This window comes from Petromyzon marinus, chromosome 9 (assembly GCF_048934315.1).
Source record: "Petromyzon marinus isolate PM22_M1 ecotype Great Lakes invasive population chromosome 9, UKy_Petmar_22M1.pri1.0, whole genome shotgun sequence".
NCBI classification, from domain to species: Eukaryota; Metazoa; Chordata; class Hyperoartia; order Petromyzontiformes; family Petromyzontidae; genus Petromyzon; species Petromyzon marinus.
In genome coordinates, this window is record NC_133675.1 from 10,268,135 (window position 1) to 10,340,223 (window position 72,089).

The 72,089-nt window shown below is 50.3% G+C and overlaps 1 protein-coding gene and 1 long non-coding RNA gene across 3 annotated transcripts; one reads left to right on the top strand and one right to left on the bottom strand.

Moving 5' to 3' along the window:
* Nucleotides 1-15,853: 15,853 nt before the first annotated feature.
* Nucleotides 15,854-23,723, bottom strand: LOC116940557 (transcription factor LBX2). 2 transcript variants are annotated; one of them, XM_032950519.2, is made up of 2 exons: nucleotides 21,974-23,723; nucleotides 15,854-19,932 (listed from the first exon to the last, which is right to left on the bottom strand). In XM_032950519.2, the coding sequence occupies exons 1-2, from the start codon at nucleotides 22,482-22,484 to the stop codon at nucleotides 19,457-19,459; spliced, it is 987 nt and encodes a 328-aa protein (XP_032806410.2). In that variant the 5' UTR covers nucleotides 22,485-23,723; the 3' UTR covers nucleotides 15,854-19,456. The 2 variants fall into 2 exon arrangements, with proteins under 2 accessions (XP_032806410.2, XP_032806411.2); XM_032950520.2 differs by having other exon boundaries at nucleotides 21,992-23,720.
* Nucleotides 23,724-24,057: 334 nt separating this feature from the next.
* LOC142924154 (uncharacterized) lies at nucleotides 24,058-52,309 on the top strand. The gene is made up of 2 exons (XR_012941318.1): nucleotides 24,058-24,374; nucleotides 50,324-52,309. It is a non-coding gene; the product is annotated as an uncharacterized LOC142924154 (long non-coding RNA).
* Nucleotides 52,310-72,089: the final 19,780 nt, after the last annotated feature.

A 72,089-nucleotide genomic window follows, 5' to 3' on the forward strand; every position in this document is an offset into this window, starting at 1 on the left:
ACGGTCATGTCCAAAGGAAGTCCAGTTATATAAAACTATCAGCCTGCTAGTTATATATATGTATGCAACCCATACAAAATGTGCACAATCAAGTAAGAGCTTGTTAAAATCTCAGCCACGCATGCGTTTTACATTAGCACGGTTGGTTATATACGGTGCGAAAGAAGTTCAACATACATACACATGTTTAAAAAATGCATTACATGTAGGCTTTCAAGACCAATATTATGCGTCATCGTCGGTTTCCTTTGCGTTAGATCGTGTACAAAATGTGTGCCATAAACTCTCTTCCGCTCGACACCGTCAATTAATAAAAGCGTCACGCGTGAACGAAACGGAGCTAAATGTATGATTATTATTCCGTTGGAGTCACCTCTATAGAGGCAACTCTAGAGGTAGAGTTGGCTCTATTCGCTGTGAAGAAGGGCCATTGCTCGAAACGTCGCTGTTTCTATGTTTGTGCTCTTTTTTATGGCAGTATTATTAACGGATGTGTTGAGTTGTCTTCGTCATGACAATGAGCGTATACGTTCAGCAGATTTAGAACATGCACGATTGCGTTATCTTCATCAGTAATCGTGTCGTAATAATGTTTTTCGTAAAACATCCCATAAACTGCCCAAAAAAACCACAACGAATGAACAACGAATGAAAAATGAACAGCGAATGAAACAGGCACACGCGTCTACCCACGTGTACCCAGGTGTGTACACAAAGACTCTACGATTTCCCTGCGTGATCTTATCAACAATGCGGGCCGAGTCCTGTTAGAGCGCAGCTACGAAGGTCGGCACGACGCACCAGGGATTGTTGGGTGAGCCAGCACCACGCGCGGCCGCCTTTGTCTCCCCAGTGCTGACATATATACATAGAGTACACACACAGCGCACCAGGCACTCAGTTGAAGTTGAGTTGACGTAAACGAGGGCTAGGACATGTTGAGATATCACTCGCCACTGGTGTTAGTCGTGGTCGGGAATCGAACTCATGTCGCCACGAAGACAAAGATCCCCCTTATAGCCTTACAAATGCAGGTCGGCACGTCACACGAGGCGGTGGGTGGCCAACACCGAGTGGCGATGTTTACTACACACCGCACCAGCTGCTCATTTGAGGCTGAGTCGACCTAGGGGAGGCCCGGCTCAGATAATCGTCACCGGTGTTGGCCGTGAGCGGGAGTCGAACCCCGATCACCGGGTTCGTAGCGCACTTGCGTCAAACTGCTGATGGATCAAAGGCCTTCTCACGCCGCGGTGTTTATCATCGGGGTTGCTTTAACAGACTTCACCACGCTGGTCAGTGCAGGTTGGTGGTGGGGTCGGACTACTATTCATTGTGTAAGTTCACCATGATGAAGATAGCGGCCCCTACTGGCTGGTGGCGGGGGTCACGTATATGTATTACAATTTTCTTAATAGATGAGCGTCATTCATGCAATCTCACAGAGCTGCATAATCCGCAACACAAGTGGGTGCTTCGAGTATATATTTCGAAAGATATTTTCAGCTAATTAGTTCCTGAGCGTTAATTATACGTGTGAGAGGAAACGGCATCGAGCGCCCATTGAAAACCCACGCGCGCGAGGGAGCAACACTCGATCCGCAAGCAGATTGAACGGATGGCACCTCCTCAATGGCACCTCCTCAACGCTCACGAGAAGCGACAATCACAATATTCGTGCGATGATGCACCAACCCTCACTGCCCTCACAGTGCTGGGTTACAGGCGAACATGCGGTATAGCCGCCACTGCCTGGCAACATACAATTAAAACAAACATCGATTACTTTACACACGCTATTCAATGCATCTGTTGTAAGATGGTTTTGTAATCAATATTAATGATATTAATATATGTTCCATATCATGGTATATATGTATGCAGGTTTGTACACACTGCGATGTCACAAAACTCACTGGAGACCACGTGTAAATTAAAATAATCATTCGCGTCGTTGTAGTAGAGAATATAAGTAACACAATAAATACTCGGACAATACGGCTCCTTCCCATATCTGTCCGTCAATTAAAAAAATGCTTAATTTTTTACACATACCATCAGCCGCACGGCATTCTGGGCGCGCGTAATTTCAACAGCATTGGGTTTTTTTTTCCATCACCAGCAAACTGTGGACCGGATTCAACATTCAGCGGCTCATCAGCGAGCCATCAAACCGCGGTCGCGCACCGACTCCATTTGACAGCCATAAATACGTCCCAGAGTTTGTCTCGGATCATCGAAATGAAACAGAAATTGTAATATAAACACTCAGGACATTACATCATGGGCCTACCGGCCCAATTGTAGAAATGTTTAAACGAAAACAAAACTTTTATTTTCAGCAGCGACGTGCCCACAAATGATAGCTCAACGAAGCGGCTTAGCGTGTGGAAATGTATAGCAGCCAAATACTCGAAACGCGTGTTTTTACATTTTAAGGGGAAAAGCCGGAGGGACCCGGAGAAAAATCCACGAGCCCACGGTAAGAGAGAGACACGCAAACTCCAAATATACAGCAGGCGTCAGGATCGGGATCGAACCCACGACCTCCTGTATACCAGGTGAGGTAGTTAACATCTCACCACGGTAAGAGAGAGACACGCAAACTCCAAATATACAGCAGGCGTCAGGGTCGGGATCGAACTCGCAACCTCCTCCATACCAAACGGCCGTAAGTGTTTCAGAAAGCAACTCAACACATTCGTCAATGGCACTGCATTTAAAGGAAATGTTGTACTGTATATATAATAGGCGGCGTTTTGGGCAATTTCCCTTCTTTCAGAGGAGCACATGATGTACCATGAGGAATGCGTTATTGTGTCCCTTCTAAGGCAGTGTCCGTTGACGAGTGTGAGTTTGTGTTAATTCTGCTCGTGCAACCACTGCCAACGCCGCAGGAGCTTCAGCGACATTATTTGTTTTGTGTCTGTGGGATGGTGGTGGTGGTGGTGATATCTGCGACGACGACGCACCATGATCATATTATGGAGCCAATAAATGAGAGCCCTGCTTTACCGGCGACTTCACGTGGCTATCGGTGATTAATTACATCAGGAGGAGGAGGGGGGGGAACTCCGCTATCAAGGGAATTGTTATCGGTGGAGATACGACGGCCACTGCTGCTGCCGCCACTGCTGGGATATATTTGTTGTAGCAGGTGGCGCTCTAAGCGCAATTCGTGCGTGCTGCTTTGCGGCAGGGGAAACGCTGCCAGTCCTCCATCTAGAGGGCAATTTTACTGTCGATAGGCATGGTTCTTCACTACAGCCTGCATCCCTTTGGTTCTCAGAAAGGGCATCTCGCACCCACAGGGGGTGCGTGCATCCAGGGGCGGATCCACAGGGGGGGGGGGGGTTCAGCCCCCCCTGAAATCTTGGGAAAGTCGGTAATCGGGATAACCGGATATCCGGCTGCTGCAAAATGCTGCAGGCTGCCACCTTGTGCTGCCCTGCAGGCTGCTTGAGCGGCAGCCTTTCGAACTTATTAGCCACATCAGCGGCTCCGACCTATTAATAAACTTCGCGTTCAAATTCAATAAAGTTTGTTTTATACATTTGTGGCGCCCATTGGAAAACATTACACGGGATATCTCAGAATATTGAAGTCAGCCCCCCCCAAAGTCAAAATCCTGGCTCCGCCCCTGCCTGCATCCCAGGTTAAAGAGAACCCTGCTCTATAGATTCCCACCTCTAAATTTGTAAAGCTTTAGTTTTTTTCTCACATTTGTTGTTCTGTGTCCTATGTACACTGCACCCGCACGTGAACTGATTTCGTCGCTTTGAGGGAGATGGAGCGATGAAATCAGATCCATGTGCCAGGGTGCTGGGTGGATTGTTGTACCATCGCATGGAGCGGCGGCTAGGGTATATGCCTTCATCCAGCGGTGAGTTGAACATGGCCGATGATGATGATGTGTGGAGAATATTGCCTTATGCAATAATGATCACAGTAGCAAAACATTGCTTATATAAGGACACATACAAAGATCACTTGTATAGTTTGTCAACAATATACACCATCCACGCTTATTTGTATAACCAGGTGAGCACTCCACAGAGCAGGGTTATCTCTTTGCAAGAGGGACCGAGGACTTTTGGGGCAAATACTGTTAGCGAGCACCTATTTAGGCCAATACAGCACATGAGGGCGTGGGTGTCTAACACCACACCGGGCCGCCTTTGGCTCCCCAGCTGCTGTTGTTTGCACAACCGCACCAGGTACTCATTTGAAGTTGACCTCGGGAAGGCCCAGGACCAGTTCAAATATTCGCCACCGTTATTGCTCGTGAGCGGAAATCGAACTCGGGTCGCCGGGTTCGTAGCGCAGTACACTCAACGCTACACTACCGCTCCCCACACAGGCTACATACACAACCCTGACACGCGCGCACACACTGGACCCTCCCCCCACACCTGCCTCGTCTCCCACGAGACGCTCCTCTCGTGACACGCGGAACCCCCTTAATTTCATTGCGCTCTAAATTTGCCGAAATATCTGGAGCCCGTAAAAGGACGCGTGTCGCTATCTCTCTCTCCCTCTGCTTCTCCCTCTTTCTCTTCCCGAGACGAAGATTGAAATTTTCGATTGCGCCCATAAAGCATATGGCGCGCGCGCGGGGCGCAGAGCCTCGATTTGCCCCACGCTTTACGACTGCACGTGGGCACATCAGGGCACGTTGGCAATAAAGGGGCACGTGGGCATAACGGGACACGTGGATAAATGGAGGCACGTGGGCAAAAAAAAAAATGGGCACGTGGGTAAATCGGGGCACGTGGGTAAATCGGGGCACGTGGGCAAAAAAAAAAATGGGCACGTGGGTAAATCGGGGCACGTGGGTAAAAACAAAAAAATGGGCGCGTGGACAAAGCGAGGCACGTGGGTAAAGCGGAAGTACGACCGCGGAGTGTGGGCCTGGCTCGCGTGGGGCCATTCACAATTCACAAAAACTTCAGCGGTAATCATCCAATTACTCGTTCGCGCGCGCGCGTGTGTGGTGTGCATGTGTGTCGTGTGGGAAGCGGTTGTTCGAGCGCTGCGCTACGGACCTGGCGACACGCGTTCGATTCCTGCTCACGGCCAATACTGATGACGATGATGTGAACCGGTCCTGGGCCTCCCTTACATAAACTCAGCCTAAAACGAGTACCTAATGCAGTGTGTAAACATCAACACTCGGGAGACAAAGGCGGCCTGTCGTGGTGCTGGCCACCCACCCCCTCGTGTGCCGTGTTGGCCTTCATAGGTGCTCGCTAATAGCGATTACCCCAACAGACTGTTAAGGCTTTACGGGGGATCTTTGTCTTTGCACACACTCATGTAAACATATGCCGACTCTATGCTTTAACATGAGTGTGTGTGCATTAGCATATCTGCTCTTTCGCAGAGCCTCCTTTATGCGCATTTAGAAGTCACTACACGCAGTAAACACTATACACTACTCTCACGTTCTGACTTCGTGTCCGTGCATCTTAATCTGTCGCTACTCCAGTACTATAACAATAGTATACACTACATGACCATAAATATATACGTAATTTTCTTAACACGCAGGTTTTCTGACTTAAAACTTTTGTGACTGCAGGAATTAATATAATTTGGTTCTTTCGGTAGTCAGGTAGTGGGAAAAGTAATAATAAAAATAAAGTTAATAAAAAATATAATAATTAAAAAACAAAAACACTAATATAGATTGTAGCCTGGTTCTTTAATTGGAGTGAGTGTACTGACAGTCTATAATGTAGACTGTATCTTGGTTCTTAACCTAAGTGAGTGTACCATCAGTCTATAATGTAGACTGTAGCAATGGTTATTAATCTGGGTGAGTGTACTGGCAGTCTATCATGTAGACTGTAGCCTGGTTCTTAACCTGAGTGAGTGTACTGACAGTCTATAATGTAGACTGTAGTCTGGTTCTTAACCTCGGTGAGTGTCCTGGCAGTTTATCATGTAGACTGTATCTTGGTTCTTAACCTCAGTGAGCGTACTGGCAGTCTATCATGTAGACTGTATCTTGGTTCTTAACCTGAGTGAGTGTACTAGCAGTTGCGATCAAAACCATGACGTTTCGATCGCAACACAAGTGGTTGTCATCAGGAAAAGGGGGTTAGCCTCTAAAGGCAAACTGATTATAGAGGTTTAGAGATGGGCGTAGCCCAAGTGTGTCAGCAGAGACCAGATGGCTCAATGAGCCATTCTGTCTACAGGAAAGTCACCCATACTGACGCCTACCTAAAACCTGATTCCCACCACCATCCATCCCAGAAGAATTCCCTTATCAAAACGCTGCACCATAGAGCTCAATGTATCACCGACCATGAACACCTAACCAGTGAACTCAAACACGTACACCAAGCTCTCAAGGCGAATGGATATTCTGATTACACAATCCGCAAAGCCATCACCCCAACAGTGAGGAAGGAGCCATCTGAGATGCAATCAATACCATCACCCTGCCATACATAGCAGGGTTAACCAAAAAGATTTCTAAAATCATGAACAAACACAAGATCCATGTCCGATTTAACACAGTACATATAATTCGTGATCTGATCCCATCTGTGAATGACAAGATTCCTGATATGCAATATCCCGGCGTCTACAAATTAAGCTGTATCTGCAGCAGCAGTTACATTGGGGAAACTAAGCGACATAGTCTCGAACCGTGTTCGTGAACACAAGGCAGATTTGAAACACGGTGGGACCAATACTTCTGCCGTGGCTGATCATTATTTGAATGTGGCTGGCTCACACGAAATTGATTTCTCTAAGACTAAGGTACTTTGCAAGCCTACTGGCTATCAACAAAGATTCGTTCATGAAGCCATCCATATATACAGACACAGACACAACTTCAACCGAGAGTATGGGTATAAACTCAGCAATCATTGGAAAGATGTAATCAACCACTTTGGGTCATGACTTGATTTGTGTTTTCTTGTCAACCTCCACCGTCAGCAGTGTGGGTGTGTGGAGCGAGGTGCAATGATTGCCTGGCGGCCCTTTGATTGGTGTAGACCCACTGCGTTGGCGTTGCTTCCGCCTACATTAACATTAGCTGCCCCGCCCATGCTGCTGACACACTTGGGCTATGCCCATCTCTAAACCTTTATAAAGTTTAATCTTGATTTGAAGTTTGCCTTTAGAGGCTAACCCCCCTTTTCCAGATGACGACCGCTTGTGTTGCGATCGAAACGTCGTGGTTTTTATTTTTTATTTTAATTTTAATTACTGAAAGAACCAGAATAAGTCTACATTATAGACTGCCAGTACACTCACTTTGATCAAGAACCAGGCTACAGTCTACATTAGTGTTTTATTTTTTATATATTTAATTTTTATTCACTTTATTTTTTATTTTATTTTCTATCTACGTGACTTTACCTAAAGAACCAAAGAATTCGCAGGTTTTCAATAGTATGGTTCATAATAGGTTTTTGGGTTAGATCAGTTTAGGTAAAATGTGTGTCGTACGCCATCCACCTTCTTAATAAAGTTGGTACGTGAACAAACGTGCCAGCAATGGGCAGTGTTACATTGGCACGTTTTTTTTTCACCTGGAAACTTTATCAACCGGATGTGCTTGGGTGGAGGAGGGTGTACGACACATCATACACCTATTTACTCACGCGGGACGATTTGACGCTAAATCATTTCTGAATGCAATGTTTTTGTCTTTGAGAATTACACCTTTTTTATTTCACCCAAACTGCCCTGTTTCAGTAAAATATTGACCGATGTCCGTCGGTCAAAACGTATAATTATTTAAACATAAACATTATTTTTAATTTTTATATTTAGGCTACAAACACTGATCTATGAAGGAAACAAATATACATATAACATATATACACACACGGGAGGTTGAATAATGTAATGCGAGCGATTGCAATAACGCATAGATATACACTTCTATTGCACGTCTACTACACAGTGAACGGACTTTTACAATTGGTATCAAATTACGCAGTTGTTTCCTTCATTCTGATCGTATTGTTTGAGTAGTTTTTGTTGACAACCTAGCAAACGCGGAGAGGTTTCATTCATCCAGAGCTGCGTGCTACACGCGACAGTGACGAGCATCGTACGTTTTAGGCACGGAAGGATTAAACCGACTCGGAGAATTAAAATCGATGCTTACGATACACGCGTAGAATGGTGAGCCCAAGAATGGATTTTTTTTCACGATTTTCTTCACGATGTACACACGTGACATGCACCTTAGATGCTAGGGGAACCTCGTTCCGATGGAACGGACGAGACAGAACAAGACATCGTGCCACGCGGAGACAACGAGTGACAAATGCAAATCAACTGAACTGAACTTTTTATTTTACGAGGTAAGACCCACTAAGCGATATGGCTCTTTTTTCAGAAGCGACCTGGACACAAATGATAGCTCAACGAAGTGGCCTATCACGTGGAAATGTAACGCAGTCAGATACTCTGAACGCACGCTGATTCTAAATGTGGAGGATAAAACCGAAGGACACGGAGACTCCAAATATTAATTCGTCAGGCTCGGGATCAAAGCCACGACATCCTGCATAACAGGCGAGGTAGTTAACATCTCACCACCACGGCGCGCACAAATCAACACCTTTACCGAGAATTAAGCGCTGCTCAAGCCATTTCGATAACTTTTTATCTAAATGTCTCCAAAGCAGCCAGTGACTGTATCGATCTGGTGTATAGAGGCAGTAGTGATCCGAGCATGTCCCAGTCTCAACATGAATGATGATTTTGATGTCATCATCATCATTGATGTTGATGGAAGCCAATGTGGTAGACGCGTGGATCTGCAGACCCTCGCGTGGATCTGCAGACTTATTAAACTACATATAAGGTTCATATGTAGTTTAATAGAGAGTATACAATCATAGAGTATATGATTTGGTTCAATCGCTTGATACGAACGCACTCAAAAACAAAGGTGACCCGTTCAGCCGTACAGGCCGTCAGAGGGGCACGGCTTTGTGAGCGAGTATATATATACAAAGACAAAGATTCCCCGTGTAACCTCCTTAACCAACTTTTGGAGCATGTGCGGTTAGCGAGCGCTGGCACGGCAGACGAGGGGATGGGTGGCCAATCCCACGCTCGATCGCCTGTGTCTCCCCAGTGGCGATGTTTACACACCGCACAAAGTTGTAATTTGAGGCGGAGTCAACCTAGGGGAGTCCCAGGACCGGTAACCGATTATGTTGATACGTATGTTGAACTTATTTCGCACCGTTGGTTAGCCAACCGTGCTGATCGGAGGTATTGGCCGTGAGCGGGAATCGAACTCGGGTCGCCGAGTTCGTAGCGCGGTGCGCTCCCCACGCACATTTCAAACTCTCCATGGGCCTCCTCGAGAAAGCGGAGACAGCGGGAGAGGAGTTGTGGTGGGAGTAGGGGTGGGGGACTTACGGGTTGGGGGGGGGGGTGTTATGTGCACACGTGCATGTCTTGTACGCGGGTCACCCTATGCATGTCCGTGTATATGTGTATAGATCCAAGCGACACACACACACAGACAGATGATCTCTTGGGCACCCGCATTGACATGCAGCCTCGTACACAAAGATCCCCCAGCTAGTCTGTAACAGACCGTAGGGTCAAGTGCTGTTAGCGAGCAATTACAAAGGCCGGCACGGCACACAAGGGGGAGGGGGGGGAGGGGGGTGTTGCCAGAACCGCGCCCGGCCGCCTTTGTCTCCCAAGTGGCGATGTTTTACACACCGCACCATGTACTCATCTGAGACCAGCCCAAGGTTGGTTCAGATAATGCTCACTACCGCTCCATTTCAGACAAACACAGAGTCGCATACGTACGCAAGCACGTGTACAATTGTGTGTGACAAGCAGTGACGATAACGCGTGCACAAGAGGGCCAGCAGAGAGAGACACACACATAACGAGACAGGGGCTCACGTCCATTGTGGCAGCTAAAACTTCCACCCAACAAGTTATGTAAATGCATGGGGAAGAGAGGGACGAGGTGGGGGGGGGGGAGCAGAATGGAGGATGAGTGGGATAGCTGTGGGTGGGTATGAGGATGTTGGTGGTGGTGATGATGATGATGGGAGAGTTAAGGAGAAGCGGGCGGAACGGGGAGAGTGATAACGCGTGATCATTAGACGCTGAGCAAAGATCTCCGTGTGTGCCTGGAGACAGTACTACACCATCCCCCTCTCTCTCCCTTCATCCATCTTTCACCCCTCCCCTCCCCTCCCCACCCACCCGACGCTTGGTATTCAAGAGTGTGGCTTATTTAATATCGGTGCCGATGAGAGAGAGACACACACACTCACGCACGCGCGGAGGAGGAGGAGGAGGAAGAGGAAGAAGGCTCGTTAACTCCTCTAGGCTAGGGAGCACGCCCGCACGCTCCTTTGGCCAAACACAAAGGCGCCGATTGGCCTCGGCAATCAACAACAGCCGCGATAAACACGGCCCCCTAGATTTATTCATTGCGCCTCAACAGAGCGACCCGTCATTGAAATTCATAGCGCCCGCATTGAGCGCCACGCAATAAGCACAGATGCTCCTCTAAAAAAAAAAACCCCGCATCTATGCATGGGCCTCTTTTTTTTGGGAGGGGGGAGGAGGCGGTGGTGGGGGTGGTGGAGGAGGATGGAGAAGGAAGGGGGAGCGAAAGGCTGTTTAAGTACGGAGGGCGGGATCGCCAATCCATCAAAGTGACGGGAAAGTGTTGGGAAAATGCACAAACCATATGGCCTCCAAACGGGAGCCCTGCGCAGTTGTTGCGTCGAAGCAGCGGGAGACGGAGCGCCCATTGTGTGCAGTCATTGCCGCTCAGAAACATCATTTGTCCTCAGTTTGGCCTCAGTTTAACACCTCACCAGAGGCTTTTTCCCCGCAACGAGCGCTCCCCTAACGCGACCGCGACTCGCGACGCGGCTGCCCCGAGAGGAGGCGACAACGCGGACGCGCCAAAGTCGCCACCGGTTGTGGTGCTCACGAAGGCGGTGGCGTTGTGGTGGTGGTTGTTATGGTGGTAGTTATAGTGGTGGTTGGTGGTGGTGGTCTCAACAGTTTCTGCTGTTAGGCCAAGAGGTTTCTCTAAAACGCTCAACGCGAACGCAGGAGGAGCGGAAGCTCCTCCGAAAGGAACCCTACCCGGCAGAGATGGAGCAATGAAATTAGTTCGCGCGTAGGTGCTAGGCGGATTACTGCATCGCAGGATCGTGAGAAGTGGCGGCAGCTTGGGGGAAGGAGCCTTCATCCAGCAGCGGATAGCTAATGACTGATAATTCTCAAGCTATAAATAGCATGCAGTGATTGTGTGTGTGTAACGGCAAAAGCTTCTGTTCACGCGTGTACTTGTAGGCGCATGTGAACTCGTACGTGCACACCCCGTATGCTTTTCTTGAGTGGAGCGGTGGCGTAGTGGTTAGCGCGGCTCCACGAGCCACGGACACAGCACGATTCCCGGCCACAGCTAACATCAGTGGCGATAAATATCTGAACCAGTCCTGCCCCGCGACCTCTTAACCAACTCCACACTGACCGGCGTGGTGAAGTATAAAGTATGGTCAAACAACACCCATGGCCTACACGGCGTGGGAAGACATTCATTCAGCAGTGGATTGAAAATGGCACGTAAACTAATGGTATTGCTCTCCGATACTGTGTGTACACTTTGTGTGATATGTGCGCGCGCATACACATTGGTACACAGATTTACAACCAACTCGTCGAAGCTTCGGCGATGTTGCACCATTAAACGTTGAATACAAGAATTTAAAAGCTAAAAACAACAATAACATTTGTTTTACTTAACCTCTTACTTATTATGTGGACACGCACGTGGCTTAACAGACGCCCGATCATTCCAAGAGTGCCCAGAAACGCACATTGCGAGGTTTACGGAGCAGACGATGTAAACTAACCAACGCTGTGGCCTTACAAATTTAAAAAAAAACATAATAGGTGACGTTTCTGACAATAGCCCTTCTTCATAGCACAATAGGACCCTTGCCCGAAACGTCGCCTGTTATATATGTTTAATCTTTCAAGACGACAGTATTATTGACGAATGTGTACCACTGCACATGTATCAGCAGTGTCATTGCCCGATCATTTGTTTTATGATGCGAAAATCAGAGGCTCCTTATGAAACTAAATAACTATCGAACTTAATTTTTATTTTATTTCTACGAGGTAATACCCACTGAGCTACGTAGCTCTATTTTTTTTTAAATAAGCGACCTGGCCACAAATGATAGCCCGACGAAGTGGCTTATCACGTGGAAATGTATCGCAGACAAAATACTCTGAACGCGTGATGTTGATTCTAGAAAAACCGGAGGAACCCGGATAAAAATCCACGTGACCACGGGGAGAGAGAGACACGCAAACTCCACGTATAGAGGCGTCGTCAGTCGGGATCGACCCCACCGCCACCTGTAGGCCGGGCGAGGTAGTTAACATCTCACAGAGATAGGCTCCTTATGTAGGAAGGCAGTGTGAACCTGTAGGCCGGGCGAGGTAGTTAACATCTCTCAGAGAGAGGCTCCTTATGTAGGAAGGCAGTGTGAACCTCGTGCTGGGTGGTTTACAGTTACTTATAACGGGCACAGAGAGAGTTGTTAACTTACAGCTGTTGTCTTATGCAACCAACGCGTGGTCACGTACTGATTTTGCACGTGTATAGAAATATGTGCCTATATACAACGGTGGAGGGGAGGCGCAGTGGTTAGCACATCGTGTGATATAAACCAGTCAAACTGAGTTTGATTCTGGGCCACGGATAACATCAGTGGCGAGTGATATCTGAACCGATTTTGGGCCGCTCCGCCCCCTCCGGCGTGGTGAAGTATGGTTAAACAACCTCCACCGACGCCGCGTGGCTTTCATCCAGCTGTGGATTAGTAAAGAGATGAAAATATATATAAAGACAAAGATCCCCCGTATAGCCTTAACCGACTGTAGGGGCAAGTGCTGTTAGCAAGCACCTATGAAGGCCGGTACGGCACACGAGGGGGTGGGTGGCCAGCACCACGCCCGGTCGCCTTTGTCTCCCTAGTGGCGATGTTTACACATCTCACCAGGTACTCATTTGAGGCTGAGTTGACCTAGGGGAGGCCCAGTACCGGTTCAGATAATTGTCACTGGTGATGGTCGTGAGCGGAAATCGAACCCGGTTCGCCAGGTTCGTAGCGCAGCGCGCTAACCGCTACACTACCGCTCCCCATATAAATATATACGCACATTCGCGTCCACAAATATATGTTGAACTTCTTTCGCACCGCACGTAGCCAACCCAGCTAATCAGAGGTGCGGGTGAATGGACGACAAACTAAACACGAAAAAAAACCCAGTTCTAAAGATGTTTTTTTTTCTTTAAAAAATGTAATCAACTAACCCGGCTCATTATCTACACATCGAGAAACAGAGAATAACGTGGCCATTAAAAACACACACACACACGTGCGCGTGTGTGAGACGCGCGTCTTCTTCTTCTTAACGTTTGCGTACTGTTGCGTCGTTCCAAACCCGGCGCAGCGTTGCTTCCTCCACTGCGCTCGATCAGATAGACACATGAACGCCCACCTCCGACACACGTTGTATCCCCACCCCAAACGTTCGTAGAGGCACTCACCGCGCGCGTGACACTCGATTTGAGAAGTGAATCCCCTCTTAAGTTACGATCATCGAAGCTGTCAATCCGGACCCAACGTTGACACAAGCGGAACATCGCCAAACGGGAACGGCGTTCGTCGCACGCGGACGCACACAAGCGCAAAGCTGCAAGTATTACACGCACAGAAAGGACCGTTGCCCAAAACGTCGACTGTCGTTGTGCATTTGTTGTCCTCAAATGCTCTGTTATACGTACGTGCGGTGCGTTGTTATTCGTGCGTATGCACCGACTGCTGACGCGGTATTGCACGGACATTTGTTCCCCGTGCTCAATGGGTCAGTCGACAGCCGCTTCGCCCCCTTTCTCACATCCGTTCCTTCTCAAGAAAACTCCAAGCACAGGTTTTTAGTTTTACACACAATCCCATCACACACACAACTTGCTGTTGTGTGTGTGTGTGTCTAAACTAGATTGGAAGCTTTCGTGTGTCTCTCTCTGTTTGTCTCTGTGTGAGTCTCTCTCTCTCTCTGCTTGTGCGTCTGTCTGTGTGTCTCCGTGTCTGTATTTTCTCTCTCTCTCTCTCAAATTTAGCAATCTTTGGAAGAACGTAATCAACCAGGTGGGGTGCTGACTGTTGTGTTGGCCGACTCTCTGTGTTGCGTTGCATTATATTTCCAAGTTTACTATGTTTGCGTTCTCATTCATTTGTACTTGATGATGGTTGCTTGTGTTGCAATCGAAACGTCGTATTCTATTATTTATATTTCATTTATTTCTGTGCGTGTCTAGTTTGTCGTCCTTTGACCCGCACCTACGATCAGCGCGGTTGGCTACGCGCGGTACGCAGGAAGTTCAACATACATACAAGCACACGTACAGCTTATTTGTGATTTAGTTTTGTTTGCAGCAGCATTGGTTGTCGTACAAGCAAACACGTGTTCCGGTTTCGACATTCAACATCCCGTCAGCAATCAGACGCTTTCCTTTAACTTTACCAATGCCGTTGAGCTGCCAGATGTTTATTGTATAAGGCAAGGGAAGGACCTTCCCTATTAGACATGGGTCCGCGTTCAATACAAGGATGGGTCATTCTTCACTGAAGTAAGTGGCTCATTAAGCATTTGAATATGTAACAACGTCTCTTGGTTAGAAAAAAAAATCTAGGAGGGGGCGGCGGGGGGGAGAGGGAGGCATAGGGGGCTTGTTCCTCTTTTATCCAATGTAAGTCAATAGAGCAGCAGTGTTTTCAGCCAGACGGTCAGTGCGGGCAATAGAATCAAAGCACTCGTGTGAATGGGTCTGTAACTCGGTTTAGACTCTAGAACGTCAATTGAGGGTCTATGTAAGTGCGTGTGTGCGTCGGTGCGCGAATGTGTGTGTGTGTATGCACGTGCTTGCCTTCATAGGTGCCCGCTCATGAGCATCGGACCCCAACAGTCTGTTCAGGCTATGTGGGGGATGGTTTCTCTTTTGTATATGCACGCGTGTGCGTGTGTATGTGAGTGTTTATATGTTTGCGTGTATGTACGTACGTCTTTGTACGGGTGTCCTCGGGGAGAGGTAGTGTAGGGGTTAGCTCGCTGCGCTACGAACCCAGCGACACGACTTCGGTTCCCGCTCACGGGGACACACAAGTTAGGATTATCTGACCCGGTCCTGGACCTCACGTAGGTTGACTCGGCCTCAAACGAGTACCTGGTGTGGTATGTAAACATCGCCAATGGGGAGACAAAGGCGGTCGGGCGTGGTGCTTGCCACCCACCCCCTCGTGTACCGTTCCGGCACCTTTATAGGTGCTCCCTAGCAGCACTTGCCCCAACAGTCTATTAAGGCTATACTGGGTATATTTGTCTTGGTATCTATTATACGCGTAAGTACCTGCATGTCCATGAATTGTATGCATATGTGTGTTCTCGTGTGTATATGTGAACACGTGTATGCCTGTATATATGTGTTTGTGTGTACAGTTTACCCGAACACGTGTGCACGTGTGTGTATTTGTGTGTGCATACCTGGATACGCGTTTTTACGTGTCTGGGGTATGCGTGTGTGTGTTGTGTAATGCACACACACACGTGTGTGTGTGTGTGTTGTGTGTAACACGCGTGTGAGCAGCAAAATCATCACTGGACATCACAACAAGACCTCTGCGTGACAAACACCTCCAAGTTTCTTTCCCCGCTCCCTTTTACCCGAGTGAGACGCTTTGAGGGAACCCGCTGATGAAACGGACCGACTTCCAATAAACGCCGTCGTACACTCGCAAAGGGTAAATACAATGTTTAATAAATGTATATACAGTTATACACACATGCTTGCGTGCTTCGCTAATGGAGCTTTGACGGGAGGAGAGATTCTCCCTCTCCCTCTCTCGCTCTCCTTTTCAAAAAGAGTTCAGTCAAGCGAAGAATGCGAAGTAAGAAGACGAAGAAGAGTCGACGTTGCTTCTCCCCCCTCCACCCCCACTCACACTTACTCACACTTAGACCCATACACACACTCACACGCCAAACACACACACACACACGCTCAAAGTCACTAATCACACACTCACACACAGCCTTTTAACAGACTGTTGAGGCGAGGCGCTGTTAGACGGCAAAGGGTAGATGCTCAATACCACTCCCGGCCGCCTCTGTCTCCCCAGTTCTGACAAGTACCGCCCCAGGTACTCATTTAAAGCCGAGGCGACCCACGGGATGCCCAGAACCGGTTCAAATATTATTCACTGTAATCGGTTGTGAGCGGGAAGCGAATTCCGAGTCGCCGTGTTCGTAGCGTAGCACGCAGCGCGCTAACCGCGACACTACCGCTCCCCAACTCACGTACACAAACTCGCATACCATTGTTGCTCACACTCACACACACACCGCTGACAAACACTCTCTACGATCACACTCGTCCGAGGCTAACTCCGTGTGAAATCACGAGTAAACCCACTGCCACCACCGGACCACATGTAATCCGCATACGCCTCTCGATGCCAGCTATTGTAACGCGGCAGTCGTGTTCCGCTGACAAAAAAAAATCATTGCACCGTCCCTTATGTTATTTTCACGAGCTTCTCACACCCTGGTGTAGTATACATCGAATTGTATTCTCCGGGTCAAACTGCCGCGAGGCAACACGCGGCACAAAAGGCAAATACATATGTACACGCAGCGGTGGCGCGTTTAAAGCCATTGGCAGCGTTGAGGAATTGGATTGCGCGCAAGGCAACCGGATGGGTTTCGCCCTCATTGCGTTTCTGAGTCTTGAGAAGGGGGAGGGAGTGTTGCCGCGTGCAGTATACGAAGAGGCAACACGCAATCTCTCTCTCTCACGCTCACACACACGCACAACACGCGCACACGCGCGCACACGCACAGGAATGCGCAAATGCTATTGGACACACGCACGCGAACGCGCACAAAACGTACACCCTCTCTTTCACTTTCACAGAAAAACAAAAGGCCACACACACACAAGATCACACGCGTACTCTATTCCTAACATAACCACACAGACACATACATTCTCTCTTACACGCCCACTGCCCCACTCACACAGACATACTGCCTATCTCACGCACACTCATAAAAACATCATACACACACTCTTACACACGTATACTCACCGCTTCACACACACACACATACTCCATCCCTCTGTCACACACACACATATTCCCTCTATCACACACACACACACACTCCCTCACACACAAATACAAAGATCCCCCGTGTAGCCTTAACAGAATGAATGTTGGGGCAAGTGCTGTTAGTGGGTGGCCAGCACCACGCCCGCCGCCTTTGTCTCCCTAGTGGCAATGTTTACACACCGCACCAGGTACTCATTTGAGGCTGAGTCGACCTAGGGGAGGCCCGGGACCGGTTCAGATAATCGTCACTGGTGTTGGCCGTGAGCGGGAATCGAACCCGGGTCGCCAGGTTCATAGCGCAGCGCGCTAACCACTACACTATCGCTCCCCACACACACACACTGTCTCACACACACACACATACTCCCCCTCACACACACATACTCCCTCTCACACACAAACACAGGCACACACACTGTCTCACACACACACATACTCCCGCTCACACACAAACACAGTCTCACACACACAGTCTCTCACACACACATACTCCCTCTCACACACAAACACACCGTCTCACACACAGTCTCACACACACTCCCTCTCACACACACTCCCTCTCACACACACATACTCCCTCTCACACACACAGTCTCACACACACACTGTCTCACACACACACACATACTCCCTCTCACACACACATACTCCCTCTCACACACAAACACAGTCTCACACACTGACTCACACACACACATACTCCCTCTCACACACAAACACAGTCTCTCACACATAGTCTCACACACACTGTCTCACACAAAGACTGTCTCACACACACACTGTCTAACACACACATACTCCCTCTCACACACACAACAGTCGCCATTCGCCACTCAGTGGCGGTGACGTCACCACGGCGCTTGTGCCATGCCAGGTTCACTCACACACCCTCACACTCTCTCACACACACACTCTCACACTCTCTCTCACCCTCACACATTCTCTCACACTCCCTTTCTCACACACGTACAAACTCGCTCCCTTTCACACACACATATCCTCCTTCTCACACACTCCCTCTCACACACACACTCATTCACACACACACTCATTCACACACACACTCATTCACACACACACACACACACATTCTCCCTCACACACACTCACACACACTCATTCACACACACACACACTCATTCACACACACTCACTCCCATTCACACACACTCACTCCCTCTCACACACACTCACTCCCTCTCACACACACACTCATTCACACACACTCCCTCACACACACACACTCCCTCCCTCACACACACACGGTAGACGCGTCTCATCTCCCCTTTGCCGACGCCACGTGAAGGAACATCCAAAGCGAATTCGCCGCCTCTCCCCCATTCATTGTGAGCTGCTGCTGCTGGTAGGAGTGGTGGGTGGTGGTGGGTGGTGGTGGTGACCGAAGCTATCCCAACGTGGCGACATGCTGTCCCCTTGCTCAGCCGCTCCGTGCCACCAGATCATCCGCGAATTCCTCCTCCTGCTGCTGCTGCTCCCAGCAATCACCTCACGGTGGGCGGCGGGGGCTGGCTTGTGTGTGTGTGTGTTGTGGGGGGGGGGCATCTCAATCACCTCCCCCCTGCCCCTTCATCCCTTCGTTTTGTCGCCGCCCGGGTCCGCTGCCATCGCTCGTGCGTTTTTTTTTTGTACTTCGACGCGAGCCCCGAGTCTTCGTACAACGTTCCCGACTCAGACATCGTTCTAAGACCCCCCCCCCCCCCCCCGCTCCACACACCCACACACTCCTCGACTTCATCATAGCAAAAAGGGCTGGAGGGAGGTTGGCGGGGCGGGGGGGGGGGGGGGGCTACCAGTAGCAAAGAAATAATAATAGTTTGTGTGGTTTTATTTATATAGCATATATTTATAGTAATACAAATAAAATAAAAAATATAATGAACGTCTCTCTTTTTTTTTCTCCGCGTCCGCCTGTATGCGTCTGCGATGAGTGCACTCGTGTGTCTGTGCGTGTCGCTCTGTGTGCGTCTCTGTCTGTGTGCGTGTCGCTCAGAGGCGCTCGCTAACAGCACTCGCCCCAACAGTCCGTTCAGGCTCTGGGGAGTATCTTTGTCTTTTTGTAGTCTTCGTGGGTCGTCTGTCCGACTGTCCGCACGCGCGACCGGGCCGCGTGCATGCGGTCGTCAGGGCACGGCACGGTAGGGGTGGTGGATGTTCGGGCTTGGCGGGCGGAGGCGATGAGGGTGGACGACAAGAGGTGGACGCGAGCGCTAATCGTCCACGTCGATCTCGATGTCGTCGTCGTCGTCATCGTCGTCGTCGTCCCCGCTGAAGTCGTCCCGGCTATGCTCGGAGCGCGGGGAGGGCGAGGTGCACGTCTCCCCGCGCGAGTCGTTCCTGTCGAGGGCCCGCACGCCGGGCGACATGGCCTCGACGAGGGACGTCGGCAGCGCGCCCTCCGTCACCGTGATGACCGGGTCGAGCTTCTTGGCCGACTCCACGTCGGCCTTCATCTCCTCCAGATCCCGCTTGAGCTTCGCGCGCCTGTTCTGGAACCAGGTGATCACCTGCGCGTTGGTGAGGCCCAGCTGCTGGGCGATCTGGTCGCGATCGGCCGGCGAGAGGTACTTCTGGTAGAGGAAGCGTTTCTCGAGTTCGTAGATCTGCGCGTTCGTGAAGGCCGTGCGCGACTTGCGGCGCTTCTTGGGCGCAGTTCGAGGCCCGAAAATGGCGAGGCCGTCTCGACCTGTGGATGGGTCCGCGGTGCGTGCGCGTAAGGGAGCGCACACGCGGACACACACGCAGGCACACACGCAGGCACACACGCACGGACGCACCAACAGTCAGCGGGTGCTTTGTTGATTGATACGTGAAGACGCATCCGAGAAGAATTGAGAAAAAGGTGGTGCGTGAAGGAATGCAGATGTGTCGTGTGTGCGTGCACGCTTGATACGTACAGCATCATCCATACACGGGCATTCACAACCGTTGGCCATGTACACGTACACGAATATATACTGACGTGACGTTGTACAACAATATACAATCACGTGCACAACGTGATATATACGCCTATGTTTTACATGTAATTCCATGCTTACATAAACGTATACATACGTGTACAGTTTACGTAATTATACATATCTACCATGGGATGCATACACACGTATATTCTGACATAGTCAGGGACAAACAATTAAAGAGTTATATAACTGTACACATAGGCAAGTAAAAGATAGATGCCAAACAAATATTCGCATTAGTATATGATACACATACTGCACATGGTAACATATACATTCATTTGGGGGTAGCTAAATCAATTCCTGTGTACAACCATTCACAACGCATGCGTTGGGGAACGTGAATGGAAACTTCTAAAGTCCTACAATTTTAATTCGCAGTGCTTTGTCAATCCACTGCTGGATGAAGGCCTCCCACTGCCGCCTTACTCACGTGGGTTGTTTAACCATACTTCCCCACGATCGTCAATTGCGGGTTGTTGAGACGGAGTAGAGTTGGGGGGGGGGCGAGACGCCACTGATGTTTCTCCGTGGGGAATCGAACTCAGGTTCGGCATCCAGGTTCACAAGCACAATAGTGCTAACCACTGCGCCACCGCTCCGTCCTATACAATGAATACAAAACCCGCCCTTCAATCACAGCGGGAAAAACGAGAGAACGTTCGTCTGTGTACAGTACATGCCCGTGACATTGTGTCTTTTAAACACAACGCAGTCGGATAGCTGTGACTTCAATAGGAATCGAAGTTACATACCAAAGACAAAGATCCACCGTGTAGCCTTAACATACTTTTGGGGCAAGTGCGGTTAGCGAGCACCTATGAAGTTACATACCACACACAGACAAATACAAATATCCCCCCCCCGTATAGCCTCAACAGACTGTTGGGGCAAGTGCTGTTAGCGAGCAGCACCTATGAAGTTACATACCAGACACACATACACACACATGCACGTGCGTTAACCTAGTTGTTCACATGCCACCCAAGCTAGGCTACCCACAACAATTACAATAACAGCATCACGTTAAATAACAGTACAAAACGAGAATATTCATACATTTAGTCCAACGGCTTTTCGGAACAATTAAACATCTACGCGGCGGATTTTGTTCAGACAAGCAAACTGTAGATGCAGCCCCATAGCCCTCCCGTCACGTACCGACTTATAGCAATGAGTAAATTGACTCTCGTATAACAGTTGTTTAGGATATTGCGCAACAACCATTCAAGTGAGCGATTGTCACGCTATTTAGTGGCGTTAAATTACAATAAGGGTGATGGGGATTGTTTGACCATACTTCAACACTCTTGCAATGCGCGTAGATGAACAGGGGGGGGGGGGATGGGTGGTGGTTACGGGCCAAGGACCAGTTCAGATCTAACTCGCCACTGATTGTGAGCTAATACGCCCGGGAAACGAACTCTTGCGGTCGGTTTCATAGCGCGGTGCGCTAAGCACTACGCCACCGCCACTCTGACCGTTAAGTCTGCTTACTCACCCCTCACTATCAAAGTTTCGCTAAATCCGCCACGTTGAGCGGCGCAAAAAAAGGTGCCGCGTGCGTCAAACAAACCCAGACAACACTCAAACCACTTGCAAGGACACAAAGCACGGAGCCGAGCTGCGACTCATGGAAAACCAAACCATGCCAACGGACAGCAGCAACAAAACAACAACAACAACAAACACCACCACCAGCAATCAACGAGAGCAATGAGCAAATAGACTGATGAGACGGGCGATTTGTAATGAAATACACACGTGGCAAGCCCAGCGCACCTTCAGCCGCCTGCAAGACGCTCACTTCGAGACCCTTAAACGTTTTGCTCGCCAACTCCTCCAGGGCGCACAGCGGGGACGCCTGCGTGGCCTGCACCGTGCACGGTCGAACCAGGGTCGCTCCGTGACCACCGGCGTGGTGTCCGCCGCCTCCACCGCCTCCTCCACCACCACCACCGCCTCCTCCTCCACCACCACCACCGCCTCCACCACCACCGCCGTGCCCAACCATAGGCCCCGCTCCCTTCTCGGCTCCCAGCGCCGCCGCCGCCGCTGCCGCCGCCGCAGCGGAAGCTCTAGCAGCGCACACAGCGAATCCGCGACGCCGCACAGATGGCTTGCTGAGGATGTCCTCGATGCTGAAGGGAGTCAGGGGCTTGTTGGAGTTGGCCGGCGGCGGGAGGTGGTCGAGCGGTGAGCGGCCCCGCTCCCGTTCCTCCATGGCGCGCGGGAGACCCTGGTTGGGTTTCGGCTTCTGGAAGGCGGTAGTCATCGGTGGTCCGTGATGGTAGCTGTCGTGGCTGTAGTCGAGGTGGTGGTGGTGGTCGTCGTGGCTGTGACTGCGGTGATCGTCGCCGCGGTTCTGCGGGCACCGCGGAGCGAGAGTCTCTCCAAAGCAAAACAAAAATGAATGACCCCCCCCACCTCCTCCACCCGGGGCCCCGGCCAGAATAGAAGTAGATCAAATAATGGACGCGAAATCTACTGCCGCGCTTGGTGGCGACACGAGAAAAAAAAACTTCGAATTCCGCACGACACAAGCGGGACGATAGCAGGAGCGCGACGTGTGACAGTGACCTTCGTGCCTCGGTCGGTGAGGTTACGTCTTCTTCTTATTCTTCTTGTTGTTGTGATTCGTCTTTATTTACGATCGCCGCCTTTTTTTAAATTATTATTTTATCCAGACGCGAATCTCTCATTTGCTTGGCGCGTGACGCTCCTCCGTCGCGGCTTCTCTACGGTCGTGTTCGCTGTGGCGGCGATAGCAGCAGCAGCGGCGGCGGCGGCGACGGCGGCACGAGGCGGCGGCTCGGGATGAGGTCTCGCCGCGTCTTCCGCCACTCGCGACGCCGCCTTCGAGTCAAGCCGAGCGCCGTCAAAAAAAACCACTCAGCTGCGTAAAAAAGAAGCCGAGGCACTTTCGCGCTCTCTCTCCCCACCACGGCCGTCCCCCCACCACCACCACCACCTCCTCCTCCTCTTCCCTGCCGCTCCCCCCGTACTCCCCGGAGGCGAAGCAACGGCGTTAAGAAACTCCCCGGCCACAGCGTCCGGTCAACAGCAAAACAAATAAAAGCTGGGTCTGGCAGTCGAAGTCTGGCAGCAGGGTCGGCAACCCGCGTCGCGTTCCGTGAGCCGCGATCTTCCCTCCTGCTCCGCCGCCGCCGCCTCTCGCTCTCCCTCCTCAGCTGTCTCTTCTCGCTAAGCAGACGCCGGGCTCCGGCACGCGTGAGCAACGCGAGGAGGCGAGCGGTCAAAAGCAGCCTGTGTCAGGCCAAGGATGCCGACGGGAGAGATGAAGGCGGCGCGGTGAGCGTGGAGGAGTTAAAAAGAGCCGAGGCAGCGGCGGTGTTGACGCCCGCGTTGCTAAAAAAAAAAAGTTTTCCGTTGGTTGGTCGGTAATCAATTATCGGGACCGCCACATATGCGCGGCCAGCCCTTCCTCCAATGCTGAGGGGCCCCAGTCAGCGCGAAGATTAATTAATTGAGGCGAGGGGGAGGGTGGGGTACAGGGGAGGGGAGCGGTGGGGTGGGTGGGTGTGGGTGGAGTCTGGGAGTAGTTGTGGGGTGCGTGGTGGTGGTGTGTGTGTGTGTGTGGCGGAGGGGGGGTTATGTGGGTGGAGATGGGGCAGTCTGTTTGGGGCATTGCGAGGTTTAGGAGCGACATGGTGGCAAAAGATGTTCGTGGTAGGAGGTGGGGTGGGAGGCGGCGTAGAAAGGGGGGGGGGGGTGTTAAGTGTGGTGTTAGAAGGGAGGTGTGTACTTGGAGATGGGATGTTAAGAAGTGGTTGAACAGGGGGCGGGAGTGAAGGAGGGGAGGGGGGGATAATTAAAGCTTACTTCACAAAAAATGAGTTTCTCAAAGATATGAAATCTATAAAGAATTCCCGGGCACCGCATTCCTCGCCGCGGGTTAATGTGGCTTTAATTTCGTCTTGTCCGCTTGATGAAATGCCGTGTTGATGTGAGGAAGCAGTGCAGAGAGAGAGAGAGAGGAGGAGGAGGAGGGGGGAGGCGTCGCGAACGAGAGTTTCCATCAGCGCCTTAATCGGGACGGCTCCCCAACCTCTGGCGCTGCTGTGCTCGCTCTCTGCGCCGAGTTCACAGGCGCAGCGCCTGAATGCGACGACGACGACGAGGAGGAGGAGGAGAGGGAACCCGCGTGAGTCACGTTACGTGAGTCACGTTACGTGACACACACGCGCGCGCGCACACTGCAGTGTATATATCTCGTAGTCCGATAACGCGCGTGAGTTCGTGGTATTTAATGGCATCCTTTCGTTTGCGTCGTTTTGTCGCATGCGAGTTATATTTTGTACGTTGGGAGTAATGTACACCACGCTTGCAAAATTCCATATCAAAATAGTAGTTTGCACAGTAGGTCCATCTATATATATATCGCGTGACTATGGCGTGTCTGGTTTTAATAATATTCATATTGTTTGTATTATTATTGCTATTATGATGTCGAGATTTGTACATTCGGCACCAAGCGAAAAATTCATACACGCAATCGCGATTAATTTGGTGTTAAATAGTTGTGACGCGCGCACACACAGGTGTGCACACACGAACGCACGCATGCACACACACAGGCGCGCACACATGCACACAAACGCGCGCGCACACACATGCACGCAACACACATGCACACACACACATGCATACACACGCGCGCGCACACACATTAACACACACACATGCACAGACACACGCGCGCACACACATTAACACATTAACACACACATGCACACACACATGCACCCACGCACGCACACACATTAACACACACACGTGCACACACACATGCACACACGCCCACACGCTGATTTTTAATTGCGCCGCATTAATTATTAAGCAGGGTTCTGAAATAAATCTGAAGTTATGTTCGAATAATAATTTTATACAATACCTAGGGTACTTATTCGTAAGGTAATTGCGGTAAATTTCAGACACACACACGTGCAGTCATGCACGTACACGTACATACATAATACATACACGAACTGGCATAAAAAAAATGCAAGGCAAAGATGTCCCCTTTATGGTTTTCATAGACTATCGCACGCACACACGTTTAAGATCACATACACACCCCATCACGCACATATACTCTATACGACTAATTACACAATCGTCCACCCATGCTCACACCCGCAAATACATACACTGACCACACAAACACACTCAAAAAAACAAAGATCCCCCGTGTAGCCGCAACACAATTTTGGGGAAAGTGCTGATATCCACGTACATATGCGCAAGTGCATACACACATGAACTTACATACAAGTACACCACCGACAAACATGGGCATATGCTCACACAAGTACATATATACACACATACGTATTTACGCATGCATACATACAGAAATGCATACACTCAAACTAAATCAAATGCACACACCCATATATATATGCATGCACTTACACGCAAACACACAGGCACACCTATATATACGGTCAATAAAAACACTCATACATACATATAAACATACGCATAAAAAGATCCCCCGTATAGCCTTAACAGACTGTTGGGGCAAGTGCTGTTAGCGAACACCAATGAAGGCCGGCACGACACAAAAAGGGGTGGGTGGCCAGCCACCACCCACGATGTTTACACATCATTTGAGGCTGAGTCGACCTAGGGGAGGCCAAGCACCGGGTCAGATAATCGTCACTGGTGTTGTTCGTGAGTGGGAATCGAACTCGTGTTGCCGGGTTCGTAGCGCAGCTCGCTAACGCCTGCACAAACGCTCCCCAAAATGATACCCGTATAACCTGAACGCACTTTTTTGAGCAAGTGCTGTTAGCCAGCAACGCACACACATGCACACATCACGGTCCCGCCCATCTGATTAATTTCTGCCCGTTCCTCATACCGCACCCGTACGTGCGCGTGTGTGTGTGTTATTTACCAACGCGGTGATAATTAGATACATCGAGCATTAATTGGCGTCACTCAAGGGGCCATTCACCACGTGCGCGTGTGAGCCGACACGGACTAAACAGCCGGCAAAATCCGCCAGTCTCCCACATGACAGTCTTACACCGCGTGGGTGACATTGAATGCAAATATTTTGGTCAACAAAAAAGCACGTTACGTTTGAAACATTTACTTATGTGCGTTGTGTAATTGCGATTTTTTTTTGTTTAGAGCAGTTGAGAGCCCGTTAATGAATCAACATTTATAGTCTGCACTTGTGTGCCTGTAATTGAGTTCATTATTGGCTTTGTTGCTCGCCATCGAACAAAGACGCTCACTGCATCGCGCGCTTTCAGATGCGCTTCTGCGGCAATCTGGAACGCTCTTACGATTTTACTTTTAAATCATCTACATTGAAAATGTTTTTTTTTATAACAGTTGTTTTTGTGTGTTTAGTTTGTTGTCCTTCCCCCGCACCTCCGATTAGCATGGTTGGCTACGTACGGTGCGAAAGAAGTTCAACATGCATTGGTTGGAGCGGTGGCGTAGTGGTTAGCGCACCGCGCTATGGGCCCGGCGAGCCTGAGTTCGGTTTCCAACGGGGGCGTGACATTTGGCGCGAGATATCCTGGCATCGCTTGCTTCACCAAACCGCAATGACCAGCGTGGTGAAGCATTGTCAAACGGGCGTCGTGACTGACACGGCGTGGGGAGACCACCGTGATGTGATCTTGGACGATAAATAATGACGGTCGTGCGTGCATTTCACTCCGTGATTATATAACGAGCTTCGGCAATGTCGCGTTCCATTTTAAATAATGAACGCATAGCGGCACATCAATTGGGTGCTCCAGATGTTATCTTAATGCTCACGACGTAATGGAAAAATCAAGACTTGCCTTGAGTTATCAATCCGATATTTTCCGGAAAAGCTGCATGCTCTGCTGGTGTGGACTTGGGACATTGTCGGCGCAAGGCACTGCCACTCTAGTGGTAGTGCCTTACGCCGACAATACAGACAAAATAAGGCGAGGTTGATGTTACGTGCCGGCATCATTCCCGGGAGAGCGTTCACAGTGGACCGTCCCGACTGAAATCACTCATTGCAATATACAATATCACCCCGCACGCACACTACACGCACACTACACATGCACTACACATGCACTACACATGCACGTGAGAACACGAGGACTCAGGCGGGCTTCTCGAAGCGAGTCGAGCGATAGCGCGGCGCGATAAATAATCCGCAAAGTGAACGAGGAAATAGTTTTGCTGGACGTAAAAGCGGTCTCCGGGAGCGCGTTAGGGGGGCCACATGGCTCGTGCGCCGCGTCACTTCACGCCTCCTTTCACCTGAACGCACCCGAGGTGGGATACACCACAACGCAGCCGCCACCCGCCACAAAGACAAACATCACCCCATGTAAGCCTTCGCCGACCGTTGAGCCAAGTGCTGTCAGCGTGTAGCAAGCACTCGGCGAAGGACGACACGGCACACGAGGGGTGTTGGGTGGTCAGCACCACGCCCGGTCGTCTTTGTCTCTCCCAGTGCCGATGTTTTCTACACACCGCAACAGGTACTGATTCGATGCTGAGTCGACCTAGGCGAGGCACGGCGAAGGCTCAGGTAGTCCGTCGCTTGTGTTCGTCGTGAGCGGAATCGAACTCGGGTCGCCTACTTCGTAGAGCAGCCACGCTAACCGCCACACTACCGCTCCCCACTTGATACAATGTACCCTAGACATACACACAACACAGCCGCCACCCACCACAGGTATGCACACACACGAAGATGCACTCGGATATGCACGTGAAGATGTAACTATAGAGGGAGACACGCGGAGACATATACAGAGACACACACACAGTAAACACAATTATCCACTCTATAGTCATCATAAACACTTGGGGATGCGCGATGTTTGCGAGTATATATTGAGGCAGCAACTGCGCACGAGGGGGTGGTAGGGCCAGAACCATTCCGGCCACCTTTGTCTCCCCAGTGCTGTTGTTTATACACCGCGCCAGGCACTCATTCAAGGTCGACTCGCAGACAGCCCAGAGGCAGGGGTCAAATGTCACTCGCCACTGATGATAGCCGTGGCCGGGTTGCGAACTCAGGGGCCAATGTTCGGAGCGCTTCACCAATAACGCGCACTGACGCTACCAGACAGAGATAGAGAGGCATACACACACATAGATGCCCCGTGTAGCCTTAACAGACTATTGGGGCAAGTGCTGTTAGCGAGCACCTATGAAGGTTGGATGGAACACGAGGGTGCGGGTGGCCGGCACCACGCCCGGCCGTCTTTGTCTCCCCCACTGGCGATGTTTACACACCGCACCAGGTACTCATTTGAGGTTGAGTCGACCTAGGAGAGGCACAGGACCGGTTTAGATAATCGTCGCGAGCGGGAATCACAAAGACGAACAGACACAAAGACAGAGACCCCCACCATCCCGCCCCCCCCCCCCCCCCCCCACGTATGGCCTTTAATAGACTATTGGGCAAGTGCTGTTAGCGAGCACCTATTAAGGCCGGCAAGGCACACGAGACGGTGGATAGCACACACACACACAAAGACACACGCACGTGAAAGGCACCGGTTCCAGGACATTTGTGAACCTGGCAAATTAACTGCAATCGGAGGCAGAAAGAGAGGTCCTCATAAATAACAAATAAACTACAAATAAAGAAATCATGTAACATCCAACTGTGCCCGGAGGGCACAGTCATCTTGGCGATATGGAGATTTTAAATCATCGGCTGCAGTCACTTAAATAATTCAACAACAAAATTAATAATACTAAGGTAGGTATCTATTTCGAACAATCACGCCAATTATAATAATATCCTAAAATATGCATTGGGTTTTCAAATTCATATTATGAATTATACAAGTACAACACTAAAATGACGACGACACTAATAATAATGCACCCATACGATACAACCGCTGTCTTGCATTAGCCTATTTCCCTCCTCGTCCAACCCAGCCTCCACTGCGAGCGAGGGTCCGGGCATAATTCATGTTTGATGATTCGCGTTATTTATGCGTAAAGAGGCGCACCGTGGAATACACAAGCAGACGGGGGACATTTCGACGCCACGTGAGCACAATTACAATACAATATCTCAGCAGCAAAACAAAATAGGAAAGTAACAACAAAATACATTTTAACAAACATGTATATGGACGCTTGTGTTGCGCCCGAAACGTCGTGATTTATTTTATGCCTACGTGAAATTACCGGAAAGAACCAAAGAGTATATATATACTTCAACGTAGCGAACAGCTCCAAACCATTGTTTGCGCGCGTGCAGTCTGCACTGCCCACACAACACGTCGTGTCGTGCCGGCCTAAAATTATAGGTGGTCGCCAACAGCACTTTCCCCAACAGTCTATTAAAGGTTATTCGGGGGATCTTTGTCTCTGTATGCAAGCTGCACCTAAGCGCTTGTGTGTGTGCTGCGCTACAAAACTGGCGACACGAGTTCGATTCCCGCTCACGGCAAACATCAGTGACGATTAACTGAACCAGTCCTGGGCCCCCGCTTAGGTCGACTTAGCATCAAATGAATACCCGGTGTGATTGTGTAAACATGGCAACTGGGGAGACAAAGGCGGCCGCGCGTGGTGCTGGCCACCCACCTCCTCGTGTACCGTGGCGGCCTTCATAGGTGCTGCTCGCCTGCAGCACTTGGCCTAACAGTCTGGTTAATGCTTGTAAGGGGGATATTTTGTCGTTGTCTTTGATCGCGTTCATCCTGATCATAAAATCCGGAGCGCTGCGCTCTGTCCGCACGCACGGACGCACGCACGGAAGCAATCGACGGCGTCGGCGCCTTTGATGATTGTGGGCGCGACATTGATACTGCTTACTCGCGCCGAATCATTCTACCTGGGCGGGTCAACCTGATTGTTAACCTCTGAAGACCAACACAAAATAAATAAATAACGGCTATAAAAGAGTGGATCTCCCCCCCCACACCAACACCACCCACCACCACTCCCACCCCCCCCCCCCAAAAAAAATGGAAATCACGAAAGCGTGACCACGGAAAATCCAAGAGCGAGCGGCGGTTCGACTGTAACCGGACGCTGAGCGAAAGAACCCTTTGGTCGCGCTGTAACATCTGCTCGATGCATTATAGGATGCGGCAGTAGGATGCACGCACGCACGCACGCACAGACACGTACAGTAGAAAGAAAAAAAACAACCCACACCGCAACGCAGCCATATCGTGGCTCTCACTGCGGGCAGTCCGGCGGAGGCCTCCGGCCGATAAGAAGCGAGAGGCGCAGCGACGAACGCGCGATTCGCTTTACGTGGCTTGGAGCCGACGACACTCGCGCGCGGTGGTGAGTGCTCAAATGTAAGCCATTGTTCGTGTCGTACGTGTGTGTCGTCGTCGTCGTTGTTGTTGTGATGATGATGCCGATTATGATGATCATCATCATGATAATCATCATAGTCATTATCGAAAGCATCGTCATCATTATGGCCATCATCAGCATCATCATCATTATCATCGGATCCTCATTCACCAACCCGCGTGATCACCATGATGATGGTGTTGCCGGTAATGATGATGATCATTATCATCATGATCATCATCTGAACGGATCCTGGAAATCCCCATTCACCAACCCACGTGATCATGATGATGGTGGTGACGGTGATGACAAAGATCGTGATGTCACATCACGTTCGTACGTGTGCATGTGTGTGTATTATTGTGTGCGTATGTACTGTATTGTATATGTGTGTTTAATATTAGCGCCTGAGTGTAATGCACCTGTGTATCAGAGTTGATGCGGTGATGTTGAAATTTCTCTGTCATCGATGCGTTGATGAAACGCGATCACGCGATTAGTGCCCTATATTTAAGAACACTGCACTATCGGAGGAACGTGCATCTAACCCGGCAAGGAAGCTCCCGTGCGCATCTGTGCGTCGATTACAACGAGAACCACATTGAATGCCTGCAATGTAAGCGGTTTGTTTTGTCGATCAGTTTCACTGCTAATTTACAGCGCGGTTTAACGCTTATTGTTTAATTTGCGATTATGGGCGATAAATTGAACATATGTACCACCTTATATGCGCAGACGACGCGATGCACACTTGCGCACGCATACGTATGGTGTTGTTATTATAATAATCTCAAACATAATAATTCACAGATTTGTGTTGTCACTCCACTGCTGGATGAAGACATCTCTCCCCACGCCGTGTCAGTCATAGAGGTTGTTTGACCATACTTCACCCACGGCTGGTCAATGCGGGCTTTGTGAATGGGGGAGTTCCAGAACCCGTTCAGATATTATTCGCCACTGGTCGTTAGCCCGTGGTCTGGAATCGAACTCGTGCGGTGAGCTGGCCCACCACTCCACTCCCGCCTCCCCCTACCACTCCTCACTACCCCCGTCACTCCGTCTATCACAATCTGAAATTGTATATATCCCGATGAGCCATAAAGCTATTTTTGTTACATACGTCCAGTAGGGGCGGGTCAGCGAGTTCCAACAACAACAATGCACCAAACAAACTATAGTGGTGCTAAATATATAAAAGGTAAGCAAGTCACTAAATAGAAATTATTAAAAAAGTACATAAATACAAAACGCATAAGTACAAAGATTCCTGCCGCTATTCCAATGGTATCTAGTATATACACAGTCTATATATATACACACAGTCTGCGCGTGTATGTACACAACGTGGTGCAGGTGTGAATGCCGTACGTGTCACTCGTGGTTCATTCTCAAACGAGCATTTCTCTCCTCCCACTCCCAACAAACCATCATCGCCACCATCGCCCCCCCCCCTCCTCCATCGCCTCCTCCACTTCCACATTGCTACCGCCCCACGTTGTAGCAATTCGCCAAAATCATATTTTCTAAATTATCCGCCCCGCTTGCGGAGCTCCCATTGCTCTTGCAGAACATCGGGATAAAGAGGGCGGCGTCTCGGCTGGCAGTGGCCAGGGGATTCGAGACCACGAGGCCCACGAAGACAAATAATTCCCCGTCGTGGCCTCCACAGACTGTCCGGGCAAGTGCTGTTAGCCAGTCCCACAAACAAAGACAAAGACTCCCTCTCCCCGTGTAGTTGGGGCAAGTGCTGTTAGCGAGAACCTATGAAGGCCGGAACGGTACGCATGGGTGGAGGGGGGGGGGGGGATGGCCATCACCACGCCCGACCGCCTTTGTTTCCAGAAGTGGCTATGTTTACACACCGCACCGGGTACTCATTTTAGGCTGAGTCGAACTAGGGGAAGCCCAGCACCAGTTTAAATAATTGTCACTGGTGTTGGCCGCGAGCGGGAATCGAGTCACACACACGCGCAAACGTGCCTGTTTACACACGTGCGCACACAATCATTGAAGTGTATACATACGTCGACGCACGGACAGGCTCTCCACTACAGCCTTTTCAAGCTGTTGGGGCAAGTGCTGTTTAGCGAGCACCTATGAAGGCCGTGACAGGATAATGGTATGGTCAGCACCACGGCCTTTGTCACCCAAGAGCTGATTTTTGCATTTGGTACCAGATGCTCATTTAGAGCTGAATTCACCTTGGGGAGGCCCAGGCGCGGTTTCAGATATTGCTGGCCACTTATCATAGTCGTGACCGGGATTTTAACCCAGGTGGCTTGGTGCTTAACGCAGTGCGCTAAACACTGCGCAACCGCTCTCCGCATTTTTACAAAGTAAATTATGGGATGAATGTTCAGAACCGCGCCCGGCCGCCTTTGTCTTCGCGGTGCTGATGCTTACACAAACTGCACCACGCACTGCACCACGGCTGAGTCGACCTAGGGGGGACCCTACACCTGTTCAGATATGTTGGTCGCGAGCGGGGAGTCTAACTCCGGTCGCTACGATATCGTCCCCAGTACACAGACATAGAAAGATACAGATATCCCGTATGGCCTTAACAGACTGTTGGGGCAAGTGCTCTAAACGAGAAGTCAATATTAAGGCCGGGGCGGTACACGAAGGAATGAGTGGCTAGCACCACGCCCGACAGCCTTTGTCTCGCCGGTGGCGATGTTTACACACCGCACCAGGTACTCATTTGAGACTGAGTGGACACACGTACACACATATACGCACACAATCACATGCGAATAGAAACACAGGTTGAAAAAAGCGGTCAATATTTCAGAATTCAGGCGATGCCACGCAAGAACATCCCTCCTCCTCCTGCGGACGAACACAGCGCGCGATGATCCATACAGGAGACAAATCCCGTGATCTCGTCACACAGCAAAAAAAAAACCCGCCATGCCCATTATGAATAATATAATCCAGGAATACATTTATCTCTCGTTCTCTGTTTCTCTCCCGCTCCGTCCATCTCATGCCTCAGCCCCCTCCCCCCCTTCTCCCGCCCCCCCCCTCGGCTTTAAGAGTCTCTGGTGTCCATTACACATATCTCTAGGAGCGGGAGGCGAGAAGAACGTCGCTGGTACGTTAGATTTGTATTCCGCGAGTCCGCGGATGGAATTTATTTCACTTACCGCTGTCTTCGAGCGGCAAATGTTTATGAATACTTCACGGCGGATGGGACGCGTGCAGCGCACGAGCCGACTGCTTCGTGTTTCACGCATACACGGGTTTCTTTACGTGAAATATAAATATATATATGGTGGTCTTCGCACGCGTACGTAACGCGGTGTGCACGGCTACGTGCGTACACGCATGTTGTTGTCTGTATGCACTCGCGCGCACGCATTTGCTGCATGCACGCGCTTGAGTGTAAAACATGCGTGTCCGTGTATGTCCACAGCGGGGTTTGCTGTGAAATTCATATCTCGAGCTTTGTGTGCGCGGTTACGTGGGTCGCCACGGTGTGTATGCACACATATATATATATATAAATATAGCACAGTATAGCATCGTCATCAACATGAGCCGTGATCAGTCCACTGCTGGATGAAGGTCTCCCCGAACCGCGATCCTACGACCCCTCACGATCCGGCGACGCGATCAACAATGCACTGTACGCATGTACGTGCGTGGGCTTCAATAGGTGTGCGTGTCTGTATGCTTGCAACGTATGTACGTACAGGCGAGTTTGCGTTAATTGTATATCGAAATCCTGTTTCCCCCCTCTGCGTGGTAGGCAATGCGCTGTCTCAGCGGCGTGCGTACGCATGGCGATGCACCGCAGTTGTGTACAACGCGCGCACATTGTGAACCGTGATTACGTGAGCGTGCTTTATTTAATGCGTGCCGTGCGTGCGTTTAAAACCGAAGCACACGCAACAATAAAATATATGTATACATTCGCGTAATTTGTCATTTTGGTTCGGGAGGGACATCTATAGTGTGGGAAAGGGGGTCTCGGATGTGTTATTGGTAGCGCGCAGCGATAAACAAAACCCATTAATAATTAGGACGCGTTACTGCGCAAATAAATACGGCGCAAAACTAATTTAGTATGGTTATTATGCACACATACACACACACACATCGCCGCCACCGCTCTGGTCAACAGAGAAGCTCGCAAGTTGATTAAATGGAATAAATTATAGATATTGATTTTGCTAATAAGCAAATTCCAAACACTTAATAAGTTGCGCCGTGATGCATCGGTGCAACGCACGGAATCCTCACGCAAAGCGACTCGGAGCGCAGCTCGCGATGTGTGTGGGGCGGGGGGGAGGTGCAGTGGTTAGCGCGCTGGGCTACGAACCCTGCGACCCGAGTTCGATTCCCGCTCACGGCCAGCAACACCGGTGACGAATATTTGAACCGGTCCTGGGCCTCCCCTATGTCGAATCAGCCTTAAATGAGTACCTGGTGCGGTGTATAAACATCGCCACTCGGGAGACAAAGGCGGCCGGGCGTGGTGCTGGCCACCCATCCCCTCGTGTGCCGTGCCGGCCTTCGAAGGCGCTTGCTAACAGCACTTGCCCAAAAAAGGTCTGTTAAGTCTATACGGGGGGTCTTTGTCTTTGTATATCCGAGGAGGAGAGAGAGGCAATTGGCTATACAGTATACATTTTTTTAAACCGCTGGCAACTCGCCCTTGTGGCTAATCTATGAGCCTTCCACCACCGTTTCCGCTGCAGCTAATGGATAGCGTGGGTGATATAAAGGGGAGATCGCTATGGCTGTAGTAATTAAGCTTCTAATACGGGGCCATTTCACCCCGATGCCTAGCGGCCGCGTGCTGCCTCCACATACGTGCAGCGATTCCGCAAGCAAGTGCACGAATAGCCCAATAGAACCCCCCCCACTACCCCCCCCCCACTACCCACACCACCCACCATTACCCCCTCCACCACTCCCCCCACTACCCACCAACCCCGCCACTACCCCCCGCCACGATCAGTCAATCTTTGCTCCAGTATGGAGTCGCTCAATAGCCATTGCTTGGCCTCATCGTCTGGAAGTCTCTTCCCCCACAGCCGTCCATGCTGTCGACTCTCTGCCCATCTTCCAGTCAAGGCCTTAAATATTTCCGTTGTTGTTTTTGTTGTTGTTTACTCTGCCTGACTTTATCGCGTGGTAGCCCCTGTGTCAAGTTTCATTCAGTGTGGGGGTCACTTCATTGTCATCTGCTGTACCCCCCACACTCATTAGGCAGCACTGGAACACCCTTAATTCAGTCATCCGTGCTGTAGAATCGCTGTCCATGTTCAAGGCCCTAGATACCTTCCTTCCTGTACCCCCCCCCCCTCTGCCAATGACTGACTGCCTATATCCGAACAATAAATAAGCCCACAGGTTCCGTGGAGCGTCTTGAGTTGCGGTCGCATATAAAAAGCAATATAAATCCATTCTTTAATGGCAAGGATGTGTGTGTGTGTACCTGTCAGTTGACTTCAGGATAATGTGTACGCACGACGCATGCTGTGTAGGGCCGTGTCACGTCAGACCAAATGGGAGCGCAATTTGACTGCGCTATATGATCACGAATTCGAATCCCGGCCACGGATAACATCAGTGGCGAGTGACATGAACCACCTCCTGGACGAAACTCCCACGTCCTCCCCACTTCACAGTGTTGTTTGAACATACTTCACCGTGGTGAAGTATGGTCAAACAACCACCCATTGCCGGTAGGGCATGGATACAAAGGGCTTCAGCTTGCAGTGGGTTAACAATGGCCTGTATACATTATATATATAAAAAATTCCATGGGTGTCATGTGCCACTAATGTGCGTGCATGTGTGCATGTTTGTATATTTGTATATTTGTAGTAGGGAGCGGTAGTGAAGCGGTTAGCACGCTACGAACCCGGCCACCCGAGTTCGATTCCCGCTCACGGCCAACACCGGTGACGATTATCGGAACCTGTCCGAGGCCTCCCCTGGGTCGACTCAGCCTCAAATGAGTGTCTGGTGCGGTGTGTAAACTATTGCCACTGGGGAAACCAAGGCGGTCGAGCGTGGTGCTGGCCTCCCACCCCCTGGTGTACCGTGCCGGCCTTCATAAGTGCTCGCTAACAGCACTTGCACAAAAATCTCATAATACTATACGGGGGATCTTTGTATTTGTATAGTACAACGTGCGCGCACGTACACGTCCGCGTGTCCACGCATTTCAGATGTTCATAGAATGTATACTGTCGCAATACAGTTTATATCGTATACTTGTACCATGAAATATGCATGGGAGTAGTATGTATCACATTATCGCGCATGCAAAATATATTCTAATTTAACAGTTATGTGTACATTATATATATTTTCCAGCTCGTAATTAATTATTGTTGACAATTATGTTGTGTTGCGACTGAACGGGTCCCGTAGCTTAGAGGAGATACCCCTTCCACGAATATTTGGCAACAGCAGCATTGGTTTAACATGCCCGACTTAATGATGGGAACCAAAATATTGAACCCGTTGATCAGAATTTCCTTAAATGCTTTAAACGAAATTTGCTGGTTAACATTATTACGTCAGGCCGATTAATATGCCGATTGACACCGCTGTGTGGTTATTTAAATTCGTTTTAAGCATTACATAATGTGTAAATAACCATCCATACAAAATATACAACCACACGTGTACCTGTCCGTGTGCCCACAATGCAAATGAAACACGAGGTATACATATCCCCAAATGAGTTTTGCCCTTATACCTTATCGCATAAATACATATACACTATACTATCCATATAGATGGACAAATAATCCAGCACAAGTATTTGTTATATGTATGGTGTATGCAATTGTCGTATCCTGTGGCATCTCACGAAGAAGACGTGTGTCGTGAGTACTGTTAGCGAGCACCTATCAAGGTCGGCGCTGCACACGAGCGGGTGCTTGGCCAGCACTACGCCGGGCCACCTTTGTCTCTCCAGTGGCGATGTTTACACATCGCACCAGGTACTCACTTGAGGCTGAGTCGACCTTCGACGAGGCCCAGGACCGGTATAAATAATAGTCACTGGCGTTGCCCGTGAGCGGGAATCGAACTCGGGTGGCCAGAGTTTCCTAGCGTGGCGTAGCTAACCGCTGCTCACACCACTCACACGAGCGCAAACACACGATGCTTGTGTTGATGTGCACGCGCGGAGACCAACACGGTGAATTAATAGAAACTACTCACGTTTTCATAAATACGTAACAGAGCCAGTGCTGTTATTAAGTGTCCGTGGAAGGATGCTCACAATAGGCCGCATGTTAAACAGACTGAGTAAGTGTTAGGTGCAATGCATTTCATCTGACGGAATTATATTCAAGTCCTCTACTCATACATCATAATGGATAACACATTATGTAAGTTTTTTTAATGTATTGTATTATACATTAATTATTCACACAGCAACAAAAAAACAAGCGTAAGTAATCTACAGGGTAGATTGTTTATTTTTGAATGCATTGCAAATATCTGCTCGTAAACGATGCATTCAATTTCCGAAAGTTCAACAGCATTCTCAGGAGTTCAGTGAGCGAGCAACTTTGAAATGTGGAACGGCACACGAGGAGTTTGGGTGGCCAGCACCACACCCGGTCGACATAATCCCCACAGGTGGAGGTTGCCGTGAGTGGGAATTGAATCAAAGTGAACGCTGCACTGCCGCTCCCCACATTCACACAGTCCCAACTCACGCAACAAGGACCACGCACACATACTCAAACGCGCACGTACTCTCATAAATATATAAATGTTTCGTTAAACCCGCCACCACCCGACACAGCCAATTAGTAAGGTTTGTCACTTAAACATAACGTGCCAATTCGTTACTAGTACAGCACAACGGGGTGTTGGAGAGCAAAGCCACAACATTTACAATCTGAGTACGACGTTTCGCCAGTAATAACAACCAGCTTTCGCGACCAGATTTGATGTTGGTCGCGAAAGCCTACGTAGTAACCTGAAAGACAAAGGTCCTCGTATAGACTGAGCAGACTGTTGGGGCAAGTGCTGTTAGCGAACACCTATGAAGGTTGGAACGGTACACGATGGGGTGGGTGGCCAGCACCACGCCCGGCCGCCTTTGTCTCCCTAGTGGAGATGTTTACACACCGCACCAGGTACTCATTTGATGCTGAGTCGACTTATGGGAGGCCCAGGACCGGTTAAAATAATCGTCATTGGAGTTGGCCGTGATTGGGAATCGAACTGGGTTGGCCGGGGTCGTTGCGTGGCGCGCTAACCACTACACTACCACTCCCCACACACACAATTACGCACACAGATTGTTGGCTCGATGTAGATTTATTTGAAGTTTTGTTCTATCATCATACGACGTCTTAATTATAACGTGGAATGAATATGCAGTATATATGGGTCACATTATTGGCCATAAATTTACGTTCGATTGTTCGTCATGTATTTAACACACACTCTCTCTCTCTCTCTCCCTCACTCACAAAGATAAAAACAAATATCCCCCGAATAGCATTAAGCGACTGTTGGGGCAAGTGCTGTTAGCGACCACCTATGAAGGCCGGAACGGCGCACAAGCACTTCGCCCGGCCGCCTTTGTATCCCCAGTGGTGATGTTTTACACACTGCACCAGGTACTAATTTCAGGCTGAGTTGACATAGGGGAGGCGCAGAACCGGTTCAGATCATCGTCACCGGTGTTGGTGGTCGTGAGCGGGAATCGAACTCGGGTCACCGGGTTCATAGCGCAGCGCGCTAACCGCTACACTGTGTCTTTGTGTGTGTGCGCGCATACACACAGACACACACAGACACACACACAGACACACACAGAGACACACACACACACCTTCACCCACCCACACTCACGCAAATAATAGTGGGTGCGGTGCAGAGGTAGGAGGGATGCTTGCGCGGATGAGAAGAGGGGGACGAACGTGGAGAGGGGTGAGAAAGGAGGGGAGAGACGGAGGTAGGGGGGGGGAGAATAAAAAAAGGGTGGGTGGGAAGCGTTTGTTAAAAAAAATGTTTTGAAATATGGTGCTTAATTATTGTCAGCTTCCTCATTAGCGTGGCCTAAGTGCGGGGGTATCTGTACGCCTCCGTGATGAAAAATCTTCCCGGTCGCTCGCCGAGGATGCGCGCGCCTCGCCTTCTCGCTCTTATTAGCAGAGGGATCGCGTCTTGTTGTGGCGCAAAATCAGCAATTTGTGTGTTTAATAAACAGCGCGACGAGGCCAGGAGCCGCGCTATTCCCAGAATGATAATAGGGGGAGAGGGGGGGGGGGTTTGAGCCACGCTCGCTACCCCCGCCTTTGAAATTAACAAATGTGCACGACTCCCGTGATGAATTGATGCAATATAAGGAGGAATTATTCGCGAGGAATTGTTGTTGTTGTTGTTCATTCTTCCCTTCTTTCTTCGTTGTTTGTTGTTGTGGCCGTACCCACGTTGCCAGTTTATTGTTGCGGTGGTTGTGGTGTGCGCGTGTGTGCGTGTGCGCGCGTGTGCGCGTGTGTGTGCGTGTGTGCGTATGTGCGTGCTTTAATTATGACAGCGCCAACAGATTCACACCTCTTTACGCATTAGCCCTCTTTAGTCCATTTTGTTGTTGGTGGTGGCAGTGGTGTCGTTGAGAACACGTTCCGATGCCTCTGTCATCAAACATAGGGACAAATCAAGTCTCGAGGTGATATTTATATTATACACAGCAGGTGATACGGCTGTTTGGACAAGATGCTCATGCGTGTTGCTGTACTGCACCGTGCTTATACAGTATATACACAGTACATACTGTAGGCGCTAGGTGATTACAAGAGGGATGAGCAATACCTTGCAAGGCTTAAACATACGACATCATCCTTACGTCAAGAACAGATTTAACGTAAACTCACATACGCATTCGTACTTTGGGCCTGCATATGTTTTATATTATATCAGAAATGAATGCAGAACAAATGGATATATATGTACACATATAATGCAGAATAAGCGCGATATTTCTACAAGGGGTTAGTAATATGAACAAACATTCAGTTTTCAGTTTAAGTTGATTTATATTGGTATAACCCTGTGAGCCATTCGGCTCTTGAATCGGGTGCAACCACAACAAACAAAAAAACAAAAACACGAACAAGAAAAACATCTTAAAGTGACTATGTGACTGTGCAAACAGAAAATCCATGAAAAAATAGCAAAATATTCTTGAAAAAAGCACCGTACACCAACGCTGTGTGCAAAAAATCCCAGTGGGATGCAAGTCAAACAACAACAACCACAAGAAAACTTAGATTAAGGCCATCAGTCTAACTCCGTACTACAACAAAACAAACATGTCCAAACCAAAAAAACGTTTTCGAAATCACCAAAAAATAAAGCCATAATTGCAACGTAACAGTGATCACAGCGATTGTGACCGAATTTTTACAATAAACTACATAAATAATATGTAACACCAAATCCGAGAGCCATAGCTGGCTGCATGAGTTACTCCACAACAACAGAAGCATCAGTCGGAGTATCAAATTTTTAAATGCACCTTTAAGATCAGCACGCTAAATGAAAATACAGATAATACTTTGCAGCGTCATCCGGAGCGAAACATTTTATTTTATTTTACGCCAATGAATAGCAGTGGCAGCTAGGGGTGTACAACTCCTCTTGATCAGTTTTGAGAGAAGATCTCATTGGTAGCGATTCAAGTTGCAGTTTCAAGTGTAAGTCTGTGCCTGTTATTGTATCTTATTATAATTGTCGTTCTCAAAATATTTTGACCACTCACCGTCCGTGTGTGATGTTAAAATACGACCACATGACATTTAAATGCCACACGTGCATGTATTTGAGGCACGTGAAATATGAATGACGTTCAAGTCGATCTGTACACAAGTATCAGAATTTCGTTTGTGTCCATGCAGCGTGGAATTAAGTGCTTCGTCTTAATGGTAATATTTGAAACTAAACGCGTGTATTTTTGCCAATGAGAGTACCGTATATAATCCATTATTAAGTAAATAAATCACCGTACTGAAAACGTCGGCTTCAGGAGCCGATGCAATTATCCATATTTGTTTATGAGCTTGTTGGAGCTAAATATCCTCGATGTTTATATAATAGTCAGTGAAGTCTTAAGCTACCGGTGAGGAGCTGGAGCCTTTAGCGGTCAGAATTTTATCAACACATCGGCGTGGTCGGAATAATGATTATTATAATAATGATGCTGATTATGATGATAACGATGATGATAATGATGGTTATAATGATGGTGGTGATGATAATGATCGTGATGATAATGATGGTGATGATGATGATAATGATGATAATGATGATAATGATAATTATGATAATGTGTGTAAACTTGGACATTTTTTTGCCGGGTGGTGGATGGTTAAATGACAATAATTTTTGGTATAAAAACTACCACCACGTGTGGCCTAACCCCGAAAACAAGCGTGAGTCAAATCACTCTACTATATAATATAAAATGCCGAGATATACTATAATTACACAATCCGCTTGATGTATGTGGTCTGTTTCATATACATACAGACATACACCCAATGTGTAGACACGCACAGATATTCGTATTCATTGTGTGTAATTTATTTAACATGGTGGGCTATGTATTTTGTGAAAGAAGTTTAGAATACATACATACCGTGTATCGTGTTTTTTTTACAAACTCCATTTAACACAAACCTACCGCACGGTACGAGCGCCCCAAGCTTACCAATTAACCTCCGTATAAATACAGTCGGTTGCACACTGGACGCGTCTGATGATGACTAAACACGCCCGTAGAGGACGCGGATTAAAATGAATCGTGTGTACGCGTGCGTCCGACCTGGCGTAGCGAGCGTTGATTTTCCATGAACATAGACATCTCGTGAGTGTAGGCTTGTGTACACGTGTATGTATGTGTTTCCGTGTGATGTTTTTAATAATCATCATCATCATCATCAGGCGCGTCCAGCGTTCAGAGCCATAATCTGTATGTGAAGGGCGAGTAAATCGGTAAACGAAATAGTCTGTTCCGTGTGTACGTCACAAACAGACTCTCATTTTCACTATTTGACAAAATTATCATCATTTTAGCTGTACTGTATATTATAGTACTTTACTGAAGGGTGCGTCTGTTACTCAATAGCTATAATGTAACTCTTGACTTGCATTTTTTACTGATAATCAGAATGCATATAATAACGAGCAACCCGCACATCCTTTGGACGTGACCGGCCGTCCGTCCCTCCCTCCAGACGAGACGTCCTGGCAGCCAGCCAGCCAGGAAAACTTTATTCTATTATCGTGTGATATTCCCATCAGGCCTCATGATGTACAAGTGTAGTCTCCAACACTGAGTATCCACTCGTCTCACTGACCTCTATTTGTCCTGATGAAGGACCATTGCCCGCAACGTCGCCTATTTAATATTTTCCTTTTCAGGCCGCAGCAGTGTTAGTGACGTACGAGTTGAGTGTTCCCTTATCCATTGTATATTCATTTATTATCCATGTTTAATGAACAATGTACAGCACACGCGAGGCCGATGTTCGAGTGAGCGTGATCACCGCTGAAGCTCTGACGGGTCAAGTGAACGGCAGTCCAAGGACATCAGAATCTGTATTCACGCTGGAGGAATCCGATGAGCGATGAAGCTCTTTTGTTCACAGATGTCCTGTCGACGTTGCTTCAACATCATCATGGCTCGGCATCTCCATCAACAACCCTCATCACCGCAGCGACTCCGCCTGCACCCACTGGGTCACCTCCCACCCTGCGCCCTCCCCCACGGCCATAGATCGTTCCCCCTCTCTCTCCCCTCTCACGGAAGGGACTGAAGGGAGCGCTTGTGGGATTGGATTGGGCGCCAGGCTCGGGATGTCATTTGTGTTTTGACGTCACTGACAGCCCCCTCGGAATAGCCCCCCGCCGCCCTCTCCACCTCCCTCCCCACCTCCCCCCAGCTCCATCCCCACCACCCCCCAGCTCCCCCCACCACCTCCGGCCCCACCTCCCTCCCTACCTCCCCCCACCTCCCCCCACCTCCCCCCACCTCCCTCCCCACCTCCCTCCCTACCTCCCTACCTCCCCCCACCTCCCCCCACCTCCCTCCCACCTTCCCCACCTCCCTCCCACCTCCCTCTCCACCCCCACCTCCCTCCCTACCTCCCTCCCCACCTCCTTCCACCTCCCTCCACCTCCCTCCCCACCTCCCTCCCCACCTCCCTCCCCACCTCCCCCCCCACCTCCCTCCCACCTCTCTCCCCACCTCCCTCCCCACCTCCCCCACCTCCCTCCCAACTACCTCCCTCCCCATCTCCCCCCAGCTCCCTCCCCACCTCCCTGGAACTTAGGTTGCGGGTTCGTAGCGCAGCGCGCTAACCACTGCACCACCGCTCCCCAACAGTAACATACACGCATGCACACACGCACAAGTCCATTACTCCGTCTCACTATCACCACCGTAGCCATCGTCAACACCACACTCATCGTTACCACTCCTACCACAAGCACGACAACCAACAACAAACACCACCACTAACCACCGCCATAACCATCGACACCACCACCTACATCAAAAATGACAATGATCACCCATATATATCCTGACCCGACTGTTGGGGCAAGTGCCGTGAGCGAGCACCTATGAAGTCGCAGGACCCTCTTGAAAATTAATCGTGAGACTAAGCGGTGAGGCTTCCCTGCTGGGTCAATTGGAGATTATCATCGTTATTAATGACTCACGAGATACACGCGGCACACTCAGCCAGTTTCTCACGCGGAGGAGTGGTTCCTTCAACTGACCTGCGCGATCCCATCGGCTACCTTTCCTCATGGCACAAACAACTCATGACACAAACCAACTTCATCCCAGTGCCTTCACGCGCAATCCACCTCAACGTGATCTCCCCGCAGTTTGCGTTTCCCTGAGACACGTGACCTCTTATTATTCCAAACATATTTATTTTTAAGAAACCAATGGATTATGTTGGCATGTAGTGGTGAACAAGCACAGTTAATGTTAACGTTTTGTTGTTGTTGTTGTTGCTACAATTGGGAATATGGTACGTTGAGACATGTGCCGAGACATCGACTTTGCATTTGGGGTGACCGTGCCTGTGCACGTGCTGCGCCAAGACACTGCCACTCGTGGGTAGGACTGTCGCCTGAAACGTTAGCCTTCTGTGTATTATATATGTTACGGTCAAGAGTCGATAACGAATACGGTGACGAGTTTATGTGCGCACTCGCGATAACCTCAGGTTATAAGAGTTTCGCATTTATAAATGCACTTAGTATTCATTTTATATTCCGAGCCTTTTATTTTTAGACGATGTATCGACCACCTGTTGTCATCTAAACTATCACTCATATTGATGCTGCTACGTTGGCAGTGATGCACAATCACAATGAACCAGCAAACAACAGACAAATTCGTCAATAACACTGCGTAACCTTTAAATATAATAGCCGACGTTTCGGGGCAGTGGTCCTTCGTTTTTATAGCGCTATGATAAAGGGGCAATGTCCGAAACGTCGTCTATTATACACAGCATATTTACGTGCATTTTGTTGTAATTGTAAAGTCAAAATTATCCACTCGCGACCATGTAAACGCATCCGTGGAACTGCCAGCAAGAAGTAGCGTTGGCCTCTAAACTCGATGGCTTCATCCTCTTTGCTTCTTTCGGTAAAGTCACGTAGGTCAAAATGAAGTTAATCAAATCACGACGTTTCGGAGGCAACACAAGAAGCTTCCGTCATCAGGTGGCAAGAGTCACCACAGCAAAAATTACTGTGCTGTGGTTACTGTTGCCACCTGATGACCGAAGCGTGTGTTGCTTCCGAAACGTCGTGATTTGATTATCTTTATTTTTAATTTTTACCTACGTGACTTTACCGAAAGAACCAAAGAGTATGGATCAGTGCAGGCGTACGCACTGCGAGGTTCCTTCTACACTCGGGCACGTAAGCGTGCACTTGATTCCTTTATTTCACATTTTATTGGCCAGGGAAAAAAAAAGAGTCTGTTTAGTGAGGCCGCTTCATCAACATAAGTGGATTTTGAAATAACACCGATTTGCGCACAGGCTCCTAAACATTTTTTAGTTTGTTTAGAAAATACTGGTGTTTCTTTTGTTGTTGTTGTATGTAGTCTTATATTCAATTAAATTGCTGCAGGTAGTGGGTATAATAAATACGACCCTCTGTAAAATTGTCCTTAAACTCACACACTTACGGATTGCAATGCCTTTAAAGTAACGCCCACGAGAACGTGAATCGCTTGTTTACATTTTATAGAATGATGTTAAAACTATTTCTGCAAAATTGCATTTCTAGCACGTGCTATTTACTCACTTGCAGCGGAATTATAGAGGGGTGGAGCGGTGTGGGTCTACGAACGCGGGCGAGTTGAGCGATGGACTCCCGGTCTCGGCTGTCATCAGTGGCGATTGATATCTGAACCGGTCCAGAGAGTGCACCCATCACCCCGATTCACCAAGTCGCACTAACCAGGGCGGTGAAGTATGGTCAAAACAACGTTCGTGTCAAACGCGACGCACCGAAGCCTTCATCCAGCGGTGGGATTAACAATTGACCGGAAAACATTAATAATAATGACAATAATTAAATAATATTAAGGGAATGCAGTATAAACGCCGCGTATACAAGCTACAGGTGAAATTGAATATAAATAGAGATATAGTGCTGTGTATGTTACGCATGTGAATATATAATTACATTTGCTAACTTGCTGGACGTCTGTGAAAAAGAGCTTCATAGCTCATCGGATTCCTCTAATCTAAATAGAGATTTTGATTGTGTTAATTTACGTTAATTTAATCATTCACAATCCACTCCTGGATGAAGGCCCACCCTCCCATGCCGTGTCGCTCCCTAGGGCTGTTTTACCACACTCGACGCTGAGAAAAAAATATATACTACATATATGCATCGTGCTTAGTTATCACACGATATGGACAGATGACATATCACAAAGTGTACTTTTCACACGATTCTTACGTATGTGTGCGGTGTACGGGATAGAGTAAATATCCCCGTTTTTACGTCGGGGATGCGCTCCTTAAAGGTGCGACGACGTATATCGAAACGACGTAAAATCAAAACCATTTTAGTCCGCACACCATGAGATCAAAACAAAGACAACAGAGGGCACGGTGAGAGCTGTGTATTAGTGCGCGCACCTTCATCCTACACGTACCCACAGCGTGCACATGATATTACGAAAAATATTGCGCTTAACACCAGTGTAGAGCGGTGAGGTTTAACGCGCATTATGCAGTGTACAATACGATAGAGTACACTATAAACAACAAAGCACACCAAAATACCGCACGTAAGTCATGTTTTGTGCTCCAGAACACATTTCTTCATGCGCGATGCAAAGTAGTTCGCGTACAGGGTAGGTGGTGGAAGCGAAGGCTGAGAGGCGACGGACACGAAGAAAGGTCGGACGATGCTGTCAGCGACGTAAGTGCGGGGTCGAGGCGACGCATGAAGCGACGACGGATTTGCGAAACGACGTAAAAGGTTGGGGGGGGAGACGTAAGGGTGTCACCCGCATTCACACGTCGGGGGTGGCGAGCGAGACGCGTCTCACTCTTTGCGTCGCGACGTTGAGACGGGAGCTGCCAACTTCCTCACTGAAGACGCCTTTCAAGGCGCTCGTTCAGCTACCCCGAAGTGACATCTGGACCGATCCGAGCACCCCTTCCCCGCCCCCCATTCCCTTCACCAAGCCCCACTGACCAGCGTGGTGAAGTATGGTCAAGAATTGCTCGTGACCGACAGGGCGTGGGGTCTCCTTCATTCAGCAGGGGGTTGGTGAACGACTGTAAGATTGCATTGCTGAATTATGACAAACATGCAACAGTGTACATGTGTGTGTGTATATACATCTAAGTATATGCACTGAATATGAATGTGTCTATATGAGTATGTGTGTGTGTATGTATGTGTAGATGAGCATATGCGTGTATGAGCAAGTGAGCATAGTGTCTGTTTCGGTACATGTGTGTGTGTGTGTGTTTTAATACTGTATACGTGTGCGTGTATGCCCATATATGTGTGCAGTATATGAGTATGCGTGAACGTGATCCCAGTTTGATTCCCGCTCACAGCCAACATCGGGTGACGAAACGCGCGGATCGGTTCTGGGCCTCCTCTGAGTGGACTCAGCCTGAAACGAGTACGCACCTTCCGCGCGCTGTGTTAACACCGGCACTGGGGCGACAAAGGCGGCCGGGCGTGGTGCTGGCTATCCTGGGATTATCTATCTGTGTATATAAGCGCTTACGTTATTACACGTGAGTACGTCTGTGCGCGAGCGCGTGTGTAATGCCGCATGGAGACAAATCGAGTATTTGGACGGGGGCTTGAACCGTGAAATTTCGACGGGCACATCCTATAGTGCCGCACGCGCATCGCGTACACCGCGCATATATCGCATGCGTCTCCCTTCCCGCGGTTAAGCATCGTTCCCCGCAGCAATGAAAACACCCCGGCAGCGGATATACGCGCGCGGCAGTTGCACTGGGAGATTCCCCGCTGGAGTTTTACGCGACAAGTTGACGCGGGCAATCAGTCCCATTAAACCGGCCCAGCTGTGCGCGCGGTATTAAGAACCCGACTCCGATAAATACACGGACTAAGGGAGATCTCCCCCCCTCTCCCCCCCCCCCCAACACACACACACCCCCCATCTATTCCCCTGCGCCCCCACCTCTTCCTCGCCACCGTCTGCCGTGAAGCCGTGTGCGTAAGAGACGCGTGCCACATCGGGTTTGACCCAGGTGGGGGGTCCACGTTTTCGAAAGTGACAAAACCTGGGCCGCCGACGTGACGAAGGCAACGTCAATTCAAGTGACAGACACGAAGCGAATAGAAGTGGGTGCAAACAAAAACAACTGTGTCGCAAGGGTTACGGGGGGGGGGGGGTGTACACGTGTGTTAGAAGTTGGTTGGCCTGCTCTACACCGATGACTCCTAATAACAACGAAACCCATCCACAGCTATCTGTCTGACGAAGCCTATCCACAGCTATCAGTCTGTCTCACCGCTGCCTGTCAGTTGATCACGTTTGCTGTAACGGTGACCTACGGCAATGGGACCACAATGCAGCTCTTCACGAACTGTTGATGGGGTTTTTGTTTGCCATTATGCGCCAGATCGAGTGCTTATTGTACGCGTGTTTGTGCGTTATTTGAATCTCGTGGTTTTCCGGCCTGCACTATTATTCTCTTATGATGATGGATTTTTCTCGTCATGTATCGATTTGACTCACGTGTGTTAATTATTGGGACTTGGTGTGTGTGTGTGTTTGTATATGTGTCAATATATGTATGCCTGTCAATATGTCTTTGTGTGTATGACATATACATATAGACGTACACAAAATATACTCAAATACACACAGACAAAGGAAAAGATCCCCCGTATAACCTGAATAGAATGTTGGGGCAAGTGCTGTTCGCGAGCACCTATGAAGGCCGGCGCGGCACACGAGGGGGTGGGTGGCCAGCACCACGCCCGGCCGCCTTTGCCTCCCTAGTGGCGACGATTTACACATCCCACCGGGTACTCATTTGAGGGTCAGTCGACCCTACGGGAGACCCAGGACCGGTTCAGATGACCGTGACCAGTGTTGGCTGTGAGTAAGGAATCCAACTACACACAAAGACAAACATACACACACACGTAGTTACATACGCACTACTTGATTCATCCCTTATATTCATACGAATGTACAACCCCTGAGTTATATTATACTGCACCCTTGAATCTGGGACCCAGTAGCGGTTCAGGTATCATTCGTCACTAATGTTAGCCGTTATTGCTTTTAATCACGCAGCGCGTTAACCGCCGCGCCACCGCTCCTCCGTTCATCATTACACCACGGTACACTTCACAGAGTGGCGAAGTTTAATGACTAATTACGTAAGAAGCAGATAGTCTTAAATATATATTCTTCTTACGTGATGACCCTAACACGCGGAATGGGATTCATTCAGTCTGCTACATTTGACGTCGATTCCATCTCATTCACGAACTGTCAACTCGCTCGAGGAATCCATTCCAATGACCCGCGACCCGAATGAAAATGTCGCAACTTAAACGTGACGTTGAACACATTGAACTGGCTTCGTTGACGTGAAGAGCGCGCTCGCCTCTGTTCAACGTTTTATTATTGAACGATGTCGGTAAACTCGTGCTCTCGAACGTGCGAAGGAGCGCTCTGTAAACATCGCTCCTGGATTCAACGCGATGTGGTTCTGCGTCTTGTGAGTTTATAGTTTTGTCAACGAGACTTCCGTTACTGAGCATAGGATTTATAACGATGGCGATTTACGGCCCTGCGTTCATCGGCAATTGAACGAAGCTCTCCCGACGCTGTGTGGGACTATTGAGGTTTGTTGACCATACTTCACCACGCTGGTCACTCTAGGTTGGTGAAAGGTGTGAAAGTGGGTGAGTGGGGGGGGTATGCCAGAACCTGTTCTGACATCATCGCGCCAGGAGGAGCACAACGAAAGCAAACCTAACCCATACATGTAACAACAACAAACACGCAACACGCTATCGTCAATACCGCTGCCTGAGTGGCTGTGTGGCTTACCATTAAGATTACTCACTTGCATCACGTGGTTTTAATTTATGCACGATTTATCGCGTGCTAATTCACCCACAAGTAAGCAATTCGGCACGCTGCTTCATGATACCACTACGATGACTAACTTTAGAGTACTGCACGATGCTGACTGTGTGTCTAACCGCGTGAATCGTCATCCCGCGTGCCAGGCCTGGGCGGATCGACAGGCGGAAGCAGAGGGATCGTCACCTCGCCAATGCGGCCCACTCCGCGATGCAACACGTGGCCAGTGTGCATCGGACAAGGCCCCGTCATACTCACGTCGAATTGGGCTTTAAGGCCCGGCAAAACCAACGCCGCACAATAATAACATAGGCCTATCGACAGGGCCGTCCATAGGGGGAGTGCGGGGCCCCCTAACGCCTTCACACTCAACCTAAAGTATTACATCTGACACCGCGACATCGAAGCGCGCCACCCCACCCCCCCCCCCAAAGCGCGGGGCCAAGGGCGGTCGCCCGGATGAGCCGTACCCTTGGGACGGCTCTGCATATCGTCTACGCAGCATGATAGGTGGTGCCGGTGTGCGTGAGTTTGTGTTCCCCCTGCGCCATCGTTTTACACAAGCATGGTGCTTCCCTGGAACGGGCTCAGGTGCAATGCGTCACGACGACACAGTAACTCATGAAGTAGCCTCATCATCATCATGTATATGCAGGGGTCGGCAACCTGCGGCTCTGGAGCCGCATGCGGCTCTTTAAGGACTGCTTCGTGACAGTTTATTTATTAAGGGCCACTGTCTCGTATTCACGCGCTTTGCGGCTCTGGAGATATTGAGGTTTTTTTTACCAAATTCGAAAAATATGGCTCTTCTTGTTATTTTGGTAGCCGACCCCTGCGTGTGTGTGTGTAATTGAATTTCTTTCGCACCGTACGTAGAGCCAACCGTGCGAATCGGAGGTGCGACGCCGCGCCGCCGAAGCGCTAACCGTCGCCATCGTTATCAGCCGTGATCAATCCACTGCTGGATGAACGCCTTCCCCGAGCTGTCGCCATCGCTCGCCGCGCTGCGATGGCGACGTCTTCTCGCTCCACGTCCGCAGCGAGACGCATTCTCGGGAGGGCGCGCTTCCTCGCTTGGCTTCCACTCCGTCGCGAGTCTCGACCACCGGCCACCAATCCCCTTCTAGCGATTTGCCACGCCCAAGCGCACACAAACCCAGCTGTTATCACCACTGCTGTGGCGTCTCTTGCTCGGCGTGTGTTCTCTAACCAAGTGTTCTTCATTGCAAGGCCCAGTGCCGGATTATCCCAGTAGCACAAGTAGCTACGTATGTAGTAGCTACGTATGTAGTAGCTACACATGTAGTAGCTACACATGTAGTAGCTACTACACGTGTAGTAACTACACGTGTAGTAGCTACACATGTAGTAGCTACGGGCCTCGCACTTTCAAGGGCCCCGCGCGAAATGTTTTCAAGCTATCAATTCCGGTTCAGTGTTTCTTGCACTTGCTCTATTACTATAGTACTATACCGCCCTTCAACTTTTACGAACGACTGGGTGTTTAAGGTTAGCGATTTGTCGTTTCATCTGGCTGTATAGCAAATGAAAAAATACAATTACTTTACTGTGCAAGTAAAACAATTATGTGTTTGAATATTTACGTGTTTGTTTTTTTTACTTATTTAAGGCCCCTTTATAATATATTCTAAAGGCCTGCACTCGCTTCATCCGGCACTAGCAAGGTCCCCTGGCCACTGGTGGCCTTCAGTGCGGCCCTGCCATGCGGCCTCCGACAATACACAACACGTGAACAACGCCCCTTGCAGGCGGTGTGGCGGCCCTCGCACTGATGATGTCTCATCGGCGAAAGTTAGTGAAGAACACTTATCTAAACCGTGGGCCCCTCTCTGCCTGTGTCTCTCACTCTTCTCTCTATCTCTCTCGGCATGTCTCTCTCGATGCCTCTCGACTCGCTCACCGTTCACTTTTGTTCAGTTGTCTTCGTCGTGTGTCCGTGTTCGCTGACCCATATGTCACAGCGGGTAATGTACGCTTATTTAAATAGCTTTGTTATTGAGGCGTATTTTTTTCCGCTATGTTTATAGTATTACCACACTGCTTACAGCGCGCACCTGTTCTTCATGTTGTTGTGAAATACGTTGAAATAAAAACAAACCCAAGTAAAACATTGTCAGTCGATGGCGTCACGTACATTATTGTGTTGGACTTGTGAATCCACATTGCCGCGAGGTGACCAGGATCACGGCAATAAAGCAATGAATTCTTGAATCCCTCTGTGCGGAGCTTTGCGTGCTCGTATGTTTGTGTGTGTGTGGCGTGGCGTGTGGTTTTCCACCAAGGTTCTGGCCGTTTCTCTATGGCACGCCAAACACGTCTTCTTGGAAATTGCCAAATATTCCTTGAACGCTGTAGAAGGCCGTCCCTATAGAGTGGTCTGGAGACTCAGTGCAGCTGCTCTGGGTAAATAGAGGGCACGTATTGATACACTGATACCCCGGTTAACGTCGGCGATGCGTTCCTGAATTGTGCGGCGACGAATATCGAAACGACGCTAAGTCTAAATAAACTTGTAGGGTCGGTGGAGGCGACGGACGCGAGGAAGGACGGATACGACGATGCTGTCAGCGACGTAAGTGTGGGGTTAATTTCGACGTAAGTGTGGGGTTAGGGCGACGTAAGTGTGGGGTTAAGGCGACGTAAGTGTGGGGTTAAGGCGACGTAAGTGTGGGGTTAAGGCGACGTAAGTGTGGGGTTAAGGCGACGTAAGTGTGGGGTTAAGGCGACGTAAGTGTGGGGTTAAGGCGACGTAGGTGTGGGGTTAAGGCGACGTAAGTGTGGGGTTAAGGCGACGTAAGTGTGGGGTTAAAGCGACGTAAGTGTGGGGTTAGGGCGACGTAAGTGTGGGGTTAAGGCGACGTAAGTGTGGGGTTAAGGCGACGTAAGTGTGGGGTTAAGGCAACGTAAGTGTGGGGTTAAGGCGACGTAGGTGTGGGGTTAAGGCGACGTAAGTGTGGGGTTAAAGCGACGCAGATCAAGTTATTGGTATGAAACAAAGTGACGACGCATTTGAGAAACGACGTTAAAAGGGTGAGAAGTAAATGGGGTATTGCTGTATTTGATAAGACGACTAACAGTAAGCTACTGAGGGCAGTAGGTGGGGCGGAGGGGGGGATATTCAGAAGCAGAACACAGAGGGGATACGACGGGGGACACGGGGGACACGGGGGTACGTTGGTCCGTTCAAACACGTGGGTCAGGAGAGACTGGCGATTGATACAAATGTTCGTGCACGAGCATCGCGCGAGGTGACGAAAACAACAAAGACAAAGATCCCCCGTATAGCCTTAACAGACTGTAGGGGCAAGTGCTGTTAGCGAGCACCTATGAAGGCCGGAACGTTACACGAGAGGGTGGGTGGCCCGCACCACGCCCGACCGCCTTTGTCTCTCCAGTGGCGATGTTTACACACCGCAACCAGGTATTCATTTGAGTCCGAGTCGACCCCCGGGACCGGTTCAGACAATCGCAGCGCAGCCGGTAGCGCGCTGACCGTTGAACCACCGCTCGCCACAACCACCCCCAACCACCAGCCCGCCCGCCGCAGTGAAACACGCAGCACCCTTCGAGCACCGCCAAGCGTGCGCCGAGACCGCGGCTCGAGCACACGCAACGCACACGCCCGCAGCCGGACGTCACTGGCCGCGAGTGGAAAGAAAAACAAAAAATCGTGCTCTCGGTGAGCGCCGTTGCCCGTTGCACACAAATCAACAAGTTGTTGCCCCAAACGATCCGACGCCGTCGACTCGTGGCACGCTGCTGACGAGAGACACCCACGCCAGGAGCCGGGAGGAGGTGGGGGAGGAGGCGAGGGAGAGATGGGCGCAACAGTGGCGTAGCCATCGGGTGTGCAGGCGGTGGAACTGCACGGAAGGGCTCAGCGCCGTGCTGTGAAAGAGCGGAGGGGGCGGGGGATGTCGGACAGGTGGGGGCATTTAAACTCTTGCAACAAGAACGCACGCCAACTACGCTCTACGTCGCTGGACGACAGATAGAAAGGTGCAAGGCTTCCAGAGGTGACCAGGCGATGGGTACGGGCAATATTCGCTCAGTGGGAGGTCGCTCTTTCTCTTCTGCTGCTCCCATTGGTCTGGAACTCCTTTCGCGCAGCCGTCCGTGCTGTCGAGTTCCAGCTCCTGTTTAAGTCCAAGCTAAAGTCCTCCGTTATTTCCTCGGCCTATTACTGATTGATTGTAGATACAATAGATATGACGTCTGCTCTCGTACAGTGGTCTGTATGTATGTATGTTGAACTTCTTTAGCACCGTACGTAGCCAACCGTGTTAATCGGAGGTGCGGGGGGAAGGACAACACACTTAACGCAAAAAAGCAGTTCTCAAGAAATGAGTTGGCATCGGCTCTTGTACATTCAATGCCCATCTTTTTGTGTGGTTCAATCTGCGTCTTTTCATATATTTTTTGCTTTTGCCAGGGGGGTTTCTCGGCACAGGTTTAAATCGTAGACGACAGGGGTGGGGTGTTTGATGCTCCGGAGTACCCGGAGAGGTGCTACGGTTTTGTGAGGGCCGCGTCAAAGACCCTCGCTCGACAGTAGATGCTGAACAACTCTTTTCTCGGAGCGAGCGGTAATTACAAGCTCATCAACATACTCGACGTGGTTGATCAGTCGGGGGGCCATCCTTTGACCGCACCCAAGGCATCGATCATCCTCCCACTGTATCTCTACCAGATGTAAATTCCTCGTCGTGGGGCAAGGGGGACTGACCCTGCGCGGGTTGCGGAACCTCACGAATTACAGCAGAGGTTCTCAATCCGCGGGAATCCTCACCCCCCCCCCCCCATCTAAAGCCTTTTAGGGGATGGCAGCGTAGACTGCGGCATGGATAACGTGCAGGATAAATTAGTAATGGGGGCTCAATCTCTACACAATATCCCACACTCAATCAATATTGATCCGCATGAGCAGTTTATCAGTTGGACATTCCGACACGTGTAGTTCTGTGTGCAGCCAGTAAGTGATATAATTTTACGTGATAGCATCGGTAGACTTTCTCATGACGCCCGCAGCAGCTGCCATCGTTTTAAGTTTTAACCTCCAATGATTTTGGGAATTTGGCCAAAAACTGCCTCCCTTCCAAAAGTTAATAGCTACTTTCAAAGAACGGTTTGGTATAATTTATTTTAAGCTCGTATGGTGGACATTAAGAGACGTTTAATATTGAATGATGATTGTTTTTTTTTTTTTAAGTGGACTTGGGCAGGACATGTCACGGTTAGAAAGCGTGGTGGCCGAGACTAACGGCAGAGGGGCAGCCAGAGGAGGGAAGACGGCCAAGAGAACGTCCACCGCTGTTTGATGGATATGTTGGAGAAATGCCGAGAGGTATTCACATATCGTGAGTGGGGCTGGGGAACGGCGGGGGGGGGGGGGAGGACGGGAGGGGGGGTAGTAGTGGTCTTGTTTGGGGGGCCCTCATACCAAGCAAATTAGTGAGCTCAAGCTTTACCCGGTGTGGCTCTGAGTAAAGTGGAACATCTTCAGACAGTTCCCACATTTTATAGACAATTAATGAGGAAGGAAAAAAAGTAACTTTGAAAGTCAACTAATTTCTCTACGTCCCCTTTCACGGCTCTGAAGAAGGTGCATGGGCCGAAATGTAAACTTATATATGTTTTACACTATTAGACGCTGTCGCTGGCCAGTGTGGTTATTACAATGTTACTGTATAGAACATGCAAGTGACCTGTAACGGCGATTCTTTGCTCCGATCTTCTATTCTACACGCGATTGCCTTGGCCAATTTGGCGAGCCGGGTAACTCTTGCAAATGAGATTATAATCCTGGTCTCCTGAGTTCTCATTAAGATTATACAGATACTAATCCTAACTTTACCGTGTCTCATAGCTACGGGTAAGGCTGTCACTCTATCGAGCAGTGGATAGAGAACAACCCGTGGTAAATATTGCACCAGTAACCCCTGTGACAGAAATTCACTATTTTATTGCATCAGGTAAGGCCCGCTGATCTCTATGGCTCTTTATCAGACGCGACCTGGCCACAAATGATAGCTCAACGAAGCGGCGTATCACGTGCAATAATTACATAGCAGCAGCCTAATTAATAGCGGCCACATTTATCGCGGCAGACACGCACACTCCAAATAAACAGGCGGTCAGCGTCGGGATCGTACTCACGACCTCCTGCATACCAGGCGAGGTTCGCCCCCTGCGGTTGTGCACAGACTTACGCGACGTCACAGCCGCATGCGCATTTGCATATCTCAGAGCTCATTAGCGGGGCGCGCGCGCGCGCGCGCGCAACTACAAACACCAAATAAGGAAGAGGTGACGTCACAGAGGGAGTTATCGCCCGTTAGCCACGTGCGTTTTGCAAGGGCGCGCTGGCCGTGTGCTGGGAGGAAGAAAATTACGATGATTAGCTTCATGGCGCCTCGTTTGTGGGTAATAAGGTTGATTTAAAAGCCCCCTTAAAGTCGGCTAAGCTCATTTCCGCTCGTGCATGTAATTATAACCGTGTATAAAGCAAACTTCACTTTTATAATACCAGAGGTCAGGCTATGACTGCCGATGTCTATCGCTGCTTTGCAGTTAAACAAACTGTTAAATAATCTCTGTGTGCGAGTGGAGGGTGGGTGGTAGAGGGGGTGCGTGGGTAGCGGTAGTGTAGTGGTTAGCGCGCTGCAACTGTGAACCCCGGCGACCCGAGTTCGATTTCCGGCCCACGGCCAACGTCGGTGACAAATATCTGAACCGGTCCTGGACCTCCCCTAGGTCGACTCAGCCTTAAATGTGTACCTGACGCGGTGTGTAAACATCAGCACTGGGGGAGACAAATGTGGCCGGGCGTGGTGTTGGGCCAGGGCGGGCCCAGCTCCTCATGTGCCGGCCATCGCAGGTGCTCGCTAACAGCGCGAACGCCACAACCCCACACGACATTTTATTCTTTACATTCAAATGCCAAATCGTCGGCCCTGAGATTTCATCGCTCCATCTCCGCGACACACGTGCTACACACTTGCTCGCGGGCCTGTTTTGAACTGCACGGGAGATGCACGGGACCTCGGTCTGAATAGTAGAAACTGCACGTACGTGATTCGTATTGGGTGATAATACACCGAGCCCTTTGCAAAGCGGTGTAACGGGCGACAAGAGACGGCTATGGCGTGCAGCGTGCTTCGCTTTGATGGCGCTTTAAGGAGAATTCGTGCTTAAACGGCTTCTCTGGAATCACAATCCGCTACGAGGTGAGGTGACGGAGGGAGGGATTTATGCACCTTTAAATCTCGATTGAAAACTAATTTCTTGAAAACTGCTTTTGGTATTTAGTTTGTTGTCCTACTCCCGCGCGTCCGATTAGCGCCATTGGCCGCGTACGAGTTCTGCCCAATCGGCCATGAAGCTCTCGTCACGATGCGACTCCAGAAGACCTCAAACAACCAACGCGCAGACAACCCACCCGCCATACTCCCGACATCGTCACGTCTCGGTAGCCAAGCAGAGGGGCGGGCCTGGGCAGTGCTTGGCTGGGTCACCCTCGTGTAGATATCGGAAGTTGGGTCACCCTCGTGTGGATATCTGAAGTTGGGTCACCCTCGTGTGGATATCGCAAGTTGGGTCACCCTCGTGTGGATATCGCAAGTTGGGTCGCCCTCGTGTGGATATCTGAAGTTGGGTCACCCTCGTGTGGATATCGGAAGTTGGGCCACCCTCGTGTGGATATCGCAAGTTGGGTCACCCTCGTGTGGATATCGGAAGTTGGGTCACCCTCGTGTGGATATCCGAAGTTGGGTCACCCGCGTGTGGATATCCGAAGTTGGGTCACCCTCGTGTGGATATCGGAAGTTGGGTCACCCTCGTGTGGATATCCGAAGTTGGGTCACCCTCGTGTAGATATGAGAAGTTGGGCCACCCTCGTATGGATATCCGAAGTTGGGTCACCCTCGTGTGGATATCCGAAGCGTATTACCTGAGTAAAGCCCGTTGAGCTATGAAGCTCTTTGTCAATGGCGACTCGGTCGTCAAAGAGCAGTAACAGCTATAAGCGAGGTGAAATGCAACTAAGATCCACTACTGTGCTGTACTGCTATGCTCCTGCGCCTTGTCTGTGGTCCCCCGTCTCTTTACCAACCCGCACTGACAAGTCTGGTAAAACACATATATATATAAAACATGGTCAAAGAACCCACCATGACCGACACGCACATGGGATAGCCGGACTTCATCCAGCAGTGGACTGACAGGGCTGTACGATACCATACCACGCATAGCCTCAACATACTTTTTTTTAGTCAAGTGCCGTTAGCGAGCACCTATGAAGGCCGGAACGACACATAAGGGGGTGGGTGGCCAGCACCACGCCCGGCCGCCTTTGTCTCCCTAGTGGCGATGTCTTTACGCACACCGCACCAGCTACTCATTTTTTAGGCTGAGTCGACCTATCGGAGGCCCAGAACCGGTTCAAACAACCGTCGCTCGCTTTGGCCGTGAGCGGGATTCGATTTTGGCTTGCCGGGTTTGTAACGCAGCGCGCTAAACGCTACCCCCCACCCCCCCTTCCTAACATACCATCATGCCACGTGCAGTACAACGTCGACACTCAACGGGGAAAGGGGGAAGAAAAAAATCAAGAACCGCACGCACGCACGCTCACACGAATATACATAGAAGGGCCGCTCGGGGTTTTGTGAGAGACGACAAAAAGACAAAGGCGGTGTGGGTCTCGGCTATTGTCCGCCCGTCCACACCTCCTTCTGTGCGCGCTTAATTAAGCGCGCGCTGGACCTCCCGTCCCACCAAGCGCTCCTCGGGACGAAACGCGCCCCGCTCGTGATCACCCACTGGCACTAAATGCATGAGCTGACACCGTCCATTAGCAAATGCATTATTATTGCTGCTGCTGCTGCTACTGCTGCTACTGCTGGGTATATCGGTTGTTTGCTGGACGGTTTGTTTTCCGGTTTGGCGCCGCGGGTTGGTCTGGATGATGTCTAACGTTTCGTGACCGACGTTTCTTCTTCTTCTTCGTTTTCCACTTCTTCAGATTCTGAAGAAGCTGCCGCAGCACGCGAAGCGAAGCGTCGGACATCACGGGGGCACAAGTCGAGAACGCATCCAAGAGAGCAAGCATTTCACTATTTTTTGTTGTTGTTAGACAGCATCTGACTTGATGGGCGCGGGCATGCTGCGGTCACTACGCTCTCAGTCTGCATCGTCCATTTGTCAAGCCACTGCTGGATGAAGGCCTCCCCTCTCCATGTCGGTTGTAGGGGTTGTTTAACCATACTTCCCCTGGCTGGTACGTGCGAGATCAAGAAGAGGGGGGGAGGGCAGTGTTTGGGGGGGCAGTACCGGTTCAGCTGTTTATCACCATTGATGTTAGACGTGGTCGGGAGTCGAACTCGGATGGCCGTATTCACAGGGGCAGTGTTCAAGTTCAATTGAATTGTAATCACCCCCTTGGCCGGCGTTAGTCCACACGGTTTGTGATCGAGGAGAAAAATCCCGAGCTCTGTGCCGTAACCAGCTCGTGGCTGACATCTTCAATGGAATTGACCAAACATGGCAATGCAGGGACCCCCCTAAAGAACAAAACAAAACAAAAAGCAGCAGCATTGAGACCCGGCGAGAATTTCCTGCATACATAATTAGATTACGACAAGGGGTGAAGCGGTGGCGCAGTGGTTAGCGCAACTGCGCCATGAACCCGGATGCATCGCGTTAACGTGCAAGTTAACAACGATACGATAACGATGGTCTACGAAGCATATGAGACGTGCAATTGAACGACAACTTCGCGACGAGACGTTTGAAGACTCTGCCCGCGAGCGCGGCTGTCGATTGTGCCACGGTTGAGACTCCGTTATGTGCCGATGTCACGAGGAACTTTGATCAGGCATTGATGGAAGCGTGTTCAATGGACACTCAATGGAGGAGTTCTATGCCTTTTGTGAGGCCCTCAGCATAGTGGAGTGGACTCCAACAATCGCTGCGCTCACTTTTCTTGCATTCTTAATGCATTTGTGTGCGCGCGGGTGAGTGTGTGAGCGTGCGTGTGCGCGCGTGCGTGTGTGTGCGTGTGTGAGCGTGCGTGTGTGTGTGTGTGAGCGTGCGTGTGTGTGTGAGCGTGCGTGTGTGTGTGTGAGCGTGCGTGTGTGTGAGCGTGCGTGTGTGTGAGCGTGCGTGTGTGTGTGTGTGCGTGAGGGGAGCGGTGGTGTAGCGGTTAGCGCGCTGCGCTACGAACCCGGCGGTCCCGAGTTCGATTCCCGCTCACGGCCAACACCGGTGATGATGATATGAACCGGTTCTGGGCCTTCCCTTAGGTCGACTCAGCCTCAAATGAGTACCTGGTGCGGTGTCTGAACATCGCCACTGGGGAGACAAAGGCGGCCGGGCGTAGTGTTGGCCACCCACCCCCGTGTGTGCCGTGCCGATCTTCATAAGTGCTCGCTAACAGCACTTTCCCCAACAGTTTGTTGTAGGTGATATGAGGAGATCTTTGTCCTTCTGTGCGCACGTGTGTGTGTGTAGGTGATATGGGGAGATCCTTGTCCTGTGTGCACGTGTGTTTGTGTGTGTGTAGGTGATATGGGGGGGGGGGGGATCTTTGTCCTTTTGTGCGCACGTGTGTGTGTGTAGGTGATATGGGGAGATCCTTGTCCTGTGTGCACGTGTGTGTGTGTGTGTGTCGCGCTACTGCAGTCCGGATTTGACACGAGCTCTGTGGATGTAAGATCCTCAATTCCAAGCAGCCTGTCACCCCCGTATGCCAACATCACCGACTGTAGCTTTACAGCATCGTTATAATATAATTATCATTGTACAAATTACGGATAATGTGTTGAGTTTGTTTGCGTGTTATAAAATGTTGCTTTGTGTTGCAATCAGCATTGAATGCATCATCGTAACGTCATAGCATGTATAACGTTACAAATTGTGGATTTGTACAATTCGCGGAATTTTAAGACGCTATTCGGAGGCAGGCAATGAGCACGGGCAAACTTACGTTTGGGAGAGAAATGCAGCCAATTCATAAATATGTGGGTACACGTCCATTGCGTCTTTGACCATACTTCACCAACATGCTCGGCTCATTCCTCGGGAGAATAAATGTCCAAACGTCTGGAGCCTGGACTTGAACACTGGCAGGGAGTCGACGGCACGGATGGTTTAGATGGCTCCTTGAATAAAAGCAACGTCACGGTTGTTGAGAAGCATTATGCGCCATCGTCGTCATCACATGCGCATGATGTACCATCATGATGCAGCAGCAGCAGTGTATAATGATACGTCATTACTCTTATAATAATCACCAAATGTAGGGAATATTTTTGGAGATAGAGTATATCGGTGACGCCACTGCAGACGCAACTATGCGACGGAATTCTACGTAGTCGTGGTGGTGACGATAGTGCGTGATTCATTTGGTCATTCAGATAATTCACGTATTTATAGTGACGATTCGTCCACTCCACTCCGGGATGACGGTACACATATCTGGCGTAATAATAATGGTTCATACATTTTAATTTTTTTTTATTATTAAATCGCGGTTGCTGAACACAGCCTCACCCCGCCCCCCAACTCAATTCGTCCAGTAACAACATCACTCTTGGAGGTGTACTAGATAGGAATGAATACGTGTTGTTATTATTATTGAGCGAGGATGATGACGACGATGGTGATGATGACGATGACCCAGCTAGTGCTGCTGATGACGGTGATGATGATGAAGACGCTAATCCAACTAGTGCTGTTGATGATGACCATGATCCTGCTAGTGCTGCTGCTGATGATGATGATGATGACGATGATCCAGCTAGTGCTGCTGATGATGGTGATGATGCTGATGATGATGCCCACGAGAATGGGCAACAATATACGACAACGACGGAGAGCCGGAGCAAGAGGCCATGCATTCGGCAGCAGGAGAGGCGCCGCAAACCTCCATCCTCTAAACACTCGCCAAGGAGCCGGGCCGCTGGAGGAATTAAACAAGATTTATGTCCGCGCCTCCAGGCTGCGCTCAGCCGCGGCCCATTCTTCTCGCGCATTGCGGGCGCATGTGCGCTCCCCGGCGGCCATGGGCCACGGCTCGCTCGGCATGACGTCTCTTTCACACGGAGAGGCGAGGCCCGGCCACAGCAACTCACACGGGCGGCACGAACCCCGAAGCGCCCTCCGCCTCCTTCTTCTCCTCCTCCTCCCTCTCCCTATGCGGCCAGAGAGCACTTAGTAGCGCATTATATATGCACGCCGGCGCGCGCATGTTTGTCTGCCTGTGAGTGTGGGTGCGCCTGTGTCTGAGGTGGGGTGCGGTAGTGTAGCGGTTAGCGCGCTGCGCTATGAATCTGGCGACCCTGGTTCGATTCCCGCACACGGCAAACACCAGTGATGATTATGTGAACCGGTCGTGGGCCTCCCCTAGGTCGACTTTGCTTCAAATGAGTACCTGGCTGCGGTGTGTAAACATCGGCACTAGGGAGACAAAGGCGGTCGGGCGTGGTGCTGGCGACCCACCCCCTCGTGTACCGTTCCGGCCTTCATAGGTGCTCGCTAACAGCGCTTGCCCCTACAGTCTGCTAGGCTATACGGGAAATCTTAGGCGTGTGTGCTCGTGTGTGCTCGTGTGTGCTCGTGTGTGCCTGCATGTGAGCGTGGCTGTGTCTGTATGACAGTGGATTAGCAAAGGCCGGAAAATCATAATTTCATTTATCAGAGCAACAATGCTCTGATAATGGAAATACACAAACATAACCACGCAGACTCAAGTACTCCGACACTCTCACTGTGACATGAACTTATGAATTACTCTAATTTACAGATTACAACTGTAGGCAAACGCACATATTTGACCAGAGACGTTTTTGCCATGAATGTTACGCTTTGCCAAGAAATGTATGACGGAATTCACAAAACATCTTCAAGCCACTATGCCGTGTCGGTCACGGGGGTTGTTTGACCATACTTCACCAAGCTGGTCGGTGCAAGTTAGTGAATTTTGAGGGGGGGGGGGCGGTTCAGAAATCACTCGCCACTTGTGCACATCGTTGTTTGATTGTCCAGGGGTCATATTAAAGTTACACGTCGCTTTCAGTGCCGTTCTGAACAATTATAAAGGTATATTCTTAGTTTTTTCGGTAAAGTCACGTTGAAGAGAAACAACAAAATAACAAAATATATATAAAACAATAAAAAATTCTCACGACGTTTCGACCATAACTCAAACGGTCATCATCAGGTGTGTTGGTTTGCATAAATTTATTTTTAAACGGCAAACCAACACACCTGATGATGACCGTTTGAGTTATGGTCGAAACGTCGTGAGAATTTTTTATTGTTTTATATATATTTTGTTATTTTGTTGTTTCTCTTCAACGTGACTTTACCGAAAAAACTAAGAATATGAATTATTGCAGTCACGAAAGCTTTAAATCAAAATTATAAAGGTGTGAACCGTTTGAGTGTGACGCTAATGCCGGTAGAAAGCGAGCACAGTCCGCTACTGGTTTGCGACTGCGACTACAAACCGACTGTCGATTAACATACACTCGACATGCGACGCACGTGGAATATGACATTGCCAAAGGAAAACAAACAAACACCAAAACAACGTGCCGATCAATGAATGTGTGTCAAAAGAGAGAGAGAGAGATGGTTGAACAGTAAATATTACCTTTGCCATGACGAGTCCGTGAACATCGACAAAAGACGATTGAAACAAAAATGGAAAAATGTGCTCAGAAACGGGGGATCGGCAGAGGTGCAAGGCTTGGGACTGCGCCGAGAGACGGCGAGCATAACGCCATGGGTTCAGAGAAGGCGCGCACAAAGTGAGAGCACTCGTGATCTTGGCTTTATCGACAGTGCCGGACAAAGCTAGTGCGAGGCCTGTAACTTTAGGTTCTAAAGGGGACCCTAAATAAAAAAAAACACGCGTAAATATTGAAACACAAATTTTTAACTTGCATAGTAAAGTAATTGTATTTTTGTCATTTGCTATACCGCCAGAGAATACGATCAATCGCTAACCTTAAACACCCAGTCGTTCATAAAAGTTGAAGGCGGTATAGTACTATAGTAATAGAGCAAGTGCAGAATCACTGAACCGGAATTGATAGTTTGAAAGCGTTTAGCGCGGGGCCCTTGAACGTACTGGGCCCGTAGCTGCTACTACATACATAGCTACTCGCGCTACTTGTGCTACTAGGATCATCCGGCACTGCTTATGGAATAACAACAGCAAGCGTGCCTGTGCTGCCACGTGTCTCTGCGAAGGGGTTGGTGTTTGTTCGTATGTTGAACTTCGTTTCGCACCGCACGTAGCCAACCGTGGCCGATGGCCGAGACTAACGACGGAGTGGCAGCTCAAGGGCGGGGGGGGGGATACGTGCTCGAGAGTAGGACGTCCATCGAGGAAACGGAGCGGCGAAATGAGCGCGCGTGCGCCAGGAGATGGATGAAGCGCTGGCGTCACGGGGCCGTGAGAGATGGCGACGGTTTGGGGATGACTTCACTCATCCGGCAGTATGTTGACGGTTGCTGCTGCTGATGATGATAATGATGCTTTACATTATATTTGAAATAACAAATGAGGAGGATGACGACGACGACACGTGGCAGAAAGTCACGACGTAAAACCCACGCGAGGCATTTGCAGCAGTGGAACTCGCCTCCGTGTTTCCACCGACGATTCCAGAAGAAGAAAGAGAGAGAGAAAACCCACACGCAGGCGAGCGCGCATTCACAGGGCACGGCGGATTAGCTGGAGGCGTCACGGGCCGAGGCGAGAGAAAGGCGCTAAGCAGCGAGTGGCGAGAGGTGTCCCGGGGGTTGTGCGGGCCGCGCGCACAATAGGTCGCTGTGTTCGTGGGGAGCTGCAGCGTGGCGATCAGCGCTACGCCGAGCCGCGTTCTGTTTTCCCGCTCGCGGCCAACACCGCTGGCGATTATCGGAACCGGTCATGGGCCTCCTCGAGGTCGACCGACCCTCAAATGAGTACCTGGTGTTCTGTGTTCACATCGCCACTTGGGCAACAAAGGGGGCCACCCACCCCCATCGTGTGCCGTGGCGGGCCTTCATAGGTGCTCGCTAACAGCACTTGCCCCAACGGTCTGTTAAGGCCATACGGGGGATCTTTGTCTTTGGATGGGTAGTGTAGTGGCAGTGGTTAGCGTGCCGCTCACGGCCAACGCCGGTGACGATGATCGGAATCGGTCCTGGGTCTCGCCGAGGTCGACTCGGCCTCAAATGAGTACCTGGTGCGGTATGTAGTAAACATCGCCACTGGGGAGACAAAGGCGGATGGGCGTGGTGCTGGCCAACCACCCGCTCATACGCCGTGCTGACCTTCATAGGTGCTCACTAACAGCACTTGCCCCAACAGTCTGTTAAGGCTACACGGGGATCTTTGGGTGGGTAGTGTAGTAGTAACGCTCACCTACAACCAACAACAGTGGCGAATCAGTATACACATTGTGTATTTATAGTGGAGGAATCCGATGAGCCTTCGAAGCTCTTTTTGTTCAGAGATGTCCAGTAGGGGCGGGTCAGAACGTTACAACAACAAACGATACATAAGCACACGGTAAGCAAATTACAAAAAAAAATACAAATACAACTAAACTTTTTATTTATTTAATCTTACGAGGCAAAGCCCTCTGAGCTGTTAGCTTCTTTATCAGAAGCGACCTGGTCACAGATATGAACCGGTTTCCCCAGCCTCTTCTAGGGCGAATCAGCCTCAAGTGAGTACATGGTACGGTGTGGAAAACATCACCTCTGGGGAGACAAAGGCGGCCGGGCGTGGTGTTAGCCACCAATGCCCATTGTTCCCCGTGCCCGCCTTCTTAGGCGCTAGCTGAGAGCACTTTCCCCAACAGTCTTTGAGGGCCTATAAGGGGGAACTTTGTCTTTGTGTCTGCGCGCGTGTGTCCTAGTGCCCCGAGAGTCTATGTAGACGACGCAGGGGGTTTGTATGTGTGTGAATGTGTGTGTGAATGTGTGTGTGTGAATGTGTGTGTGAATGTGTGTGTGAATGTGTGTGTGAATGTGTGTGAATGGGGAGCGGTAGTGTAGCGGTTAGCGCGCGGCGCTATGAACCTGGCGACCCGGGTTCGATTCCCGCTCACGGACAACACCAGTGACGATTATCTGAACCGGTCCCGGGCCTCCCCTAGGTCAACTCAGCCTCTAATTAGTACCTGGTGCGATGTGTAAACATCGTCACTGGGGAGACAAGGCGGCCGGGCGTGGTGTTGGCTACCGACCCCCTCGTGTGCCGTGTCGGCCCTTATAGGTGCTCGCTAACAGCACTTGCCCCAACAATCTGTTAAGGCTATACGGGGGATCTTTTTGAGTGCCCGTGTGTGTACGTACTATGTGGGGGAGCGGTAGTGTAATGGTTCGCGCGCTGCGCTACGACCCCGGTAACATTTATCTGTGATACCAGTGGCGATTATGTGGACCTCCCCTAGGCTGACTCAGCCTCATATGAGTGCCTGATGCGGTGCGGGAGCATAGCCGCTGGGGAGACAAAGGCGGTCGGGCATGGTTTTGGCCTCCCACCCACTTTTGTACCGTGCCGGTCTTCATAGGTGCTCGCTAACAGCACTTGCTCCAACAGTCTGTTAAGGCTATACGGGGGATATTTATACTTATATATGTGTATATATGAGTATGCGACTGTCTCTCTCATAATGACAGCGTGCCGCGTGCTTGTATATGTGCGCGCGTGTGGGTTCGTGCGTGTGTGCGTGTGTGTGTACGCGCGTGCGTGGGTTCGTGCGTGCGCGTGTGGGTTCGTGCGTGTGTGTGTGTACGCGCGTGCGTGGGTTCGTGCGTGCGTGCGTGTATACGTGCGCGTGTGTGAGTTCGCGCGTGTGTATACGTGCGCGCGTGTGTGGGCTCGTGCGCGCCTGTGTGTGTATGCGCGTGCGTGCGTGCGTCTGTGTGCAGAGAGAGAGAGAGACGCACGCACACAGAGTGAGAGTGAGTTACGGAGGGGACGAGGGCAGGGCGGGCGGGAGGGGTGCTTGGTCGGGTGCAGAGTTGGCGGCAGGGGGCCTTAGACCGGTGCATCGGGAAAGTGCAGAACAGATGGAGAAATGGACCAAACCGGCTGTTTCTCTCGCGCGCCGCTCGTGGCCGAAGGGTAATTGTTGCCACGGCGATCAATCGGACAGGGCCTGCCGGGCGTGTGTGTGTGGCCCGCCCGGGGTCTCCCGGGCGACAACAAGCGGGTCCCCGAGGCGGGGGTGGGGGGAGGGGGTCTGGGCAGCAGAGGGGTGGGTGACCGATTTGTGATGTTTGTGAGGCTTGTGTGTGCGTGTTGCTGCGCGTGCGTGTGTGCGGGGAGCGGTCGTGTAGCGGTTAGCGCTGCGTAACGAACCCCGGCGACGCGAGTTCGATTCCCGCTCACGGCCAACGCCGGTGACTATGATCTGAACCGGTTCTGGGCCTCCCCTAGGTCGATTCAGCCTCAAATAAGTACCTGGTGCGGTGTGTAAAAATCGTCACTAGGGAGACAAAGGCGGCCGGGCGTGGTGCTAGCCACCCACCCCCTCGTGTGGCGTGCCGGCTTTCATAGGTGCTGCTCGCTAACAGTGCTTTCTCCTACAGTCTGTTAGAGGCTAGACGGTGGATTGTTGTCTTTTTCTTTGGAGTGGCGATTGATATCTGAACTGGCCATGGAGTCTTCCCAAAGTCGATTTAGATGTAAATGAGTGACCTGTAGAAGCATGAGTACTGGTGAGACAGGCGATAGCGCGTGCAGCTGGCCATTCATCCACTAGCGTGCTGTGCCGGTGCTTAAGAGGTGCTCGCTAAAAGCACTTGGCCCTACAGTCTGTTAGAGGCTATACGGGTGAGAATGTTTCTTTGCATGCGTGCTTATTTGTGCGTCGTGCCCGTGTGTGCGCAACCTGTTCTGGGCTTCCTTTAGATTGATTCGGCCTAAAATGAGTACACTCTGTTGTGTGTGTGTGTTAACATCAGCACTTTAGAGACAAAGGCGACCGGCCGCGGTTCTGTCCACATTTGCCCGCCACGTGCTGGCTAAGAGCCCGGTCTTGTCCCGATTGGATAAGTCGTTGATCCCTTGTTGTCGGGTAAAAAGATGTGCAGGTTTTTTTTTTCCTTAAACATCAGCACCACCACCACCGCCACGACCACTGCAATCAAGCCTCATCACCACCGTAACTACCGCCACTAACCACCACCACCACCAACGCCGCCATAAAATCCACCACCGCTACTACCACGACTATTACCATCACCATAACCACCCTCAACACAGCCGACTAACACTACCCAAGCAGAATAAAAGATCCTCGTATAGCCCTGAACAGACGGGTGAGGCAAGTGCCGTTAGCGAGCACCTCTGAAGACCGCCACGGCACACAAGAGTGAGGTTGGCCAACAACCACGCTCGTCCGCCTTTGTCTCCCCAGTGCTCCACTAACTACCACCAGCACTACCACCGATATTACCATCTTCACTTCTCCACGACCTCCTTACCCAGGCGGCTTCTCTCGCTCTCTTTTGCGGGCAGAAAAGCGTCTCGGGCGGGGTGCGGGGGATGTGGGTCAGATTTTTTGGTCCAACAAGAAGAAGAAAAAAACTGAACAAAAAAAAAGGAGCGAGGAGAGAGCGCGAGAGAGTAAAAGGGGGGGGGGGGGAGGAGGGGGGGTGACGCTTCAAGTGGCTTTGTATGAGTGGAGTTGTTTATGGGCGCAGACAGAAGAGGCTTTGAACTGTTGGTGAATGAAAAGCCCACGGCTGTTACTGCAGTTTTGCCAATCGGGGCAGTGCGTGGACTCTGATCCCGGTTTTCCATTTATGGCGCTTCTTTCTTTGACGATCCTAATTGTGAAAACGGAATTGTTTCAGTGAATTTTTCGCCAGTAGCCCCCCGCCCGCCCCGCTTCGACCCACCTCGCCCCCCCCCCGCGCACCCCCCCCACTCCCCGCCATGACCCCCACCAAAATAACCCATCGCTCGCTCGCTCCCCCACCCACCCACAAACCCACCACACACCCTTCCCTTCCCTCTACCCTTCCAGCGCGGCTGAATAAGTCGCATGAATCACACGCGCGGCTGGGGCGCGGTTATGTCGAAATTTACTCCACTCGTTCTGAGCTGAGATGTCTCTATAAAAAAAGATTACTGCGGTGCCGCCGGCAGTGCGGTGCCCATAAATACTTCGACATGCAGAAAGGGCAGGCCACGCATTTGGCCACGACCCCGGCTCTCGCCGAGACCACGCAGCTCCGTTAACTCATCACGGCAACCTTTTAACGCGCGTCTGCGTAAACTACGATTTTGTCGCTTTCGTTTATTTTCCACGCGGGTTTGTTTTCGAGTGGGCGGATTAGCTCGGTAATGTCGTGTCCAATTGAAATGTGTTATTAACAGTAAATGGTTCATTTAAAACGTTGCGAAAAATATACACGGGCGAAGCGGTGCCACGGTGCGTAACGTAGTATGCTATGAGCTTAGCTACCTTCGTTTGATTCCTGGTCGCGGCTAACATCAGTGGCGAACTATAAGTGGACCCATTCTGCTCCCCCGCCCCCACTGCCCCCCTTATATCAACTAGCATTGTCCAGCGTGGTGAAGTATGGTCAAACACAACCATGACCGGTACGGCTGTAAATTGTCATCAATATTATTACCATCAATTATTTACTTAATTTATTATGAAATGCTCCGTTTGTGAACATGATTTGCGCTCGAATTTGCAGGGTTGCATCATGATGATTAATACAGATCCCTCTTTGCAATAAAACAAATTCCGTCCGCTTCATCTTAATTCCGCGTGCCAGCTAAACTTTGGCCGTGCGAAAACAGTGATCGATTGCTAGATCAATAATCCGCGAAGTTTTTTCAAGAACGCAAAACTTTTCCAAGGACGTGAATAATGTTGTCTGTGTCTCAATGTTTTTCTATGTCTGTATCTCTGTTTGTCTCTGTTGTCTCTCTGCGTGTCTCCCTGTGTTTATTTGTGTCTCTCTGTCTGTGTGTGTCTGTGGTTATATTTCTCTTTGTCTCACTGTCCAAGTCCAAGGTCAATAGCTTCCTCCCCTCTTATGTTCACTGAGAAAACTTGAAGGATTTGGCATTGGCGTCATCACCAACGCTTGGGATCCACAGCCTCATACAGAGACCCATAACACTCACATGGAGACACTGAGACTCACGTATAAAACGATTAAATTACACAGAGACTGACACAGGCACGCAGAGACCCAGAGACTGGCATAGACAAGCATTGTGCAACTGGAATGTTCTGGATAGTGGCTTCATGATCTGCGTTTTCTTTAAGACGTAGGCGCTGTCAGTCGACGCAGCTTCCCAGGGGAACTAATCAGGTGGAGCCCGGTATTGATGCAACATCAACAACACCATCATCATAATCCTTATCACCACACGTTTCACTCGTGTTCCAATGATCACTTAATCCACCTGAACGCATCATTACCTAAGGCCGGCAAACCCGAGGCGGACTTGGTAGCCTCCACAAACCCGGATGAGATACGCATCGGTTGAAACATCACTCGCCACCGATGTTAGCCGCAGCTGGCCGGAATGAAACTCAGCTCGCCGGTTTGAAAGTGCAGTTCGCTAACCGCTGCACCACCGCCTCCACCCTTGTCTAATTCTCCCGCAAAAAAAATAACAAATGTCGTTACGTATCAGCGATTGTATCATTCCCGGAGCGACATTTACGCGCGCCACGCACGCGCGGGGCGTTTGTGCCAAAGCGCGCACTGTTTGAACCGGGGGACCACAATAAATTCGGGTGCCACCAATCTAAATGAAAACAAAACAAAACGAGCGTGTGTGTGTGTGGTTAGAGAGGAGGGTGGGGTGTGGGGGGCTGGGGTGAAGGGGAGGGCGGGGACGGGATGGGTGCTCCGCACAATGAGAACGCGGCGGAGACATGAACACACTCGCTGTGGTGAGATTTTTGTTCAAGCCACGGGGCCCATGAACACCTGCGCCGAACACCAACAGCGCTCAATTACTGCCGCGTGGAAAGCCCCCCCCACCCCCCAATCAGAGTGATTTACCCTCGCGCTGCCGGTAAGCCTTCTGCTGCCACTGCTGCTGCCGCTGCTGCTGCTGCGACTGCTAGGGAGCGAGCGCCCTGCTTGTATTTATAGCCTCTCGTTACTGAGTCGCCTGGCCTGCTTGACTCGACCGCGCAGCGCGCGCCGCCATAGGGTTAGAGCGGGACGAGCTGACGATGGCGATGCCGTGTGAGCGAGCGCGAGTGCGAGAATGTGTCCGTGAAATGTGCGAGCGTGCCGTGTCTTCACGGGGAGCGCTAGCGCGCTGCGCTACGAACCTGGCGAGCCGGGTTCGAATCCCGCTCACAGCCAACACCGGTGACGATTGTTTGAACCGGTCCTGGGCCTCCTCTAGGTCGACTCAGCCTCAAATTAGTACCTTGTGCGGTGTGGAAACATCGCCACTAGGGAGACAAAGGCGGTCGAGAGTGGTGTTGGCCACCCACCCCTCGTGTGCCGTGCCGGCCTTCATAAGTGCTCGGTAACAGCACTTGCCCCAACAGTCTGTTAAGGCTGTACAGGGGATCTTCGTTTCTTTGTTTGTTTTTGGGGAGCGGTAACGTAGCGACGAGCGTGCTGCACTGCGAACCGGACGATCACAGAGCTCGCTAACAGCACTTGCTTGCCCCCAGCATTCTGTTAAATGCGATATGAGGTGCGAGCGGGGGGGGGGTCACTGTCTTTTATTTGTCGAACCCGGCATCCAGAGTTCAAGTCACGGCCACGGCTAACATCAGCGGTGATTATATGGGATTTATTTGGGGGTCAATACAATAGCCTTGGGCGTGGAGCGTTGGCGCAGTGGTGTTTGCACTACGAACCGGTCAAGGTGAGATCGAT

Excerpts from the sequence above, each read along its gene's own strand:
- LOC116940557 (XM_032950519.2), bottom strand. The coding sequence starts at position 22,484 with ATGACTACCGCCTTCCAGAAGCCGAAACCCAACCAGGGTCTCCCGCGC. Across the intron at positions 19,933-21,973 it reads AGGTGCGCTGGGCTTGCCAC|GTCGAGACGGCCTCGCCATT; the intron begins GTGTGTATTTCA and ends ACCCATCCACAG.